At 40.3% G+C, this 62,411-nt stretch overlaps 1 protein-coding gene across 1 annotated transcript; it reads left to right on the top strand.

The window, feature by feature from the left end:
• The first annotated feature begins 7,431 nt into the window (after positions 1–7,431).
• Sox30 (SRY-box transcription factor 30) lies at positions 7,432–44,699 on the top strand. The gene is given in 6 exon segments (XM_027424845.2): positions 7,432–7,482; positions 7,485–8,454; positions 10,254–10,493; positions 11,771–11,950; positions 20,311–20,803; positions 44,306–44,699. Coding segments are annotated over 6 exon segments (2,316 nt in total). The 3' UTR covers positions 44,688–44,699.
• The last annotated feature ends 17,712 nt before the right edge of the window (positions 44,700–62,411 follow it).

Genomic DNA, 62,411 nt, shown 5'->3' on the forward strand with positions numbered 1-62,411 from the left:
CAACTCCCAAGTGCTGGTTTATAAGCCTGTGACACCACATCTGGCTGGTAATTATTACTTCCTTGGGAGATGAGAAAATAATAATTTATCAGACTCATATTACCAAAGCAATAGATAACTTCCTCTGGATAGAAACTTGTTCTGAATGAAGCCCAGATGTTGGATCTGGAAAACAAAATCTTTAAAGAAATTATTATGCATATTTATGAAAAGAATTAAATAAATTGTCATAATAAAATTGTAAAAAAATGAAGTTTTAGAGTTGAAAAGTACAATTACAATAAACATTTAACCTAGATAAGCACCACAGTAGGATTAAAATCAAGCAAGAACCAGTAATCCTGAGAATAGATCAAGAGAGATTATCCAATCAAAAGAAGAGACATAAAAAGCATAGTGGGGGAAAAAACAAAGAAAAATGCAAAAGTCAGAGTAAGAATAGAGCATCAGAGTGTTGTGCCAGGGTTTTGGAGCCCCAGACCAACCCAAGGAGTTGACACCTCTGATGCAAATGCAAAGGTTTCTTTTTATTGTTCAAGATGGCCAGCTTGGGTCTCGCTCCATAAAGAGAAGCTTTTAAAGGGAAAGACCATAAGGTTGAAGGCCACAAATTTCAGAGTTTCCATTGTTACTTAAGGTCATACCAAGTACAGAGTAAAGCAGTAACTATATATTTTAAGCAAGATACATTTGAGTAAGATAAGACAGGGCATGGGGCTGCAGGATTACAGGGTCACAGGGTCTGTCAGTTATCCCCTGGGCCAAGGGATTTTTACAACCTATGACCAGCAATTAGCAGACATAGGAATGTTGACTCAAGTGGTGGAGGGTCACCTCCCCTTCTCTGAGAGTGGGGCTCAGGGGCTAGCCATGGCATTCCCAGTCATTAGAAGTTCCCTTTTCAGTGCCTAAGTTTTTTAACTTTTATTAATATTAATTTTTGATCTTTCAAGAGACTTACAGAGAATGGAAGGAATCCAACACATGAATTTGGAAGTCCCTGAAGAAGATTAAAAAAAATCAGGAAGAAGGAGGGCAGTGGTTTTTAATCCCAGCACTAGAGAGGCAGAGGCAGACAGGTCTTTGTGAGTTCAAGGCCAGCCTGGTCTACAGAGGGATAGCCAGGAATGTTACACAGAGAAATACTGTCTCAAAAAAAACCCAGAAAACAAAAACAAAACAAAAAAAGATTGGGTAGAGAAACACTTAAAAAAATAATAGCTTGACTGCCAGTGGTGGCCTACACCTTTAATTCTAGCACTTGGGAGGCAGAGGCAGGTGGATCTCTGTGAGTTTGAGACTAGCCTTATCTACAAGAACTAGTTCTAGGACAGCTTCCAAAGCCACAGAGAAACCCTGTCTTAACCCCCCCAAGAAAAAAGAAAGAGAGAGAGAGAGAGAGAGAGAGAGAGAGAGAGAGAGAGAGGAAGAAAAAGAAAGAAAGAAAGAAAATAATAGCTCAAAACTTCACAATTTTTGGCTGGGCAGTGGTGGTACATGCCTTTAATCCCAGCACTTGGGAGCAGCAGAGGCAGGCGGATCTCTGAGTTTGAGGCCAGCCTGGTCTACAAAGCTACACAGAGAAACCCTGTCTGGAAAACATAAAAAATAAAAAACTTTCCAAGTTTGATGTAATGTCTAGCTTTAAATCAACAGTCCAAGTGACTGGAGAGATGTCTCAGAAGTAAAGGGAACTTGCTGTTTTTCCAGAGGTCCAGAGATGGAGTCCAGCATCCAAGCCAGGCAACTCATAACCACATGTAACTGCAGCTCCAGGAGACCTGATGCCTCTAGCTTCTACTCATGGCATATATACTCCCAACACACACATAATTTTAAAACATCTTAAAAACAATGGGAGGGGCTGTAGGGATGGCTTAGTCGTTAAGAGCATTGGCTGCTCTTCCAGAGGACCCAGATTCTATTCTCACTACTCCTATGGCTGCTCACAACTGTCTATAACTCCACTTGTAACTCCAATTCCAGGGATCCAACACCCTCTTCTGGCCTCTGAAGACACCAGCTATGAACATGGTATATAAACATGCATGCAAACGAGCACTTACACACATTTTAAAAACAAAACAAAACCCCGGCTGGAATGCCCATTTATTTCTGAATTTCATCTGTTGAGACTCATGGGTCATGTGGTTCTAGAAAACACTCATGAGATAATGCAGTCAAAAGATTATTCTCTCAATATTATTTTGAGAACTGTTTTAACTTAGGAAACTATTTTTTATAGTTTATTTCTATTTTATGTACATTGATATTTTGCCTACATGTATGTCTGTGTGATGGTGCTAGATCCCCTTGGAACTGGGGTTATAGGCAGTTGTGAGCTGCCATGTGGTTATCGGGAATTGAACCTGGGTCCTCAGGAAGAGCAGCCAGTGATCTTAACCACTGAGCCATCTCTCTGGAGCCCCCCCCCCCCAGCAAACTCTTGGGAAGCCTCTTGAGTGCTACGATTGCAGGCATGTGTCATTATACCCAGCTTCAGAAATAATTTAATGCTTTTGCTTAACATAGAGATATTCAGATTTTATAATTTTAAAAATTAACTTTTATTGATTCTTTTTGATTTTCACATCACGCATCCCAACTGATCCCGTCTCCCCACTCCAACTCACATCCAACCTCTGCCCTTGCAATCTCCCCCACAAAACAAAACAAAATTTAAAGGAAAAAAAAAACAAAAACCAAACCAGGCCAACAAAGCAAAACAAGAAAGGAGGACAGAGAGAGAGAGAGAGAGAGAGAGAGAGAGAGAGAGAGAGAGAGAGAGAGAGAATTTTGTTATGAAAGCTGTGGTTTCACTATAATTTAGTCTTTTCATCTTCATTAGCAAGTGTTCATTGCCATGAGTCATTGGTCTGATTCGAGGCCTCTGTTCTCTGTCACCATCAACAATGAGCTCTCACCAGTCCAGTCTTGTGCTGGACTTCCCACCATTGTCTTACGTTGTGGAGATTCCATAGTTTTGGATGTGTAGGTTCATACCTTCTCCTGCTCCAACTGTCCATAGATGAAGTGGATGTTGGGGTGGGCTGACTCACATGCCCGGGCCTGGCCTGGGTGTCAGCTGGACTGGTTAGCCTGCCAGTTTTCCTCCATTGTCAACCCCCGCCATGCCCTCTGCAGCACTGCCTCAGCCAACCCATACCCATTGAAGCCTGCAGCAAGGTAGCCTGCTGCAAGGAGCAGGGCCAGTTCTCCTGCTCTCAGACCCTTGATATGGCTCACTCACACACTCACCACCTGGGTCAGCTCCACTGTCTTGCTCAGGTGAGGTGCAGGACCCTCTCTCCCACTTGTTGTAGGGGATATGGGGGCACCGCAAAGGGTGTGGAGGAGAGCATCTTTCACCCATGCCACCACATGGCAGCCTGGGAAGAATTCAGGGGTGGGGTCAGCTCTGCTCTACTCACACCCTCAGGGCTGGCCTGCATCCCCCAAAACAAGTCTGCTCTAGTGTGCTGCACAGAACCTAGCTACTGTAGGGCCATAGACCCAAACATGGTCCTCAGCAGCAGCCCTGGCCCAGAAGATACCATGGCCCCTGGTGACAGCACAGGCCATCCAGATCATCTTGGCCATGGTGGAGGCACAGCTCTCAGATGCCAACATGGTTAAGGCAGACCCTGGGCATCCATGTGGCCTTTGGTGGCAACAAGGGCCACTGGACATTAACACAGACCCTGGCTGTGGTTGGACCATGGACCCAGACATGGTCCTCAGCAGCAGCCTGAGCCCAGATGTCACCATGGCCCAAGTGGCAGCACAAGCCACCTGGATCAGCATTGCCCCCCCCTCCCACTCAGCAGCATGGCCCTTGTAGCAGCATGGCCCTCAGACACCAATATAGCCCCAGGTGGTAGCCCAGACTACAGGCCTCTGCACCACCCTTTCAGCTGCTTCAGAGCCTCCTTCTATTTTCATGTCTTTTTTTTATGTTGATTGTATATGTCAGAAAATATATAGTGTATCTGAGTCTGGCTTAGTTTACTTAATATTATAATATTCAGGTCCATCCATTTTGTTGCAAATGAAGTAATCTCATTTTTCCTTATGAATGAATAACACTCCATTGTGCACATATGCCGCATTTTCTTTATCCATTTTCCCCTTGATTGGCACCCAAGATTCTATCATTTCTTTTGTCTCTCGTTAATGTTCAGAATGTTTTCATTCTAATTGCTAGTCTTGGTAATCGATAACATCTTTTTTTTCTTTATTATCTTGATACAATCAATAGCCTAGATGTTTTGAAAGATCAAAGAATAAACTCCAAATTTCACTGGTGTTCTCTATTATTTTGCTGTTTTTATTTATACTGTGATATTTAGTTACTCCCTCTATTTTCCTTACATTGGCCCTTTTTTAGTTTCTTAAGGTAAAAGATATTTTTTAATTATTGGTTTTTAAATTTTTCCCTTTGAATTGTTCATAAAATTTCCCATGTGAACTGCATTTCTTATATTACCTTAATTTTTGATTTGGTAGAAGATATTTTCTGATTTCCCCAATTTGTTCTGTAATCACCAGTCATTTAGAAGCTGTGTGAGGAATTTATAATTTCCTTCTGTTACCCATTGAACGATAATTTTGTGAGGTCAGAGACTGTGTGACTTTGATCCTCTCAGGTGCACTATGCTTGCAATATAACCCTGCATACAGTCCCTGGAGAACATTTCAGTTGCACTGAAAAGTGTATGTAGAAAAAAGAGTGTATGTAGATACTGACTACAGCATTCTTGTTGACTGAAAGTGTTGCTCAGCTGCTCTGAAATCTTTCTGATTTGCTATTCCAGCAGTGTTACCACTTAGTGAGAAAGAAATATTGAGCCAGAAAGATGGTTCAGTGGGTAAAGGCATTTGCTACCAAGTCTGGCAGCTTGAGCTCAAACCCAGAGACCACACTGTGGCCTGTGTAACCTCCCTGGACACACATCCATTATACCCTCCCCCACATACCACAAATAAATGTAATTTTTAGAAATTTAAAGAAATATTGAAATACCTAAATATAATTCCTGAGTAGCCTTTCTTCTCTCCATTCAGTCAGTTTTTGTGTCACATATTTTGGGGCAGTGAGGTTGTGCTAGATACTATATTGGCAAGTACCATGCTCTGATGAGTTATTATAGTCCCTTTGTTATTATGAAATGTCCCTGCCTCTCTCTAGTGACATTTCTTATATTAAAATGTTTTAACATAACTTTCCCCAATCTCCTGTGATCATTATTTGTTTAATATAAATTTGCCCTGCTTTACATCCTCTCTCCAATTATTTTCACTCTTCTGTATGTTAAAGTATTTCCCCATTCGACAATGTAGACATTTTTATTTTTTAAAATGATTTACTTATTTATTATGTATACAGTATTTTGCCTGCATGTATCCCTATAGTCCAGAAAAGAGCACCAGACTACATTACAGATAGTTGGGAGTCACCATGTAATTGCTGGGAATTGAACTCAGGACCTCTGGAAGAATGAGCAGTGCTTTTAACCCCTGAGCTATCTCTCCAGCCTGACAAAATAGACTTTTAACCTTATTTCCATCACTGGTTGGAGCTTTTAATTCAGTAACACTTGTCATGCTCTTTTCTTCCTTTCATTTCTTCATGGTATTTTTAATTGTGCCAATTAAATTCTGTTGTTTTCTTTAAGCTAAGCACTGTATTTTTGAGATGCTGAGGTATTTAAAAAAAAAAAAAACTTGGTCTTTTTGAGAATCTCATATTGTAGCCGTCATTGGACTGGAACTGACATATACTTCATACTTCCCCTCAGACTTGCGCAATCAACCCTCCTGCCTCAACATCCTAAGCGCATTTTAGAGTCTCAGTTCCATGTGTGATGTGTTCTTCCACGCTTAGATGTACAAACTTCTGTTTAGCACATTTGACAAAAGAGGGTTAGAAAGAATTATATTTGTCTTGGATTGTCTTTGATATAGGCTCATTTACCTCGATAGAGCTGTAGCATTTAGTCAAGTGTCTAGTGATGCCGTAAATGTTTAGAGAATTTCTCATTTACTTAGGGATATTTAATGAAAAACAAGCACAATCGCACTTAAAAGAAGACGCACACACAGAAAGAAAAAAAAAAAAACTTAGAATGAGCCCTGAGTATAAGTATTGTAACGGTTTTATTAGGCTGTACAGTTCTTATTTATTTCCTCTTCAATAAGCATTTGTTGAACGACTACTCAACAGTTGGCATTGGGGAGTCAATGATGAGCAAGACATAAGCAGTTCTTCCCCAAAGGAGGTAACAATGTATTGGAAGAGTCAACAGAATAATCACACAAAGCACTTCAAAGGATGTGATCAGGTATGAGTGCATAAAAGGGATTCGAATGGATGCTGAGTCATAGCTCCTGTTTGAAAAACAAGCAGGAGTTTCAGAGACATAAAAGCTCGACATGCTAAAAACGCCCTGTGGTGAAAAAGAATGGCATTGGGGCGGGGGCACAAAACCTACATAGAGGAATTGTAGGTTGAGCCCAAGCCACTACCAAACTTACCAGGCTCTGCCAAGAATTTTGGACTTTTATCTCATGACCAGTGGGAACAGTAGAAAGATTTAGGGGAAATGTGACAGGTCAGACTTGTACTTTTAGAACTACTGGCAGTTGGGAAGTAATGGGACAAAGGTGAAGAAAGAGCAAGACAACAGAGAACTGCAACATCCATGTGGAAGAAGCAAAGGATGGAAGCTTGGACAAGGATAATGGCGGGTAGAACCTCAAAATGTGGAGGAATTTGGGTTGCATTTTTGAAGTAGGGTGATTGAAAATTCAACTAGCAAAATAGTTCTACTGAGTCAAACACCTGTTCCAATCTGACCGATTAATGAGGTTGGTGATAAGCCACAAGATGTCCCACTATCCCCCCCGAGAATCGCTGAAAGACCCTATGACACTCGGGCCTAAATGAAGACTCAAGGCAGTGTTCACCAGCCCATAAGAAAGGCCAACGCTTTCGTCCCTGGAGGTCATTTGTAGAGGCGTGGAACCACAGGGTTTCCTGGGCAACGCCATTGTCGCGCTCTAGGCGGGGGTGGGGTGAGGTAACCAAGGACAAGGTTGAAGAGAATCCGGAAGAGAGGGAGAGTGAAGAGGCGGGGAAAATGGGAAACAGGTGCTTCGGCCCGGGATATGGCGGATGATTCCAGTGTTCTCGCACACAGCTAGAGCGGAGAGTGGGAGGAGCCGAGGAGCGTGCCTGTGATTGGCTGACCGGAAGCACCAGGCCGCTTATGATTGGGCGAGGCGAGCCGGAGGCCCGAGTCTGTGGAGCGCGTAGGGTTCTGGGTAGCCAAGGCCTTGGAAGGGTCTTAACCGAAAGGGGGAGGGGGAGGCCGCCAACAAACGGCTGAGCTCATAATCCCGGCCGCGACCAAGCCGGCCGCCCCCTCCCCCATGGAGAGAGCCAGGCCGGAGCCGCCGCCGCCGCCGCGCCAACCGCCGCGGCGCCCACCCCACCGCGCCCGTTGCGCCCCGCTCCGCCCGCGCAGTCCGTCGAGGCCGCCACCTTCCGGGCCGCGGCCGCCGAGCGTTCTCAGTCGCCGCCGGGCCAGGCCGCGGCCGCCATCGCCGCAGTGGCCTCATCGTGCGGGGAGGCCGCGGCGGCAGGTGCGCAGGCTGGGACGCGGCGTCTGCTGCAAGTGAAGCCGGAGCAGGTGCTGCTGCTGCCACCCGGGCCACTGTTACCTCAGGCTCCAGACGAGGGTGCCGCCGCCGCCGCGTCGTCCGCGCAGGCGCGCCTGCTGCAGCTGAGGCCGGAGCTGCTGCTGTTGCCGCCACCGCCGCAGTCTGCAGCCGACGGAGGCCCTTGCAGGCCGGAGCTGCGGCCCATGCAGCCCAGGACGCTGCTCGTCAAGGCCGAGAAACAGGAGCTGGGGGCGGGCTTGGACCTGTCGGTGGGATCTCGGAGGACCACCGAGGTCGGCCCTAGAGCCTCCAGGTCCGCCAAGTTGGATGGCACCGGGAAGACCCTTGACGGGCGCCGAGGGGATGAGAAGAAAGCCAAACTGGAGGCAGAGGAGGCCTCGAGGGATGCGCTGAAAGGCGGGGAAGGCAGGAACCTGCTGGCCATCGGAGAAGGAGTCATCAAGACCGAGGAGCCAGACCGACTCAGGGACGACTGCAGGCTGGGCGCAGAGGCCGCGTCCAATGGCCTGGTCCATGGCAGCAAGGATGCTGTACTGGCTCAGCCGCCCAGTGCTTTTGGGCCGCACCAGCAAGACCTAAGGTTCCCTTTGACTCTCCACACGGTCCCTCCTGGGGCGCGTATCCAATTTCAGGGGCCTGCGCCCTCTGAGCTGATACGGTTGTCCAAGGTCCCCCTGACACCAGTGCCTATCAAAATGCAGTCCTTACTGGAGCCTTCTGTAAAAATTGAAACCAAAGATGTCCCCCTCACCGTGCTTCCCTCAGATGCAGGTATTAGAACGCAAGGGAACCTGGCTTTCACAGTTGTGTCAGAGTTGTCCATAGCAGACATACTAGCAGCAGTTCAGGAGCCGAAGCTCAGAAAATAGAATCACGGTACTGATTCTTGGCCCACACAGGGATCCTTTCTGATTGATTTGCCTGCATATTAGTAAATATACAATTAAGTGTGAAGGATTTCCACAATTTTTAAAAACCGTGAGATTTTTAAACTGAGATAAACTGAGTTAGATAATAGACATAACAGAATGCCTTGTTAGATAATACAGACCCCCCAGCTTATACAGAAGTAACATTTCAAATTTCCTGATAAAACCAATGTTTCAGGAAAAATGATGATAGCTGTTTATACTGATTATAGATGTTAACTTTAAAATGAGCAGTAAGTCTTCTCCTGGAGAAAACATTCAAATATAGCAGTGTAGCATTCTAAAAGTAAAGGCTTTCTGCAAATATTAGTAAAAGTAATAAGCTAAATTGTTTTTAAAAGGAGTGATATACTTGAAATAGTAGTGACTACAACTAAATACTACTTTCCAGTATTTTCAAGCATATAATTAGCACGTTCTTAGGATTAGTTCATACAAAACACTGTCACAAAATGTCAGAAAGTCATATCATTCTTCATATTTTCATGAGCTTTTATATTTATTGTGTTTTTTTTACTTTCAGTGCTGATTCTACCCACCCTACTCCTTTGCTTTTTACCTTTTACTATCCAAATCCAATATCCATAATATCCTTTTTCCTATTTATTTTGTGTGTGCATGTACACACATGCTCCCAAGCCCTTGTGTACACATACCACTTAACTACACCTGGTTTTTATATGGGTTTGGGAACTGAACCCAGGGCTTTATGCATACTAGGCAAACATTCTACCAACTGAGCTACATATACAGCATTCTTCTAAACATCTTTGCACATCTAAAACATTTTTACATACCAAGTAACCCTAAAATGAACTAATGTTCGAAGTTCATAGATAGTGCTTTTTTTTTTTTTTTTTTTTTTTTTTGAGACAGGGTTTTTCTATGTATCCCTGGCTGTTCTGGAACTCATCCTGTAAACTTAGGCTGGCCTCAAACTCATAGAGTTCCGCCTGCCTCTGTCTTCTAAGTGCTGGGATTAAAGGCATGCACCACTACCACCTGGCCATAGATAGTACTTTGATGAACTGCATAGGTATATAAATTTAGTGAATTTCCTTTATAGGAATTTTTAACTGGTACTGTGACTCAGGGTCACTTGTGTTATTTTTCTCCCAGAATATGAGACTAGTTTTAATGATTCACTGTGACAGAAACTTTACCTTCATAGTGAAAAACTGTGTTAGCATAAATCGTTTGCTTTGAAGGACATTACAGCTGCTTTTGTAAATGACTTCCTTCAAATACTTAAGTAAGATCTATGTAGTGCTAGGTGCATAGTTATGAATGAGTCATAGTTCCTGTCCTCAATGATAGACTAATTTTAGTGGGAAATAAACTAAATGTTAATTACTATTAGAGGTATTAATGAAGCTCATAGAAATAAGTAGCCATCCATTGAGTCTCTAGTTAATGAACAGTATCTTTAGCAATATTATACTTTCTAGGAGTCACTCTAAGCTACAATTTAGAATGCTGAGTTCAGGGACTATAAGGAATTTTGGAATACTAGCAATATTTTGACTGTATTGTAGTGTATGTTTTCTGGTACTTAAAATGTTAAGTATAGATGAAGGTACACTTCAGTCTAAAATTGCATACGTGGCACATTAACTTAGTCTCTTAATTTTTGTCATATAGGAATACCTGATACTCCCTTCAGTAAGGACAGAAATGGTCATGTGAAGCGACCTATGAATGCATTTATGGTTTGGGCAAGAATCCACCGACCAGCACTAGCCAAAGCTAACCCAGCCGCCAACAATGCAGAAATCAGTGTCCAGCTTGGTTTAGAGTGGAACAAACTTAGTGAAGAACAAAAGAAACCCTATTATGATGAAGCACAAAAGATTAAAGAAAAGCACAGAGAGGAATTTCCTGGTAATCAATGAAATGAACAAAGGCTCTTTCCAATTTCTTTTAAATTTATTTAGGTAAAGATTAAGTTAGGTTGAGATTTCCTTATCTATGTGTGAGAAAGAAAATAATGGCTAACATTATAATGATTGAATTAATACTTAGCATACATTTTCTTAAGTAGAAAACAGTTGTGAAATATCTGATCACACATTTGCCAACTAATGTAAATCAGGAGAGAAATGATTTGACTATAGGTTTGATTAAATACATATAGGTACATACTATATAAATTTCCATGGTTCTATTTTTTAGTATACTAGACATATTTAATAATCATGGCAACAGAAAAAACATAACTCACATTTAAAAGATAATTAAAATGGAGGAGTTAATATCCTGTTCCATTTTAATGTTAAATTGTTATCAGAACATAGTCTGGTATTTTGATTGATGGATTTATTCCTGTCATGATACAGTTTGAAATGAGTGATTCCTCCTCTTCAGGCATTGAGATAAAGATTGGGAACTATGCATTTTTTGTGGCTTATATAACTGTGCATAATGGGAAAATATATATATATATATATATATATATATATATATATGTCAACTCATTCTGTAGAGTGCAAACTCACAGAGATCTGCCTGAATCTACCTCCCAAGTGCTGGGATTAAAGGAATGCACCACCACTGCTTGACTAAGAATTTTTTCTGAAATGTAAGCAGAAATATTTTAGGAGGCAAGTTTCTGAGTTATCAAATGGATGGAACCAGTGATTTGTTCATATGACAGCATCACACTTCTGACTTTGAAGGAAATTAAGGTGTTTATAGTTTTAGTAGGTGCCAAGTCTTAGAAAGTGATTTCCTAGACCATGCATAAAAATAGTGACTGGTTATTAGTTACTGTTACATTGTAAGCTACCGACATTTGTATCTTACAGAGTGAGGAAAGAGGAGGAGATAAATAGTATCTTATAGGGTATTTTTCTTCAGTAGAAGAAAGGGCTTGGGTTTCAAACTCAATGACTGGTGTAGATTCTACCACAAAGCCACTCTCCCTGAATATAAGACATTTTGACATTCCTCTCTAGTATGGGTTACAAAATTAACAAAATAAGCTATGTGGATGTTAAAATGAACCATAGAGGATTTGTTCACAGAACTAGCATCATGGAGCTGGAAAATATACTTTTAGACAACCCATTTTATAAAACTTTTAAGGTGTCTTGTATTTTTAATATGAAAAGGCCAGAGTCTATGTATTCACATTAAAAAGTCTCTATCTTTTTGTTTAGGTTGGGTTTATCAGCCTCGTCCAGGGAAGCGAAAACGCTTCCCTCTAAGTGTATCCAATGTATTTTCTGGTACCACACAGAATATTATCTCTACAAATCCTACAACAATTTATCCTTATCGCTCACCTACCTACTCTGTGGTAATCCCCGGCCTTCAGAACACCATCACTCATCCAGTTGGTGAGTTGATCCTGTTGTAATTTGTAAATATATACATCAGAATTTTACCTCTTAAGTTGAAATTTGGTTTCTATTAAACTTAGAGTTTAAAGCAATAGGAAAGGAATACAATTAAGAGAGAAATCAAAAACATTAAATGAGAGAAGGAGCAAGAGCAGCTCAATGTGGACAGCTGATTTTTTTCAAGCAAGTCAGCATGAGCCCCCATATATTAGTCAGATAATAAAGGAAATGACTGTTGTAACTCAATAGGAAATAAGGATGTGTTTTACTTACAGAATCAAAAGATCCTTTGCTAATAATGGCTTATGAGGCATCTTGTTGTGGACATTAGTAAGGATACTAATCTATTGAAGACCATTCTCTTGCTGTTCCAGAAAAGCAATGGAAGCTATCTGTTTTCTCTAAATACTTGATTGGTTCATGTTCCTTACAGTCTGGTCTATGGATAATAGGAATGCTAAGTTGACACTCTCAAATCTTAACTGCCTGTTATCTTAGTGGCTTGTTCCCCCAGAACTTTTATAATTGTCTCTTAAAGTGTTATCCACTCATTATTGCTATGGCTTTTCTTAAAGCTGCTCTTCCTAGTTTCTGCCTGCCTGGATTCTCCTAATGATAATGCTGCCTTATGAGGTAGAGATGGATAGATCTTGGAAATTGAAAAATTACATTATCACTGTTTTTAATTAAAGATTTTTATTTTATGTATACCAGTGTTTTGTTTTCATATATGTTAAGTACACAGTGTGTGTGTGTGTGTGTGTGTGTGTGTGTGTCTGTGTGTGTGTGTGTGTGTGTGTGTGTGTGTGTGTGTGTGTCTGTGTCTGTGTCTGTGTCTGTGTCTGTGTGTCTGGTGCCAATCAGAAGAAGGTGCCAGATCCCCTGTGTCTGGAATTGTACTTTGGCATTGGGAATTGGTTGTAAGCTGCTGTTGGGCATTGGGAACTGAACTTGGGTCCTCTGCAAGAGCAACAAGTACTCTTAGCTGCTGGGCTGTCTCTCCAGCACTAATTTTCAGTGTCTTTTAAATTTTGTTATTTTAGCCATTGGAAGTAATAAAGCTGTACTTAAGATATCTCTATTCAGGTAAAAGATGCAGAAAGTTGGTTTGTAGCCTCAATTTTGCAATAAAGTCAGGCACTCTTAGTATTTCAAACTGTGCTTCCCTGTATCTTTGGTTTTTGCATTGTTAGGTATTATTTTTTTATTTCAGTACATGGGTTTTTTTTGTTGCCCTCCCATAAGACTTTAATTGCATCTATTTTGTTCATTTTTTTAAAAAAGATTTTATTTCCGTATACAATGTTCTTTCTGGCGCCTGAAGAGGGCGCCAGATCTCATTATAGATGGTTATGAGACACCATGTGGTTGCTGGGAATTGAACTCAGGTCCTCTGGAAGAACAGTCAAGTGCTCTTAACCTCTGAGCTATCTCTCCAGCCCCTATTTTGTTCATTTTTAAGTGCTCATGTTTCCCAGGAACAGATTCATCAATGTTCTTATTTGAAGCAGTTGAACTTTTACACAGCAAATTACTTTTATCCTCTGTGCAAAGATGTGGGATAGAAGAAGACTAAAAATGTTTTTTTTGTGATATTGGGAAGATTTGTGCATCCTGATTTTGTTATTTAAGTATGGTAAACAGAATTATAGGAAGCAGTTCAGAAACATAATACAACAGTAAACAAAAGCATGATAATGAGTCTTTGTTGGCTACTTTTAAAAATTGTTTGCAGTACCATGTATTTCTTGTGAGGGTCAGCGAGAGTAAAGATTCATTTCCTGGGTCTCAAATGATAAGCAGAAACATTTTGTACAGATAATTTAAAAATGGTTTTTAGATAAGTATCATTCATGGTGATATTTATTTGCTACCATGCTGTTCAGTTTTGCAATTTTGAGATAGGTTAAATTATTCTCATCAGGTTGGTATAATATTACTTAGAAGTGATAGTGTAACTAGGAAGTTTGGAAATTTCACAACCTAAAGCATACATAAAATTATTAAAGTTAATGAATAGACTATCAATAAGTCCCTTAAGGAACCATAGTTATTGGCCAGGCATGGTAGTGCACATGCCTTTAGTCCAAGAACTTGAAAGGCAGAACTCAGTTCCTGTGAGTTTGAGGACAGCCTGGTCTATAAAACTAGTTCCAGGATAGTCAGGTTTCAAAACACAGAGAAACTCTGTTTTGAAAAAACAAACAAAAGAACCATAGTTAAATCTTTGCAGGCAGTGATTTTAGTACCTTTCTGCTTTGTTTCTCTCAACTAGTTTCATGTGCTAAATATAAAATCATGGTAGTTTTTTATTTTAAACATGTATTTTAAACGTGTATTTTTGTGGAGGAAAGATGAAGGTAATGAGGCACGATTTTTCTTTTACAGAAATAATTCTTTTTTCTGGTAATTTTTGTACATGTATGATACTCTATAGATGACCAACTTTTTAGGTACAGAAAGTAGACTCACTAAACTAGTGTGCTCCAGGTCATCATTTGAATAACTAGAAGTTGTTCTTGTTTTGTTTCTGTTGCTGTGATAAAATATCCTTAGGGGGGAGAAAGGGTTTATTTTAACTCAGAGTTGCAAGTTTAGTTCATCTCAGGAAAGTAAAGGAGCAGGAATTTAAAACATCACATCCACCATTAACATCAGAGAGACTAAATGAATGTATGTTGCTTACTGTCTTGCTTGCTTGTGTTAAGCTCCATTTCTCTATTCTTAACAGGACCTCCTGCCTAGGGAATGGTACCACTCGAAATCCCATATCAATTAATACAGTCTCCTACAGACATACCTACAGGCCAACTCAATGTATAAAATCCCTCATTCAGACTCTTCCCAAGTGATTCTAGGTTGTATGAAGTTGATATTAAAAGTTAACCGTCACAGAAATGATACAGATTTAGCAAAATTGTTCTGGCAGAAGCTATTTCTATCTGCATTATCTAATATCTTATGCTTTGAGTTTATTTACAATAATTATGATAATGGAACTTGGGATGTCTTTTTATTTGTCAGTTTGTAAACTTCCCATTATAGTGTATTGACGTAGGATTCTCAAACTTCCTTCTGTGAAAATTAGGGTTCTGGAGTCCTAAGATATTTAGTAGGAAGGATTGTGTTATCTCCACTGTCTCTTCAGTTGCCTCTTAAAACGATTACTGCTAAGCCAGCAGTTTTCAACCTGTGGATCATGACTCCTTAGGGAAGTCAAAAGGGTTTCATATCAAATATTTAAAATTCATAACAGTAGCAAAATTAGTTATGAAATAGCAATGAAATAATTTTATGATTGGGTGTCACCACAACATGAGGAATTGTATTACAGGGTTGCAGTGTTAGGAAGGTTGAAAACCACTGGTATGAGCAGTTTCAATGATTTTGTTCTTTCTGGTAAAGAATTTATCAAGTCAGGTAGTGTTGCCTTATAGTCATTTGGTTTTTGTTAATTTAGTTTCCTTCTAAATGCCTGATTTAAAAAAGGAAGGTGTGTGTGTGTGTGTGTGTGTGTGTGTGTGTGTGTGTGTGTGTGTGTGTGTGTTTGTTTGTCTTCTGTGTCTGTGTGGCCACATTCTTCTGGATCTTGAGTTAAGGTTGTGAGGCACTTGATGTGGATGCTAAGAGTCAAACTTGGGTCCTCTATGAGAGTAGTTAAATGTTTTTAACTGCTAAGCCATCTCTCCATCCTCCAACAGTCTAATTTTTATTTGCACCAACTTTAAACATGTAGACTACTTTTTTCACACAAGATTTTAATAGGTTTCTCTTAATTTGACTAGTTAGCTTAACAAGCTTTATGATTTAGGAGTATGCTTTTTCTTCTTTGTTGTCACATAAACAACCACTTAACTATGAATTTTTTACTTTAGTTATCCTGCCCTAAACAACATTTGTGATAAAAAGTGAATAAAATTGCATTATTCAATTAGTGATTTAGAAATGCATTACTAAATATTTCATACAAAATTCATGGATTTTCTAGTAATCTTTCCTTTTATTTGATGCTCAGTCAAGCTTGCTTCATGTTCCTGTGTGGTTTACCAAGCCTACTTGTTCTAATAAGCAACCTTTTGCACTGAACCTACTTCATCTCATTAAGATAGTAAAATACTTGAAAATTGAATATATACTCAGGATTTTTTGCCCATGAATCCATCTCCACTATCTGCTGAGTGAATTCAGTACCGTAGTTTCAAGGTTGCCTATCTGACCTCTCTACTGCCTAATTTTTATCTAGCACCTGCTATGGGCCATGTTGTGTTAGGGACAAATGTTATGTTTCCATAGACCCTCTTGTCAAAGATTTCATAATGTAGAGAAAATAGATACAGATAACCGTAAGCATTCTGTTCCCTTGATCAAACTACAGCAGCTTCTTGATTTTTTATTTTTACATTACATTGCTTACTCCGTCTCATGTTAAATGTCACACAATAAGCTCTTCTCCTTCTAGTTTTGAAAAGTGCTTATGGCATGATTGTCCAGAATCCTCTTCAGGTATATTAACAAATGGCTTAGGGGCCACTTCTGCCAGAATCCTCATTTTATATAAGCATTCACATTTATATACAAGCTTTGGAACTTCTGTAGAATATACATTTGTTTTACTTACTGTTAAATGTCTACTTGACACAGATGCATTTTTCATTATTGAGTTTTTAATATTTTATTTGTCCAGCCTAAGATCAGTTTTATTGATTATATAATCACTTAGTTGATAGTCTTTTACTCTCCAGAACACATATACTTTCTCTAAATGTTTTACTTACATTTATGACCTGAAACAGTCCTGGCTGTCCTGGAACTCACTTTGTAAACCAGACTGGCCTCAAATTCACAGAGATTCGCCTGCCTCTACCTCTGGGATTAAGGCATGTGCCACCACATCCAGTTTATACTTCTTACTTAAATAAAACAGGAGGGAAGAAAATGTCCATGACTCTAGTACTGTTCTAATCCAAAAGTCAGCAGGTCTATCTGTCTTGGCCTTAAGATCCATTCTAAGAAGATGTTATGTCTATTAGAAACTCAGATCTGCCCCCAAATGTCCTTTAAAAGTTCTATAATTTAAGGCAGAACAAACCATTTTGACCTTGAACCTGTAGTAGCTGTGGTTGTGGTTGTCAACAGGCATGGATGGGAGGGGCTCCATACTCTTAAGGCCTCCCACCTGAGCCATTGGGCTAGTGATAGATTCTGGTTGTGTACTGGTGAGCCCACCAGGCTCAAATGGATGGTCCCATGGACACACAGGTGACCCTGGTTAAACTCAATGGGCCACAAAACAAAAGGACATGAATATGGAGAAGGGGGTTTGTCAGGGAAGGTTCACAGGTGTGGAAAGGACATGAAAAAGATTGGAGCATGAGAGTGCAGTGAATGCATTAAAATGTGTGAAATTGTCAAATAACAGTTAATAAACATCTACTTTATTAAAACCAGCAATAAAGAAAAGTAGCTTGGTTCTTCATTGTAAGTTCTCATGAGGAGGCAGGGAGGACACTCACATGGTTCCATCTTGTCTTCTTGACCTCTTTATTACCTCTTTGTCTTCTTTAAACACCACTTTTCTAACAATGGCCCATATATCCTTTCCAATTCTCAGTCTCCCCACCTCTCTTCTCTTTACCCCAAGCTACATGCTGATCCTCCTTTATTAACTCTATAAAGCTACTTTAAAAGAAAATAGAAAAAAGTGGTCTGGCCTCAGTCTCTGCCATGTGCTAATGCCTCACTGTTCATTCCAATCATGCAACAGAAGTCTGGTGGCATCCTCCAATTGTGTGCCACCTGCAGTGAGTGGTTTCTTCCTCTTTGGGACTGGGTGATAGGAGACACGCAGGAATTATTTATGGCTGTACTGGTTTTTTTTTTTTTTAATACTTGAATTGGTTATTTGGGTTTTGAATTTTTCCTCTTTTGTCCTTATGTATCTAAAACTGCTCTCTACTTCATGTAATAATTGGACAGTTCTGGCTATTTTTACAGCAAGCTTATGTTTTACTCACATAGGGATGTTTCTGGTTGGTAAATAAATCTCTTTCAAAAGATAGTTAACGGATGAAGGCTTTTTTTCTCCTGTAGCTCTGACATCATTAAAACGTGGCCTCCAGGGGCACTGTATTCATACATTTGAACCTGTACAAGGCAGTAAGAAAATGGAGGACCACATGTGAGTGCATTCATTATACCAGTGATGGAAATTGCTTATATTGTATGTATTACATAGCCCTTGCAAGAGAGGCTAGGACATTGTAGTCTTGCTGTGTCCTAGAAGTCACATTATTGGCTGGTTTCCCGTGGTTGGCATCTACTATACCTTAACAACTGTTAGTTATTAGAGCTCTGAACTTTTTCTCAGTCTTCCATATCAGTGCTTATTAAAGGTTATACACTTTTAACCTCCTCCTTACCAACCTGAACCTTGACATTTAAAGATACTGTATTTCTGGATAACTGTGTAACAAAATATAGTTGTTGATAAATGTTACTTTTTTTGTCATTAAATGAAAGCATGAATATCACCCCAGGCCTCATTTCCATCTCTTAGAACTGTCTTAGGTAGAAAGAGCATTGGGAAAAATATGTTCCCTTTCAATGACTGAAACTTGATCAATAGTTCTGTACAGTTCTTGTAACTTATTTTTTTCTGATAACTGAGTGCTTACGCAGGGGATAAGAAAAAGAACTCAACATCAGAGGTAGACTATTAATTTATTGAGTATGGTAATAATTCAAGAAATAAAAATTTGAGAGATTTTACACATTTTCCTGGCCACGTGATTGTTGCAGGGTACTTTGTCTCCTTATAGCAGATCAGTGTAGAAGCACTATCAGCTTAGTTTAATTGTTTTTCCTTCAGTCAAATAAACTTTAAGGATTGGTGTGGGCGTATATATGAGTGTATGTGCACTTGTATGTGGGTACAGATATGTGCCTTTGCTTGCATGCCTGTGTACAGAGGCCAGAAGAAGTGGTTGAATCCTTGAAACTAGAGTTAACAGGTGCCTGAGGGACCCCCTAGCTTATTATGAGAATGTTGAGATCTGAATTCAGGTCCTCATGATTGCAAAGCAAGTACACTTAATCACTGAGCCATGTCTCCAATCCCCTCTTAACTGTTTTTTTAAATCAGATTCTTGGCTAGATCCTGGTAATACAAACATGAATAAAAATACTTGGCATGGTGATACATGTCTGTTATCCTAGCATGCAGCAGTGTGAGGCAGGATGATTGGGAGCCTGAGGCCAGTCTGGGCTAACAAGATGAGGACAGCTTCTTTTATAACCTTCTCCTGTACTTCATTGGGTCAGAAAAAAGAGAGAGGTATTATCTGGATAAAGTTGAAAGGTCTGCATTTTGGGCCTCTGAGAGACATTTCTAACTTCAGTGTCTGTACTTGGACTGTGATCTTGTTAACAGTTACCTAGCCAATTGGAATACACTGGGTATTCCAAAGGCTTCTATTTGTATTTTGTCATGAATGCTTAGTTCAATTTAGTCTATGTGTTGTTTTGGAAAACAGCATCTCAGGCAGCAGTACTGTCTTCTTTGGGAGTGGAAGAATAAATCACATGACTCTTTTACTTACCTTTAAGAATTCTGTCCTTACCAATCATGTCCTGCCAGTATTGTTTCCAAGACTGTCACAATGGCTAACCCAGGATAAATTATATTCTTTTTTGGAGATTTCCAGCTTTAGTCACTTTGAATGAAGTAAAGTGAAATGATTTTCTTGCTAATTTTTTTCAACTAAAAAGTGCCACAATTTTTAATGTAGAGAAGTATGCAAAATGAAAGAAAATGCCCACAGTGATACCCTGAAATTTCTAGTTATATGAAAATAAAATAAGTATATTTCAGGCTGATGAAAACCTAAATACTATGAATTGAATATCTAGATTCTCCTACTACCCATGTATCTTATCTTGTATTCCTAGAAGATTATTCCTTAAATGATAATTGTTATTTCACCATTTTAATATATATATTCTTCTAAATTATTAATAGAAATGTTAATCATTTATTTACCTCTCCAAGTTGAGGACTTGCCTCTTTTGTGCTAGGCAGAAGCTGAGCATGGGGATACAGTAGTGAATAAAATAAAAGATCTCTCTTCTTATGACACTCAAAGGCTAGTTGGAAAAGAGGAAAATGTAAATTCACAAGAAAATACAATGACTTCAAAATTGTCAGATTACTTGTAAATAAAGGAGAGAGTGGTTTGATATGATACCACTACTAGGTGAAGGTAGATAGTGACCACTCCTTCAAAGTTCCAGTTCACAGGGTGGTGGATACCAGTAGTGATCTTATTAATGGTTAACTTCTGCTATTTTTATTTCTGAAGGTGAAGCCTCACCTGCTATCCAGCTCCCCACACCTGCAGTCCAGCGCCCAAGCCCCATCACACTTTTCCAGCCCAGCGTCTCCAGCACTGGCCCGGTGGCCGTCCCGCCTCCAAGTCTGACGCCCCGCCCAGCACTCCCACCTCAGCGCTTTACTGGGCCTTCCCAAACTGACGTTCATAGGCTTCCTTCGGGAACCAGTCGCTCTGTGAAGAGACCTACTCCAGTCTCTCTGGAGAGCTCCAGCAGAATTCCAGCTGGTGCAAGTACTGCCCATGCCAGATTTGCAACCTCACCTATCCAGCCTCCCAAGGAATATGCCAGCGTTTCCACGTGTCCCAGAAGCACTCCAATTCCTCCAGCTACTCCCATTCCACACTCTCACGTCTATCAGCCCCCGCCCCTTGGCCATCCAGCCACATTGTTTGGGACACCACCACGATTCTCGTTTCATCACCCTTACTTCCTGCCTGGACCTCATTACTTCCCGTCAAGGTAAACGAACAGTTTTCTACCTCTTGCCTAAAAATACTCCTAATATGTTAGTATTTTGGAACACATTTCTTTCTCTCCCTCCCCCCTTGGTTTTATAAGGCTGGGTTTCTCTGGGTAGCCCTGGCTGTCCTAGAACTTGCTCTATAGACAGTGAACTCAAGAGATCCACCTGCCACTGCCTTCTGAGTGCCTGGAGTGAGGCTTTTCTTTTCTGAAAACTTGTCTTCCTCAATCAGGCTTCTTTTCAGCTGTGGAGGCTAAGAACCAAACAGTTCCACATAAAGGGATGAAGGGGCCACATGAGGACCCAGGGAGCTAGAGCTAGAGAGAATGCATTGCCATCTATTGGGGCAGCTGTTTCTCCACTCCAGCCAGCTCTTTCCATATGAGAATATGGTTTCAGTATTGCCAAATGTGTTTTCATAGGAAACAGTTATGAGTAGCAGTTATGAGTAGCCAGCCCCATGATCCCTTTATTGAAGCTGTGTTTCACCAAAACGATTTGTGTGGCATCTTGTTAAAATGCAGACACTGTTAGGTGTCCGGTACAAGAATAGCCTTAGCATGCTTGCAATTCTGCATTTCTAATAGGCTCCCAAGGGATGTCAGTTCTGTTTACTTAAGGACCACATTTTGAATAATAAAGGTGGAAAAGGGAAGGTTTTCAAGAGAGGTGGTATGAGTAGTTTAAAGTTACACTTCCTCTCTGTGCCCATTACTAAACCAGAGACGTTCCCATATAAATTACCAGTAATGAAATTGGTTTTCATAGGGAAATATCATGGGAAAGCAAATTGAAACTTCACTTTGCAAATATCCTCTACTTCTCTGTTGCTGTTAAGTATACAGACACAGTTAAGGTTGATTGAAATATTAAAATGTGTGATACCAATCTTACTGTTACATAGATTAACTAATAGGAAGTTAGACTTTCTTGCCATGACAAGGTTTATAGGATTTGATTATTAATGTACACATTCTCTGATACTTTAAAGAGCATTTTATAAGAAGGCTTTTGAAAACAAGCACTTATAATACTGAACTATGCCTCTAATCAGCAATAGTAAATGAAGTGGGTACATAATAATATTGTACTTCCTAAGCTTCAATTTGATTGGATTTTGGAATGCCAAAGCAGTATATCAAATGTAAATATCAAGATAATTGACTTTTTTTCAAAAAGGAAATCGAGATTTATAATTTCATACTTAAAATCCTTTGTAATTATTTTCTGACTTTTGTCCATATGTATCTGATGACAAGTTTCCTCAGGGAATTGGTTATCTAATTATGCTTCCTTAACTAGAAAAATCTAGTATGTGTAAATGGCAAAGTTAACTGGTTTCCTTTTAGTTTTCCTTGCCTCTAAATTGATAATGGGTTTTCATAAGGAATATTTCCCCCTAATTGCTTCAATACAATTATTGTAATGGTGGGTATCTGAAAAGCAAATATTTTGTGTGTTTATTGTTTATTATATGTTTTAACAAAAATTAAATTGGTTAGGCATTTTAGAACAATCTTATTTTACTTAACAATCCTAGTTCCCTCCCTCCCATCTTTCCACTGCCCCCACCATCTCCCCATCTCACCTCCTATCCACACCTCATAGAGGGTGAGGCCTCCTATGGGGAATCATAAAATTCTGTCACATCATTTGACTGTATCTAGGCTAAGCAAGGTATCCCTCCAAAGGGAATGGGCTCCAGAACACCAGTTCATGCACTAGGGATAAATACTGATTCCACTGCCCCAGCCCCATAGATTTCCCAAGCCCCCAGCTGACACCCACATTCAGGGGGGCTAGTTCAGTCTTACACAGTTTCTCAGCTATCAATTTGGAATCAGTGAGCTCCCAGTTGCTCAGGCCAACTGTTTCTGTGGGTTTCCCCAACATGGTCTTTGTTCATTTTATCACTCCTCCCTCTCAACAACTGGACTCAATGAGTTCAGCCCAGTACTTGCTGTGGATCTCTGCTTCTGCTTCCATCAGCTACTGGATGAAAGGCTCTATGATGGCATTTAAGGTAGTCATCAGTCTTATTATAGGGAAAGGGCATTTAAGGTACCCTCTCCACTATTGCTTACATTCTTAGTTGGGGTCATCTTTATGGATTCCTGAAAATTTCCCTACTGCCAGGTTTCTCATTAACTCCATAAATGGCTCCTTCTATCAAGGTATCACTTTCCTTGTTCTCCCTCTCTGTTCTTCCCCCAACTTTACCTTCCTGATCCCACCTGGTCTCCTCCTTCCTCCCCTTTCCCCCTTCCGCTCTCTCCTACCACCCTCTCCCCTCCCCCATGCTCCCAATTTACTCAGGAGATCTTGTCTATTTCCCCTTCTGGGGGGCAGGGGTTCATGTATGTCTCTCTTAGGGTCCTCCTTGTTTCCTACCTTCTCTGGGGTTGTGGATTGTAGGTGATTATCCTTTGCTTTATGTCTGATATCCACATATGAGTGAGTGAGTATATATTATATTTGTCTTTCTGTGTCTGGGATGCCTCATTCAGGATGATTTCTTTTAGTTCCATTTGCCTGTGAATTTCAAGGTTTCATTCTTTTACCACTGAGTAGTACTCCATTGTGTGGATGTACCACATTTTCCTTATCCATTCTTTGATTGAGGGGCATCTAGGTTATTTCCATGTTATGGCTATTGCAAATAATGCTTCTATGAACATAGTTGAACAAATGGCCTTGTGGTATGAGTGTGCATCCTTTGGGTATATGTCCAAGAGTGTTATTGCTGGGTCTTGATGTAAAACAATTCCCAATTTACTGAGAAACTGCCATACTGATTTCCACAGTGGCTGTACAAGTTTGCACTCCCACCAGCAATGGGGGAGTGTTACCCTTACTCCACATCCTCTCCAGCATAAGCTTTCATTAGTGTTTTTGATCTTAGCCATTCTGACAGATGTGAGATGGTATCTCAGAGTTGTTTTGATTTACATTTCCCTGATGGCTAAGGATGTTGAACAATTTCTTAAGTGCCTTTCCGCCATTTGAGATTCCTCTGTTGAGAATTCTCTATTTAGATCTGTACCCCATTTTTAAACTGGATTATTTGGTGTTTTGGTGTCTAGTTTCTTGAGTTCTTTGTATATTTTGGAGATTAGCCCTCTGTCAGATGTGGGGTTGGTAAAGATCTTTCCCCATTCTGTGGGCTAATGTTTTGTCTTGTTGTCTGTGTCCTTTGCCTTATAGAAGCTTCTCAGTTTCAGGAGATCCCATTTATTAGTTGTGGATCTCAGTGTCTATGCTACTGGTGTTATGTTCAGGAAATGGTCTTTGCCAATGCCAATGGGTTCAAGGGTACCTCCCACTTTCTCTTCTAAGTGGTTCAGTTCACCTACAATCCACAACCCCAGAGAAGGTAGGAAACAAGGAGGACCCTAAGAGAGACATACATGAACCCCTGCCCCCCAGAAGGGGAAATAGACAAGATCTCCTGAGTAAATTGGGAGCATGGGGGAGGGGAGAGGGTGGTAGGAGAGAGCGGAAGGGGGAAAGGGGAGGAAGGAGGAGACCAGGTGGGATCAGGAAGGTAAAGTTGGGGGAAGAACAGAGTTGGATTTACATTGAGGTCTTTGATCCATTTGGACTTAAGTTTTGTTCATGGGGATAGATATGGATCTATCTGCAGTCTTCTACATGCCAGCATCCAGTTATGCCAGCACTATTTGTTGAAGATGCTTTCTTTTTTCCATTTTATAATTTTAGCTTCTTTGTCAAAAATCAGGTGTTCATAGGTGTGTGGATTAATATCAGGGTCTTCAATTTGATTCCATTGGTCCACCTGTCTGTTTTTATGCCAATGCCAAGCTGTTTTCATTACTATATCTCTATAATAAGGGCTGGAGAGATGGCTCAGCCGTTAAAGGCTAGGCTCACAACTATATCTCTATAATAGAGCTTGAAGTCAGGAATGGTGATGCCTCTGGAAGTTTGTTTATTGTATAGGATTACTTTGGCTATTCTGGGTTTTTTGTTTTTCCATATGAAGTTGAGTATTGTTCTTTCTAGGTCTGTAAGAATTGTGCTGGGATTTTGATGGGAATTGCATTGAATCTGTAGATTGCTTTTGGCAATATTGCCATTTTTACTTTATTGCTCCTACCTATCCAAGAGCATAGGAGATCTTACCATTTTCTGATATCTTAATGTCTCTCTTTGAAGACTTAAAAGTTCTTGTCATACGGGTCTTTCACTTGTTTGGTTAGAGTTGCCCCAAAATATTTTATGTTGTTTGTGGCTATTGTGAAGGGTAATGTTTTTCTGATTCCTTTCTCAGCATGTTTATCATCTGTATATAATAGGGTTACTGATTTTTTTTTATTTAATCTTGTATCCTGCCACATTACTGAAGGTGTTTGTCAGCTGTAGGTGTTCCCTGGCAGAATTTTTCTGATCACTTAGTAAACTGTCATATCATCTGCAAATAGTGAAAGTTTGACTTCTCCCTTTCCAATTTGTATCCCCTTGATTCCCTTTTGTTGTCTTATTGCTCTAGCTAGAATTTCAAGTACAATATTGAATGGAGAGCATGGACAGCCTTGTTTTGTTCTTGATTTTAGAGGAATTGCTTTGAATTTCTCTCCATTTAATTTGCTGTTGGCTGTTGGCTGTTGGCTTGCTGTATATTGCCTTTATTATATTAAATATGTTCCTTGTATCTCTGATCTCTCTAAGACCTTTATAATGAAGGGATGTTGGATTTTATTGGAGGCTTTTTCAGCGTCTCATGAAATGATCATGTGGTTTGTTATTTTTTTTTTCACTCTGTTTATATGGTGGATTACATTGACAGATTTTTGTATGTTGAACCATCCCTGCATCTCTGGGATCATGATGGATGCTTTTTCTGATGTGGTTAGGCATTTTAATGGAGTCATTTGTAAAACAAAGGAATGCATAGATGTGCTCCTACCTCTCTGAGATATTGCCTTCCTGTCTTTGAGTATTAGTCATTTCATTTTGTTTTTGTGAAACTCTTTTCCTTTAGGCAACTTTCACTCTTCTGGTTAGTTCTTTTCTCTTTCATCCTTTTCCACCTTGTGTCATATTTTTTAAAGATTTATTTTTATTTATATGTATACATGTATTTTCTCTGTGTGTGGAGACTAGGAGAGAATGTTGGATCCCACATAACTAGAATTACAAGTGGTTATGAGCTGCCTGTTGTGGTTGTGAGTTGCCTGATGCTGAGCCATATCTTCAGCCTACTGTAGTGAATTTTTATCTTAATATTTAACAGAGATGTATAGAATTTCATTCTGTTGTTCATTAAATGTTGCAATGAAAAATATTAAAATGATATGGAAGACAAATGGAGACTTGTCTTTATTTGAGGGTACTCAAATAAAGAGAAAAATGTACTCAAATGTATACATACAGTAGAGAAGGCAGTCGAGAGTTCCTGAAACATAGCAATCTAGTTGTAAAATTTTAGACACAAAAAACAGGTTAAAATTCTTCTGAATAAGTTTTTGTTTATTTAAGAGTTTGATTGAGGCTGGACTGTGGTTATACTGCCTTTAATCCCAGCATTCAGGAGGCAGAAGCAGGTTGATCTCTGTGAGTTAAAGGCCAGCATGGTCTACAAAAGGGAGTTCCAGGACAGCTAGGAACACAGAGAAACCCAATCTGGAAAAATAAAGAAAAAAAAAGATTTAATTGAAATTATGGGCTCTTTGTAATCACACCTATATATACATACATACTTTTGTCTGAACTTTTATGGAGGAGGGACATTTAAAGTCCACATAGTGATAGATTTAGTTATTACAGAATACCTCCTTCTGTAGCCACCTATAAATATTAAATTTAAATATGAATAATTTAAGAGGTAGGTTAATCCATCAGAAAGAATAAGAGAATAAGTCTTTATTTTGGATTGGCCAACAAGCTGAATTTACAGTTGTCCTGGAGATGGTTTTCACACTCAGAAATAGTCTTAGTGGCCATAAAGTCGGTTTTAAATGCCTGCATGAGGAAACATCCAGTCTTGGATTTATGCCTGGTCTCAAACTAAAATCTCCCCATAAGTCAGAATTGCAGAAGGCTTTTTTAACCATAGTAAAGAAAATAGAAAACCTTTATAACCAACTCAGATGAAGAATAAGGAGAAATACATTTTTTGCTTGGAGTTCTGTGTGATTTCTAAAGTGCATTCATTACACATTGATTTAGAATCTAAAGTCACCCCATCCACTTATTGGAGACATTTTAAAGTTGATAAATATCTCTGTAATTTGTTGGAGGTTATCTGGGCAACTGTTTTAGAGGAATACTTCCATTACCCAGGCCTGCTGGAACTTCTAAGGGGACAGAGAATGGTTAGAACATGAGAAAAGGAGTCATTAGGAGTATGAGTTTGGGGCTGGAGAGATGGTTCAGAGGTTAAGAGCACTGGCTGCTCTTGCATAGGACCCAGGTTCAATTCTCAGAACCCACATGGAGGTGGACAACCATCTTTAACTGTTGCCTCCTAAGTTGTTTGGGCACTGCAGGCATGTGATGCAAATACATACATACATACATACATACATACATACATACAGTCTCACATATACATAAAATAAATATTTTTTAAAAATTGAATTTGGTGCTAGTAAAGCATGAAGACCCGAATTCAATCCTCAGCGTGTGTGTGTGTGTGTGTGTGTGTGTGTGTGTGTGTGTGTGTGTGTGTGTGTATACATAACGAGAAAGAGAGAGAGAGAGAGAGAGAGAGAGAGAGAGAGGTGGGGTTACACTCTTGTAGTCCTTGTTCTGGGAAGTCAGAGAAAGGTAGAAGCCTAGGACTCACTAGCCAGCCAGCCTAGCCTAATTGGCAAATCCCAGATCACAATGAGAGACCCTGCCTCAATAATTAAGGTGATGGCTGCTGAGGAATGACAATCAAGGTTGTTATTTCACCTCAACATGCGCTCATACACAAATGCTTTATGCCCTCTAAAGTACTTCTGTATGTACACACATACACATACACACACACACACACACACACACAGAAGAGTCCATAGGATTTACAAATAATCAGATTAATACCCCAGGAACTTGAGATAATTGAAAATTAGGAAGAAACTAAAAATACATATTTTAAATCATTAATAAAAACTTGTATTTCAACTGAATACAGTAATAGGGACTGGATGTACTTTTAGGTGAAACCGTAAAACTATACAAATATATGTATTACAAGTTACTGGACCTCAGGTGATGAAGAACAGTGGTCTGTGAGATGCAGAAACCTAGAGGAGCAGGGCTTAGAGAAAAAGGGGAGACTCATTGAGCTATAACAATATATTACCCAAATATACAGTTTTCAACAAAGTAACTCAAAAACAGAAAATTGCAATCCATTCAAAGGTAAAACAAAGCTGAGTGTGGTGACACATGCCTGTAATCCTTGTATTCAGGAGGCTGAAGCAGGAGCATAAATTCAAGGCTAGTCTGGGTTTCATAGCAGATAATGAAACCAGCCTGAGCTAAGCCGGTCAGTGGTGACACATGCCTTTAATCCCAGCACTTGGGAGGCAGAGGCAGGCAAATCTCTGTGAGTTTGAGACCAGCCTGGTCTACAAGAACAGCCTCCAAAGCCACAGAGAAACCCTGTCTCAAAAAAACAAAAACAATATGTATTCCCTTGATCTCCTTTTGTTGTCTGACTGCTCTAGCTAGAACTTCAAGGACAATATTGGAGAGGTATGAAGAGAGTGGACAGCCTTGTCTTGTTCCCGATTTTAGGGGAATCACTTTGAGTTTCTCTCTATTTAGTTTGATGTTGGCTGTTGGTTTACTGTATATTGCCTTTATTATGTTTAGGTATATTCCTGTTATCCCTGATCTCTCTAAGACCTTTATCATGAATGGGTGTTGGATTTTGTCAAAGGCTTTTTCAGCATCTAGTGAGATGATCATGTGGTTTTTCTTTCTCAGTCTGTTTATATGGTGGATTACATTGATGGATTTCATATGTTGAACCATCCTTGCATCCCTGGGAGGAAGCCTAAGTGATCATGGTGGATGATTTCTCTGATGTGTTCTTGGATTTGATTTGCCAGTATTTTATTATTTTTTGCATCCATGTTCATGAGGAATATTGGTTTTTAGTTCTCTTTCTTAGTTGTGTCTTTGTATAGCTTGGGTACCAAGGAAATACATAGCCTCATAAAAAGAGTTCAGCAGTGACCCTTCTGCTTCTATCATGTGGAATACTTTGAGGAGAATTGGTATTAGCTATTCCTTGAATTTCTGGTAGAATTCTGCACTGAAACCATCTGGCCCTGGGCTTTTTTTTGGTTAGGAGACTTTTGATGACTACTTCTATTTCATTAGGGGTTATTGGTCTATTTAAATTGCCTATCTCTCCTTGATTTAATTTTGGTAAGTGAAATCTATCCGTAAAACTGTCCATTTTCCTTAAATTTTCGAATTTTGTGGAGTACAGGTTTTCAAAGTATGACCTGATAATTCTCTGGATTTCCTCAGTGTCTGTTATGTCCCTCTTTTCATTTCTGATTTTATTAATTTGCATGTTCACTCTCTGCCATTCTAAAATGGCTGAAAGACACATAAGAAAGTGTTCAACATCCTTATCCATAAGGGAAATGTAAATCAAAACAACCCTGAGATACCATCTTACTCCTGTCAGAATGGCTAAAATCAAAAACACCAATGACAATTTGTACTGGAGAGGATGTGGAGAAAGGGGAACACTCCTCCACTGCTGGTGGGAGTGCCAACTTGTACAGCCACTTTGGAAATCAGTATGGTGACTCCTCAAGAAAATGGGAATCAGTCTACCACAAGATCCAGCAATTCCACTCTTAGGCATATACCAAAAAGAAGCACATTCATACAACAAGGTCATCTGTTCAACTATGTTCATAGCAGCATCATTTGTAATAGCCGGAACCTGGAAACAACCTAGATGCCCCTCAACTGAAGAATGGATAAAAAAAATGTGGTACATTTACACAATGGAGTACTACTCAACAGGAAAAAAAAATGGAATCTTGAATTTCTCAGGCAAATGAAATTGAAGTGCAGACAGAAAATGAGAACATGAAAATATTGAGCAAAAAGGTTGGTGAGATTTCTCAGTGGGTAAAAGCTGCCTTTTGCCCTGCCCTTCCCTGCCTCCCACAGCCTGATTTCAGTCTCTGGTACCCTGGACCATAGCTATGGTGGAGGGAGAGAACTTACTCCTGAAAGTTGTCTTCTGACCGCCATATGTACACATTTAGCAGTATAGATACATGCACACACTAATGGTAATAAACGAAACTTAAAGGTTATGCAGGGAAAAGTTGTTGTAAACTTCCTAATGATGTGGAAAACTACATTTAAGAAGCTCAGTGAATTTTGAGTAGGATAAATGCAAAGAGATCCACACCAGACACATCACAGTAAAATGCTGAAAGAGAAAAGCAGAGGGCATCTTGAAGTAGTCAAACAAGTAGCCATACAAAGTTGGATCATCATATCCAAAAGATGTCTAGGAAATACACAACTGAGTTTCCACTGAGAGCAATTGTATGCAAAGAAAGAATGAAAGTGCTTACCAAGGATCTTTTAGCTGATGAATCTTTATTTTCAATGAAGATAAAATATGCTCTCAGATAATCACAACCTGGATAATTCATTGTTATCAAACATGCATTGTAAGACATATGCAAGTATGTATTTATATGCATATCTTTTACAAAAGCACTAGGGATTGAAACAGGTATTAAAGGGTATCCTTGTTGTTGTTTGTTTTCTTGAGTTGTTATTCATGTTTTTTTTAGACAGGATCTCAAATATGTAGCCCTGGTTGTCCTGGAACTCACTATGTAGACCAGGCTAACCTTGAACTCAGAGATCTACCTTCCTCTTCCAAGTGCTGGTATTAAAAGCATGCACCACTACTCCTGGCTTAAAGGATGTTATCTTGAAACTAAATGAATCCTATGGCAATATGAATCCAAGTAAAACACAGAGTAGCAGTAAATATAACTATATAATTATGAGAATAGCATAATGTATAGGCATATATATATGTATATATACATATGTATATATTTATTATATAGCTTTTAACTGATTTCAAAAGAAACTATATGGAATAATTGGGTTTTCTTAGGACAGAGGACTTCAATACTTAGAAATGTTATACACTGACAGAAGCAGCACACAATGGCTAGTAAAAGTAAAGTGGTTTCAGAGAAAGAAATGAAGCCAGATGATAATGTGAACCCACAGGAGTAAACGGAGAGACATGAAGTGGTAAATAGTAAGGTTAATATACACTTTATAAGTATTTATTTAATGTCCTTTCTCTTCCTGGTTTACTTAATAGATATAAAACTGTATGAAGTAATACTGTAACTGTATTGTGTTTGTAATATACAAATGTAATTTTTTTTTTACTGATAATCATGAAAGGGGGAAGATGAAGCCAGGTGGTGGTGGCTCACAGTCTTTAATCCCAGAACTTGGGAGGCAGAGGCAGGATCTCTCTGAGTTGGAGGCCAGTCTGGTTTACAGAGAAAGTTCCAGGACAGGCTCCAAAGCTACACAGAGAAACTCTGTCTCAAAAAACAAAACAAAACAAAACAATAAATAAATAATAAAATAAAAAAGAAAAACAAAAATTGAGAAAACTGGAAAAGTACAAAAACTAAGGTGTGTAAGACATGTAAATGGGACTATTGCTACCATTTGTCTGCTTTCTAACTACAGGCACAATGTGGCCAGCCACCTCATACTCTCATGACCATGCCTTACCTGCTCAGATACCCTGTATTCCATCACACTAAAAGTGAAAATAAACCCTCCTTTTGTTGTCAAATCCCTTTCTTGTCAGGTATTTGGTCACAGCAGTGATTAAAGCAGCTAATACAAATGCTGTAGATATTTGTGTTGTAACAAGCTTAACAAATAGCTTAGCCTCTTTTCCTGTTATTTGATAAAATATACTTGGAACAGCAATGTAAAGACAACTGGACTTCTTCTTCTTTTTTTGGCAGGGGTGGTTGAGACATGATTTCTCAGTGTAGCTTTGGAGCCTGTCCTGGAATTTGCTCTGTAGACCAGGCTGGCCTGGAAAGAATGGACTTATTCTTGGTCACAGCTCAAGGATGCAGTCTAGCATGTGAAGCAAGAAAAGCAGGTGTTTGAAACAGCTTATAACATTTATCCACAGTTAGGAAGCAGAACAACTAATGCATGCTGCTCACTCCCCTTTCTCCCTATGTGTAATCCAACATCTTATCTACCCACGGTAGCCAGGTCTTCACACCTTGATGAATGTAATCAAGATGATCACATATAACCATGCCCAGAGATCCATCTCTCTCAAGTGATTCAGGTACTGTCAAGTTGACAGCCACAAGAAGACCTAATAAACTTTGAGAGATGAATCAACAATGTAAAATCTCACAGCAAAGAAAAAAATCCTGAACTGGGTGACATCATTGGTAAATGCTATGAAAATTTGAAAGAGGACTACACATCAGTCCTTTTTCAAACTCTTTCCCCCAAAATACAAATACTTGCAGTGCTAATATTACCCTGTTACCAAAGCCAGAATGAATCATCAAAATCACTTACCTTATATGAATACAGGTGCAAATAGAGCAGCAATAGTAAGAGGATTGCAAACCAGAACCAAATTGTATTTACCCCAGAAATGATGGTATGGTTCACAGTCTGAAAACTGATTAGCAATAAAGCTACAAGATAATATCTGCTGATAACAGAAAAGCACTTGCTAAAACCCAGTATCTTAGCAAGAAGATTAAATGCCTTAGTTCAAGTTATTCTTTTAGAGTAGGAATAGGAAGGAATTTCTCAGTTTTATAAAGAAATGTATCAAAATCCCATGGATAACATCATATTCATCAATAATAGGTAGAAAGTCCCACTCCCCACCCAAGATCAGGAATAAAAGACAAAATGTCCTTTATTTCCCCCACTTCTGTTCCATATTGCACTAAAAAAAAAAAAATCCAAGCTGGACCAATTAGGCAAGAAAGAAAGACAAAAAATTCCCAAATGAAAACTGTTCTTACTTGATGGCATCCTACATGTAGAAAAAAATATTTTTAAATCCACAACAAAAGGGACCAGTGAAGCTGGGTGTTGGTGACACACACCTTTAATCCCAGCACTTGGGAGGCAGAGGCAGTTGCATCTCTGTGAGTTTGAGACCAGCCTGGTCTACAAGAGCTAGTTCCAGGACAGCCTCCAAAGCAATACAGAGAAACCCTGCCTCCAAAGACCAAAAAGTGGGGAGGGGGGCAGTGAAATGGCTTAGTGGGTACAAGCACTTTCTGGCAAGCCTGAGGACCTGAGTTTGATCCCTGGGATCCACATGGTGGAAGCACAACTGACTTCCAAAGATTGTCTTCTAACCTCCACATGTGCCCACACACATAGACACACATGCACACTAAATAAATAAAAATGAGGGCCAGAAAGGTTGCTTAGTGGTTAAGAGCACTTACTAGTCTTCCAGAGGACCCAGATGTGGTTCCCAGCATGCATGTGACATCTCACAAGCATTTGTAACTCCAATTCTAGGGGATCCAGGGCCCTTTTCAGGCCTCAGTAGGCATCAATATCTTCCTGTATATGGTGTACATAAATACATAAAGGCAAAAATCTCAAAAACATAAAATAATTATAAATATCATAACAATAAAAATCACAAAATGTATACTGTAGCTGATGAACTGCATACTTTCAAGGTATTAAATGTTTATACAAAATTAAGTGGGCAAAATACCAGAGAAAGCCAGGCACAGTATCACACATCTGTCATACCATCATACCTAAAGCAAGATGGGAAAAGAATCCCTAGAAACACATGGGCCAGGTGTCCTGGTATTCAGAGGTGAGCAAGAGACTGTGTCAAACATGGTGGAAACTAAGGTTGTCCTCTGATCACCACATGTGTAGTGACATGCACCTGCCCAAACTCACATGCACACAAAATTATATATGACACACACATACATCATACCCACCAATAAATAGATTAATTCAGCATGATTTAAAGAGAATGAGAAGATAATTTACAGCCAGTTGCAAGACAGGTTGTCAGATTCTTACAAAACTAAGCATTAGTAATCATGTTGCTTGGTATTTACCCAAATAAAAATCTGCATAAAGGCCAGACGTTGGTGGCGCACACCTTTAATCCCAGCACTCGCGAGGCAGAGGCAGGCAGATCTCTGTGAGTTCCAGGCCAGCCTGGTCTCCAGAGAGAGTGCCAGGATAGGCTCCAAAGCTACACAGAGAAACCCTGTCTCGAAAAACCAAAAAAAAAACAAAATCTGCATAAAGATGTTTATGGAGACTTTATTCATAGTTACCTTTGAAGGAAACAAGAACTTTTTCAGTGGATGAATGGATGAACTGATATGCAGCCAATGGAATATCACTTACTGCTAGAAAAAAGTAATTAATAAACCACAAGACATAGAGAACCAGGAGTATATATTACTGAGAAGCCCTTCTGAAAACAACAGATTGTGTACTTTCAATATATAACCTCCTGGAAAAGATAAAAAGTAGTGAGTTTCAGACAGAACTAGAAGAAAACCATCCTGAGTGAGGTAACCCCAAATCAGAAAGACAAATATAGTATGTACTCACTCATAAGTGGATACCAGACATAAAGCAAAAGATACCCAGCCTACAATCTATAACCCCGGAGAATGTAAAACTCTCTTCCAGAAACAGATGGAAGCAGATGCAGAAATCCACAACTACCTCCAAGCTCCTGGAGTACAATCAAAGTGAGGGAGGAGTGATAATATGAGCAAAGGAGTCAAGACCATGATGGGGAAACCCACAGAATCAGCTGACCCGAGCTAGTGAGAGATCACTGACTCAGGTCTCATAAATGGGGAACCTTCTTAAGACTGAAATACACTCCCCTTAATGTAGGTGATAATGGTGTGACTGGGACAATATATGAGGCCACTGGTAGTGGATCCAAGATCTAACACTAATGCACAAATTGACTTAGTGGAGCCCATTCTATATGGAGAAATACCTTGCCCAGCCTAGACACAGGGGGGTGGGGGATGGAGAAGTACCTTGGTCATACCTCAACGAGATGATGGGACAGACTTAGTAGGCTTCCTAGGGGAGGCCTTCCCTCTCCGAGGAGCAGATGGGAGGTGGGATGTAGGGAGAGCAGGAGTAGAGAAGGGAGGGGTAATGGATTGGAATGTAAAAAAATAAATTAATAATTAAAAATGGCCAGTTTCCCCTTCTGTGTGTATATGTGTATTTGAGTGTTCTCATCTTACCAGGACACCAGTCACTAGATTAGGTTTTACTCCACTAACATACTCTTTTTTGTTTTTCAAGACAGGGTTTCTCTGTTGCTTTGGTTGTTCTGGAACTTGCTGTATAGACTAGGCTGGCCTCGAACTCACAGAGATACACCTGCCTCTGCCTCCCGAGTGCTGGTATTTAAGGTATGCACCACCACTGCCCGGCCTACTAATCTAATCTTAATGCAAATACTGAACGGCTACAGGAATTCTGTTTCCAAAGTCATATGCTGAAGTTTCCACACTTCAGCAGGGACAGGAGGGGTGAATGTGTTGAGCAGAGAAATTACTGCTGGGTCCGACACTGAGGTCAGAGGGTGTTTTCTGCACATTTGTTAACACCCTGAGTAGTAACGATGCATCTGTATAGTCCAGTGGCTTTAACACATATACCACTCTGTTATGGGATGCATTGTTGTGACCCTGTGAATATTGGGAAGGGAGGATTATATAGGAACTCTATACTAATGCTTAGTTTGGTTATGAGCCTAAAGTTTCTGTAAAAGGTAAAATGTTTTTTTAAGAAACGTAGAAAACAATGTGGCACCACATGAAGATACACAATGGAAGTGATAGGGTAGAATTCAGTTACAAAAAAGAAGTCTATGTCTATGGTCACTTCAGTTTCAACAGGGATGTTGCCAAGACCCTTTAAATGAGGGAAAAGAAGAATCTGTTTTAAAAATGGTTCAGTAACAACTGAATATTCACGTACCCTCAATGAAATTGCACTGTCAGCTCTCATTAAAAACATTTTTTTAGGAGAAACTGTAAGGGTAAACTTTCTAGTAAGGGTAAACTTTTATGACTTGGGTTTGGTGATGCTCATGTGCTACATTAGAAAAACAACCACCACCAACAAAAATAGACTAGACTTTTTCATAATTAAAACAGTTTTTGCATTAAGAGGTATCAAAAAAAGAGACAAGAACCTACAGAATTTGAGCGAGTATGCAGATCATATGTGCATAGCCTTTATCAGGATATACAAAGAGCACTCTCAATGCAATGAAAGGCAGCTCAGTTATAAGTGGGCACAAATCCAACCAGATATTCTTCAAAGATGACCATGTGGCCAGTAAGCACATAGCAAGATTCAATAGTCATTACAGGAAATCACACCAAAACCACGGGGATGCAACTCCAAATCCCCCTGGTTAGATTTGCTAAAGTAATTTTTTGAAATGAGAATGTTGGAGAAAATAGAGCCCACATTTATTACTGGTAGAAATGAAAGTGATACTTTCTGAAAAGGCTTTTCTGAAAATTTCCAATTCCTTAGAATATTAAATATACAATGAGTAATGACTTCTTTCCTAGGTATGAGTAAAGCATAAATACAAGCTAGAAATTTGCCATTAGGGAAGACATCTATAAAGACAGATGTAAGTAGTCAGTAGAGTTGTTAGGAGTCTAAAGAAAGGAATGTATAGACAATGTAGACAATCAGAAAGCTAAAATTTGAATAGCAAGCAGATATCTCACCATTGCCATTGTAATAAATGATAGTAAAGTTAGTGGCTTAGACAGTATAAATTAATTAATCTTTATAGTTGTTGAGATCAGAAGCTAAAATATGCTTCTAGATATAAGTTAGTTCAAGCCTATAGGACAACACATCAGAAACATGGTACCTTAAATCAACAGTGATAATTAGTTTTTTAGTTCTGGAGTCTAGAAGTCTGAAATTAAGCTATTGACAGGCCTGTGCTCCCTTCTGAAGATTCTGGAAAAGAATCTTTCTTCCTAGCTTCCTGGCCATCCTCAACTGCCCTTGGATTATTGCTACCACCATCTTTTGCAACCACCATCTTCTTTCTGCATGCCGGTGTATGTCTCTGTGTGTCTTCTCATTGCATTGTTTTTCAATATTTTATTTTGTATGGTGTGTGTGTGGGCACATTGGAGGTCAGAAGACAACCTCAAGTTTTAGATCTTGTACCTATTTGAGGCAAGTTCTCTTTTGTAGCTTGCCACTGCTTAAGCTGGACCAATCAGCCCATGAGTTTTCCAAGATTCTCCTGTCTCTGCCTTTAGCTTGTTTAGCTGCTATACTGGTCTTTATGTGGGTTTCAGAGGCTTGAATTGCCTGCATGCTTGTATGGTAAGTGCTTTACCCACTGAACAATCTCCTCAGCCCCTCCCTTCCTCCCTTCCTCCCTTCCTTCCTTCCTCCCTTCCTCCCTTCCTCCCTTCCTTCCTTCCTTCCTTCCTTCCTTCCTTCCTTCTTTCCTTCCTTCTCTTTCTTTCCTTTTTTTTTTTTTGAAACAGGATTTCTCTCTGTAGTCCTGGCTTCCCTGGAACTAGCTCTGTAGACCAGGCTGACCTCGAACTCATAAAAATCTTCCTGCCTCTGCCTCCCAAGTGCTGGGATTAAAGGTGTGTGCTACCACTGCCCAGGAATTTCTCATTTTTTACAAAATAATAATTCTTTGAAATTTTCATACTCTCATGCTCCTTGTTTTTGTAAGGACACAAGTCATTGGAATAATTTTCTGCTCAATCCAATCCAATGTCACCTTGATGTAGTCATATCTGTTAAGACCCTTTTTCTAAGCAGTCATATTTTAAGGTCCCAGGTAGATGTGAATATTGTGGGAACACTCTTTAATCCATTAATTAAGCTTAAACCTAAGATGGGAGGGATTATTGACTTGTTCTGCTGAGCCATTTTCCAAGCCAGTGGCTTTGTTTTCATAACTCAAGGTGCACTTTATTTTGGAGCAGATGACACAACAAACTTGTGCTCTATAGGCCAGAGCAGTTAATGGAAGGAGAAGGAATGTGCAGGGTTCTGTGCTGTCGTCTTGTGCCTGCATTTCCCCAGCTCCTGGGCATTCTCAAAGAACAGAGTTCTCATACACTGGGTTAAGCTATAGTGATCTACAACAACAGTAGTCACTTGGGAGTCACTGTGACCAGCAAAGTGAGTACAGAGTTGTCCAACTTAGAGAATGTGAGGAGACAGAATGATTTGCCTCCTTCACAATGGAGAATCTTTGACTAATGTCTTAATAGTTTTGTTGCAGAAATGTCATGCAAAAAAGGTAATAGTGTAGCACAATGTACCCTACATGCTGGCACCCAGCTTCAGAACTCCACATTTATTATTCTTTTTTCTCCAGTTTCCCCTTACTTTGGTAACAAGGACGTATTTTAAAGAAAATCACAGATCTCATATTTCATTTACAGTAAGTATAGTACAGTTTCATACTCTTCATCCAAAATACAAATACAAATCATTTTTTCTTTTACTGTTGGTAAAATGTTTCCAATTTCAGGGCACTTCTGATTTCAACTGTGGAGAATGGAAATGTTTATGTAGAAAGCTTATGCAAACCCTTCAAAACTCCAAAGCAAAACCAGACTCTGGGCTGGGGAGGTGCTCAGTGTGTTTAAAGGCTCTTCTGCCAAGCTTGCTGACCTGAGTTCCATACCCAGGACCGACATGGTGGGAAGATAGAACCAACTTCTCACATGCACGGTAGTACACGTGTCCCTCCCCCAGAGTAAATAAATATAAACAACAGCACCCTGGAATCAGGTTCTAAGTGTTTTGAATAAAGAATACAAAACACACACACACACACACACACACACACACACACACACACACACACACACACACACACACGCTTAACTAGTTACAGACTTGTGAAATGATCACCTACCCTGTCATAGCTGAAATTTTCATGTGCCTTATTAATCAACAATTCATCTGTCTTTGCTTTTCCTTTATTGTCTCAAACCTTTCTTTCCACAACAGGTGTGTATAAGTCAAGAGCCAGCCAATACAAGCATTGCTGTATTGTTTCCTTATCTTTGGCCAGTGGCTCTCCACCTTCTTCAATGCTGTGTATTAACTAAGAAACAAAAACTTATCCATATCCTGGACGTGACTTCTTACATCCTGGGATATTGACATGTTCTTTATCACTTTTTAAAAATAAAGTGACAGATGTTAAAATTTGATTAGATCCAAGTTCTGTGTTCCGTTTCTTTCCTCCCCCTCCTTCCCAGTGGTACCTCATGGGTAGTAGTGTATTACATAAAATTGGTTTTCTCTCTAGTGACATGAAGAATGCCCAAGGGATCCATGTGGTGTTGACATGGTTGTGTCTCCATCACCCTTCCTGCAGAAGCAGTATACAGTCAGCTCCTGGCTGCATGCTGGTTGCACTAGGAGAACATAAAAAATACAGAGTGGAGACACTGCTCTTGGTGGAAGAAATCAGAACTTTGGGCAGAGGCTTGACAACAGCATTCCTTTGTATTTGAGATGTAATAGTTATACATCTTTATGGAACTTGATGCATCTACACAGTATATAATAAAGGATAATAAAACATTTCCATCTCTTTAAATATTAATCATTTTATGCATGGGACATTTTACTCTCTATAGTCATTTTGAAATGCAACACAGATTGTTTTTGTTTCTTTTTTCATTTATTTTTTACATTCCAATCCCAGTTACCCCTCCCTCCTGTTCCTCCCGCTCCCCCCTCCTCCCATCTGCTCCACAGAGGGCAAGGCCTTCCCTAGGAAGTCTACTAAGTCTGTCCCATCATCTTGTTGAGGCAGGACCAAGGCATCTCTTCCCCCCCACACCCCTGTTGTGTCTAGGCTGAACAAGGTATCTCTCCATATAGAACGGGCTCCACTAAGTCAGTTTAAAACAGTGTTTTAACCAGTGGTTGCCTGCTGTGCTAGAGAGGAACCAGTGTTCCTTAACTGTGTTTCAGTGCCCTTTCTAGGCTCCATTCTGTTCTTCCCCAAGACCAACTTACTAGTTTCCAAGAAGAATAAATAGTGTGGTGTTTTTCTTTCTGTCAGACTTATTTTACTTAGCACAATGATTTCCATTTCTACTCATGTTGCTGCAAATGTATTTTAGTATTCCATTCTTTTTCCTACTCACTAGTATTCTAGTCTATAAAGGTAGCACACCACAGCATGTTATGTGTTCATCCACTGAAGGGCCTTGGGCCTGATTCAATATTTGTGAGTAGTATAATAACAAACATGGGAATATAAATATCTTCTGTCATAATGACCTTAACTTTGAATATATTATATCCAGTAGGGGACTTGCTGGATCATAGAATAATTTGCTTCTTAGATTATCATCCCAGTTGTCTGTCTTCATTGCCTGTGCCTTTGGGTCCTGTTGTTAAAAACTAAGTCATCGTCTACATCACACCATTATATATAAGCCTTCCCCTTGGTTCCTTGCAGTGATTTTATAGTTTCATGTTTTACATGTAGGCCTTTGATCTGTTGTCAGTGCGGGGATGGAATGTAGTGTCACTCTGATGACCATGTATATCCATTTTTTTTTCTGTCAGTGTTTATTTAAAAGACTATTTTCTTTGTCCACCATTTGTGTATTCTTAGTATCTTTTTTCCTAATCACTTGCAGTATTGACATGAATTAACTTCTGGATTTTTGGTTCTGTTGTTCTTGTCTGTGTGTATGCTTTTATGCCACTATCATGATCTTTGGGTTACAGTAGCTTTGTAATATTTATATGGATTTTGTTTGCTTGTTTGTGTTGAGAATAGGACTTTATGTCACATAGGTTGACCTTAAACTTGCTCTTTTCATCAATATATCATAGTTTTCATTGTAGACATTTCTTACTCCCTTGGTTAAATTTACTCTAAATATTTTATTTTTGTGGCTTTGTGAATGGATTGAACTCTTAATTGTCTTTCCAGCAATTTCATTGTATGGCCTATATTTAAAATCCCAGAGCACATAAGGATGAGGTGGGAGAATGCAAGATTGAGGCCAACCATGGTTGTCTGCTGAGCTCAAGGGCAGCCATAATTGCACAGAGAAGCCTGATTTTTGATGCTTAATCCATCGGCTTCAGCTCCACTAGATTTGGTTATCCTCTCTAACAGATTTTTTTATGGGAAATTTTGATTTTCTCTCTGTAAAATCATGCAAATATGGATAATTCATCTTCTTCTTTTCTAGTGTAGATATCCCAGTTTCTCTTTCCTTGCATTCATGCTAAGACCTTCCAGTGGTGTATTAAATAAGAGTGGTGAAAACAGACACTTTTGTGGTTTGCAATTTTAGAGAAAATGTTTGCAGTTTTCTTGTTCAATGTCATATTGGCTATGGGTTTTGTTCACTTAGCTTTTTAGTATTTTGAGGATTTCCTTCTATATATGACTTGGTAAGAGGGTTTTACCATGAAAAAATATTGTATCTTACTGCGTACTCTACATCTATGGAGAAATCATATATTATAGTCCTGAGTTCTGGTGATATGTTACGTGCTTATTGGTTTGTATATGTTGAGCCATCCTTGAATCCCACTTTATCATGGAATGTGATCTTTTCCATATACCAATAAATTTATTGAGAATTTTTGCAGCTATGTTTATCCAGAATATGGGTCTATAGTTTGCTTTCAAACCAGGATAATGGGATAAGCTGGACATGTAAAAGTGTTTGGCAGAGCTTCTTCCATTTAAATTTTTTGAATAGTTTTCAAGGAATTGTAACTAGTTCTTTAAATAAATAATACGATTCACAATGACAACTTTTTTGGTAGTTTTAGGATTTTCAATTACCAGTGAATAAATGCAATATCAGTCCCATATATTTATAATTTCTGGTCCGAAGCATTCATTAAGTAAAGTATATTTGGCTTTGTTTTCTTAAAAAAAAAAATACGATTCAGTAGTCAATGCACTAGGTCCTGGAAGGTCTTTTAAATAAGACACATAAGGCTTCAGTCTCAGTACTCAATACTGGTCTGTTTAGTTTGTTTCCCTCCTCTCTCTTCCTCCATCCTGCCTTTCCTCTTCCTCTCCTCTAATTTTTTTTTTTATTTTTGTTTCTCAGGCTGCCCTTGAACTCCTTATAGAACCTTGTTGGCCTCAAACCTGAGTCCTCTTGTGTCCTGGAGTTACAAACTGCCATGCCTACTTCTTTTTACTCTTGACTCAATTTGGGTGGGTTGTATGTGCTCATAGACTTATTACCCATTTCTTGTAGGCTTTCTAGTTATTTTACCATGTGATTTGTCATAATAGTTTTTATGACCCTGTGTTTCTGTGCTGTCTGCTGCATTATCTTTTTCATCTTTGGTTTTTTGTTTGTATGTGCTCTCTTCTAGCTAGAAGTTTGTCAGTCTTGTTTTTCCTGTCACTCATCTTTTCTTTTAGTTTTGATCTCTTTGTATTTCTTTCCTCCTGCTATTTTTTTGGTCTGTTTTATTGTTGCTTTTGAGTCCTTGAGGTGCATGCTGAATGTTGGTTTGTGATTGTTTTATTTCCTGATGTAGGGGGATGTTACTATACATGTCTCTCTAAGAACTGCTTTTGTTATATTACACAGATTTTGTGAGGTTGTTACTACCAGAAAAAAATTTCTTTTTAATTTCCCATTGATTTATTTTGCTCATTGTATGTTATATTTTTGCCTTCCATTTTTTGTTGCTGTTTATTTATAGTTATATCCCATTGTGATATGAGAAGATGTGTGATATTTTTCAGTTTTTAAGAAATTATCAAGACTTCATTTAGGGCATAACTACTATAGCAATTACCTAGAGAATGTTCCATGTACTGATGAGGAGAACATGTTCTATTCTTATAGATGAAATGCAAATGTCTGTAAGATCCATTTGCTCTGTATGAAATCCTCAGCCAGTACCTAGAAAGCATAGACTGGGCTTAACTGTGTGTTGGCTAGTATTGCTAATCTAATCATGCTAACAGATGCTTTTCACAATAGAGAGGATGCTTTTCTGTCTACTCATTTTAACAATATGAAGCTTGGATTGGCTTTGTTGTAATTGACTTGTGAACATAACATTAATTTGTTTTCCCCATACAGTAGAGTCATTGAGATGCTGGTTTATAAGATGTCTGATTTATAAGATTTTAGGGTTTTTCAGTTTTCCACTAAGTCTTGAAATTGAAATTGAATCTTGTAGACAGTCTACATTAAATGAAGGCTTTATATGGGAAGTAGATTTTATATCTTTTGACATATCCATAGAGTTCAATGGATGGAGAAACCTGAAGGTGGGAACCTGAACAAAGAAAGGCATGGCAGCTAGAATGACAGTATATCAGAACACATTTTTAAATTCTAAATACTGAACTAGAATGTGACAACCTGAAAAAAATGCAAACATTGACTTATAGTTGTGGCATTTAATGTCAGCATTTAATGTACCTTTTATTTCAGGCTTTGGAAGTAGGGTATCTTTAGAGAGCTTGAGGCAGTGGTCTAGTACCTCTGCCATACATTTGAAAGGAAAGAGAGTTGGTTTTCCTTCCTAACATCCTTCCTATCTTCCTTCCTTTTTTCTTCTCCTCTCCCGTTTTCTCTTTCCTTTCCTTTCTCTTCCTAGTTTAGAAGATGCAGTACAGCACCTGGCATTCCATGGCGTTTGCAAATGAATGTGGTCATTGTGTTAGCTGTCACTAGATGGAGCTCACAAGCCCAGTTTGTGTGTAATTCCTGTTCGTCTCTAAAGAGGGATTAATACTGAGAGAATTGGCAACTGGTTTTGTGACAGAATATTAGCTTTGCCTTTAAAAAGTCAGTTGTAAAACTGCATAAGTTTTTTTCCCCACAGTCTTGCCCATGTTTTTGTGTTTTTTTGTTTTTGTTTTTTTTTTTTGCAAAAACTCTTTGAAAGCATAGAGTCAGTTCTAAATCTTTATAGTGTTGAGTGTATTCTAAATTTATTCTGTTACTGTGTCATTTGTATAATTAAGCTGGAGTCTTCTGTTCCAGGGCTTTGAAATTTAGCAGCTCTTCCTTTCAGCCCACCCAGGAAGAACAGGGGCCACTTTACTGTTGTTACCTACCATTTTCAGTGCCACACAACACGTACTTACATTTCCAGCACTTTATGTGGTGTGAGGTAGCTAGAGGCCAGGATAGGATTTTCTTTATCGTGGTCATCAAAGGTAAGAATCTAGAAACTAGTAAGAGGTGAGGATGCTGGAGATGGCTTCCACCCAGACTGCCTTTGCTATGAGTTTTGGGTGGGGAGGTGATAGGCAATGGAAAGGCAGAGGAACGCTTTCCAAGCCTTAAAGAAAACTCAGTTACTCATAATCTGTGATCGAGGTGTATGTGGGCAAGATCTCATCTAATTTTCTTTTTGTCTTTCTACTACAGCACGTGCCCTTATAGTCGGCCCCCTTTTGGCTATGGAAATTTTCCAAGTTCAATGCCAGAATGTCTCGGTTACTATGAAGACAGGTACCAAAAGCACGAGGCTATATTTTCAGCTTTAAATAGAGACTATCCTTTCAGAGACTACCCAGATGAGCACACTCACAGTGAAGATTCTCGGAGCTGTGAGAGCATGGACGGGCCCCCCTACTACAACAGCCATGGGCACAGTGGGGAAGAGTACTTGAGTCCCATGCCTCCACTGGACATTGGAGCTTTGGAGAATGTCTTCACAGCCCCAGCATCAGCTTCCTCTGGCGTCCAGCAAGTCAATGTCACTGACAGCGACGAGGAGGAAGAAGAAAAAGTGCTCAGGAATTTATAATTTAAAACAAATATGCACAGAAAATAAACATTTCTTAAAATATATTCTGGGTCAGTTGGTGTGAGAAAAAAAGCCTAGAATGCTTTGCTGAGAGTTTCAGCCATGATCTGAGGAGTCAGAACCAAATGCCATGTGTCTTCCTAAGTCCTCGTTAGTGACCCTGGATTCCTGATGCCTCAGCATAGGGATATTAAAATCTAAAGTAGTTACATTCATGGCTGAAATTTGCACCAACATGTGATAGTGTTCCTTTGTCTTGGAGCATTTGAAATACAGAAAACTGCCAGTGACATGTGAGGACACACATGTGAGTATATATCTGGCATGGCAAGTGTGATTAGCATTTTATCTCAGGGTACATTTATTTTATTTTTCTGAAAAAATTTTGTTGTTTATATATTTATGGATGTTGTCAGTTTTTATGTAACATTTTGAAAATATTTTGATAACTTGTAGACATGAGCTAGAGCTCAGTTGCTAAATTTAATTTACACTAATAACCAATTATAAGTTGAAAATGTATTTAATGACACCTGGGCAGTTCCTTCAGATATAGTCATTTCTGTTACTGAACAGTTTATCATCATTTAGCTATCTTTCCCATTTGGTATGCATTGTTATGTTGTTGTTGTAACTAAATAAACAGATGAAAACACTCTTGTTAAATGTTTTCTGTTGAGAGGAGAGAGATGAGCACTGTTAAGTACTGATCAGGTATGGTTAGCTTTTATGCTCTGTGCAGGCATTTCTGCTTAGCAACCAATTGAGTGGCACAGAATTCTATTAGTCTGTGTATTGATTATGTGTGTCATTGCTGCAACAAAATGCCTGAGAAAAGCAACTTAAGGTGAGGTTTATTTTGCCTCGTGGTTTGATGGTATGGTCCATCATGGGGGAGCATGGCAACAGGAACATGAGGTGGCTGGTCACATTCCACCTGTGCTCAGGAAGCTTAGATGAAGGCTGGTGCTGAGCTTGTTTCCTCTTTATCAGTCGAAGACCCCAGCCTATGGGATTATGTCATCCACATTTAGAGTGCATTGTCCCATCTCAATTAACCCCAGACATACCAAGAAATTTGTCTCATAGGTGATTCTAGATCCTATCAGGTTAACAATAAATGTAAACCACCATTTGCATGAGATTTGAAATTGTACCACCAAAGATATATGTGTATTCTAATGCTGTTTTGAAAGTCTACATATGATTTAAACACTCCCCAAAGGGGATATTGTGTTCACCTGGCTTGAAGACCATGGAATTTACTTACAGTCATGTAAACTTAACTCACAGTGAACACCAACAAAAATCCATTTGTGATGGCTTGCAAGCATCCATTTGTGAATAAAGAAGGCCCCTTCAGAATAGGGTAAGGACCACCAGAGTCAAGATCATTTTAAAAGGTATCTATCTACAAGAAAGTGAATTGTTGGGAAAATGCCCTTCTCTAATTTTTATTTTCAGTTTTGATTTGTGTGTGTGTGTGTGTGTGTGTGTGTGTGTGTGTGTGTGTGTGTGTGTGTGTGTGCACCCATGCATGCAGGCATGGAGACCAGAGGATGGCATGGGTGTTGTCTTTAATCATGCTCTCACTGAGCCTGGAGCACACTGTTTACTGGATCCACCTGTTTCTACCTCACCCAGTTCTGACTTAACAATGTGCACCACTGTACCAAGCTTTTATGTGGATGCTGAGGATCTGAACTCAGGTCCTGAGTTCATCTCCTGAGTCCCCAAATTTGATACTCTTTAAGTGCTTAGCACTTACACATAATTTTGATGTAAAGAACAAATCCTGAATTTCTTGTATGATCAAATGTCATGTCATTTTATGTGTGAACTAAAGGAACATTATTTACATATTTAATGTCTGTTAATGCAGTTAATGTCTAGAAGAAATGGATGCAACAATTGGACCCTTTTTATCCCATCTCATTTAAAGGTCATTCATCATAGACTTACCCACAGATAGATTAGTTGAGGAAATCACTGCATAAAACAGCAGAGAGGTGAAGGCCACAGTTGCCATTTCCTAATTACCTGTTTCCTGGGTAGCCTTTCACCTCTGACTTCTCCCATGTCTTTTTAAAGGAATTGTTATTTAGCACGTATGTTGTGTGTGTGCATGCCAGTGGAAGCCAGAAGAGAGTGTAAGATCTCATGGAGCTGCAGTTACAAGAGAATGTGAGCCAGCCAACATGAGGGCTGGGAATCAAACTTGGGTCCTCTGGAAGAGCAGCAAGTGCTCTTAACCACCGAGCCATCTTTCCAATCCTTTCTACAGTTGTTCAGTAGCTAGGGCTAGGTACTCTTGATTGCCTTTTCTTCATGCTGGCATCAAAAGTTAGGAGTTCAGGTTGCTTGTAGATCCACAGAGTAAGTTGGACTAGAAATCTGCTTATTTCTTACCTAGGAAAGACCAACCACAGATAATCATGTATGCCCTACAAAGTACCAGCTTTTAAAGCACTGACTGGACATCAACAGACTAAACAAACCTCCCCCAAGGGCATCCGCTTCTCATCAGTGTGGAAAAATCTCAATGCTCCAAGCCACAAGTAGGTTCTAACAGTTTCACTGTCTTGTGTGTTCCTCTATTAAGTTGGACTTAATAGAATTTAATTAATTAATTAATTTAATTTAATTTAATTTAACTTAATGGAATTTCTTACACAAAATGTCTCCTTTTAAGAGTATATTGTAGCCGGGCGGTGGTGGCACACACCTTTAATCCCAGCACTCGGGAGGCAGAGGCAGGCGGATCTCTGTGAGTTTGAGACCAGCTTGTTCTATAAGAGCTAGTTCCAGGACAGCCTCCAAAGCTACAGAGAAACCCTGTCTTTGGGGGGGGGGGGGGAGTAAGAGTATATTGTAATGTCAGTGTGTTTCAAATGTCAAAGTGTTCCACACTATAGACATAACTGCTCAAAGCATTTGCAAATTAAAAATCAGTTTTACTGTAAGGAGATGGGAAATGGTGCCTTTGTGAGATGGTTCAGATGTTCTGACAATTTGGTCAAACAACTTCGGAAGTTGGTGCTATGCTCCACTTTGAAGTGAGCAATGTTCATTATTGTCATAATGTCACAAAAGTTAGTATCTCAGGGTGCCACACTTACCCTGCTTGAGACTCCTTTTTGGTTTTATCAGTACCTACTGACATTGCCCAGTGCACCCTTTGGGAAATGCTGGCAAAAGACAGCTGGTGGTTTTGGTTTGTGAACTTCACACGTGGTTTTCCACATTGGTTACCTTAAGTGCCTTGCTAAACAAAATCTGTTTCTGAATAAGCTTTTTAAATTGTGTCTAACAGTCCTAAAAGATTAAAGAATTGAAACGTGTAATTGTTGTATTTCACTGCTAGTTATTAAACTGACTTGCTAATGAATGATGACAGTGTATCCAAGAATTCATTGAGGAAATATGCTCATAGACACAACATGCTTTTACTATCAACCAGCTGTCAGCAGAATTTTCCCCGGGGTTAAAAGTCAGAAGTACATTTTCATGTTTAAGAAAAATGTACTAGGGTGAATTCTCTCTACAAAGTGAAGGGTTCCCTAAGGACGTTTTCATGCACTTTGACCATATTCACACTCTACTACCCTTTCCTCCCCTACTATTCTCTTCCCTGAGAAAGTCTTCACCCCGCTCTCTCTCTCTCTCTCTGAATCTAGGTTCCACATAAGATGGGAAATGTGACATTTGTCTCTGAATCTGGCTTATTTTGCTTAATTTGATGCTTTCCCATTCATCCATCTTCCCTCGGATGATACACTTTCATTCTTCTTTACCTCCGAATAAAACTTTTTTGTGGGGCTCCTGAGCAGCTCTATAGGCCAGACCCCTTGCCTCAGAGCCTAAAGACCTGAGGTCCCATGTGGGAGTGGACACCTGGACAGAATCTGTACCTTACTTCTCGTGACTCAGCTATAAACCCTGACCCTGCCTCTAGGCACCTCTGAGAGCACAAAATAACCCCCAGGCCAGTTAGAAGTGCTCCTGTTCCTCATGTAGACAAGTGGTCTCTCTCCATCTGAGCATGGCAACCTGCCTTTTTTTTTTTTTTTTTTTTGTAGTGGTAACCTGCTTTTTTTTGTAATGGTAACCTGCATTTTTCATAAGCTTATTTAGCAGTTCTTACTTGTGCCTACCATTGACACTGCATCAAGTTTGTTTTTATAAATGATCTGGCCACATTAAAAGTCATCTCCAGAAGGAAGAAGGCTTCAGTCTAGTCTATCCAATGGTTATTTTTATTTTATAACATTTTCCTAATTTCATTAACGAAATCTCCAGATGATCTCTCCTTATTCTAACAAACCAAAAAGAGGATTTTCTCTGTGCGGGGAGTGGGGGGTGAAGTTGCAATGGGGTGGAAGTTACTGTTGACATGAGAATTGAGTGGCTGGGGCAGGTAGAGTCACCCCAGGTGTAATTTGGATCATAGCATGAAGGGCAGTGAGCAGATCTTGTTGAAGACCACCCCAGGCCCTTATGGGCAGTGCTTTGTCCTTGTCATGCCTAATCCCAGCTCATTCTTCTGGCCTCCATTTACACATATCCCAGCTGTCACCAGTGACAACACTCCTTTCCCTTTTTGGTAATAGAACCCTAAGATTTTACCATATATGGCTATTCTGAAAAATTCACCTCTTGAAGCAGGGTGTGGTCAAGTACCCAAGTCCTGGACTCCTAAGATACCAAAGGATGACCCCCAAAATACCTTTAAAGGGAGATGCCATGCCATTCTTTGCCCCTGTGACCTTCCTACTAGTAGGAATATGGTAGTGATGGCAGGAATCTCAGCAACCATCTTGGATTGCATGGGCCTCATTCTGAAGATGGTAAAAAGACAAGTTAGCTAGCACCATACCCAGGCTGGATTGTTAGCCCTGTATGAAAGAAAAAGAAACATGTAGCCACACTAATCCCCAGTCATTTGGTTTTCTCTGTCACATGAAGCAGGACCAGACTTCCTAACATAGGCTTTTGCCCTCCAGAAAGCATGGAAAAGCCCTCCCAGCCTGAGCCAGGTTCCTGTTTTATGTTCCCACGAGGCCAGTGTATGTCTCCCACTAGTGTCTAAGCACCTTTTTGATCAACCAGGACCAGTGCATTAGTCTACGGAGTAGAAAGACACATGTTGATGAAGAGAACAATGTGGATACAGCCTTGCTTTCTTAGCCTCACAGGCCAGTGAATTTCATTGGCCAGTTGGTAAGCAGTGCTCCCCCTGGCAGCCCTTAGTTATTACTAGATGTCTTAAAGAGTAACACCCAGCTTCTCCAGAGTCTGAATGTTAAAGGCTGAGCCCTGAAAAGCTATGTCTTTTCAAGGATCCCCAGCTGATTGTAAAGCCCACTAGCAAGAGAGTCACAAATGGTGCTAGAGAGCTGCCTGATGGCATCAGCAAAATTGCCACTCTCCTTAAGGGTCAACAGTTGCCTTTCCATACTTAAGTTGAATGCAATTGCCCAGTGGAGAATCGCTCCTGACACCCAGAGATGGGGAAGGGGTTAACAGGAAGCATCAAAAACCCTCAGGATGATTTGCACACTAGCAAATATAAACTGAGAAATCTTTTTGTTTGTTTGTTTTTTAGTACTGATCCCTGTGGTTCTAGTCTATTATCCCAGCTACTTGGAGTGTGAGGTGTGAAGCTCTCAAGTCCACAGTCCACCTGTGTTACAGGGTGAGTTCAAGTCTAACCTGGGCAACTTAGTGAGGACCTTGTCTTGAAAGAAGAATTTGTAAAGGGCTGGTGAGATGGCTCAGCAGGTAGAGGCAATGTGCTCAGTCCCTGGAACCTATGATGATTGGAAGGAACAAACTCCTGACCTACACACACACACACACACACACACACGCTAATAAAACTCATACCAAAAAAAAAAAAAAAAAAAAAAAAAAAAAAAGCTGTAGACATCCTGAACGTGAGCTAGCCTGGAATGGAGGAAAACACAAAGGAGAACGCAAGATTAAAGGGAGACCAATATATCTTTGGTTTCTTCATGATCTGGATCACAGTGGAAAGCCCTCCTCCATTTCCCTGTACTTGAGAAATGAACTCCCCCACCACCCCAGCACCTCTTTCTCTCTAGGTATGGAACAGTAGATCACACTGAGCCATGGTTGGGGTGAATGGCCTTCACAAAACTTCTTTCTTTCTTTGGTGCAGGTCTTGCTAACCAGGCTGTCCTTGAACTCTTCAACCTTGGGCTTCAGCTGGTTTTGTAGGCATGTACCTCCAAAAGGACTTCCTTGAAGGGACATGTTGGAGTAACACTGCTTTCCATGGGAAATGATTGTCAAGGGTGCTGGAGCTGATGGTGGCCCTGTCACCTCTACGTCTGTTAAATCCCTCTGTAGTGGAGCAGGTGATGGGAACAGCAGAAGCAGAAAACAGACAATCATGACAACTTTTGCTTCCTTCCCTAAAGAGCTCAACTTTATACCTTGATCCTTGAGCCAGTTAACTAGTTCAAGGATTTTTGTTGTGATGGTTTCTATTTTTCTTATTACTCATTTTACATTTATTTATTTATGTGTTGTGTATGTGTGTGTAGGCATGCATGTACCACAGTTCACATGTGGAGGTCAGAGGACAACTCAAGGGAGTTGGTTCTCTCTTTCCAGCATGGGGGTTCTAGTATCAAACTCAGTCTCTACAGTAGGCATCTTTACCCACTCAGCCATCTCTCTGGCCTTTGGTTTCTCTTCCTTGTAATTTAGCCTGGACAAATACAATTTGAACTTAAACATATTCCTTCCTGTGATGCCAGTAGCTGAATGACATCTTTCATCTCATCTCTGTGAAGGCTTTTCACCATTAGTGAGACTGTGTTGAAGAATTTCAGCTCTGGGATCAGATACACTTGGGAAAGACTCCTGGTTCTATCCTCTTTGGAGATATGTGACACTCGGCAAGTGACATGCTTCACTTTTTTAAATCAAAGTATTCTCTGTGTGAGACTTTTGCTTCCCCATGGGATTGTTGGGGGTGATGTTAATGACTACCCATAAAAACTGCTGTATTTTTAGTACTGTGTGTCCCTCTTGGGACATTGACAATAGCTCTAATCCATGAATGTGGGAGGTGGTCTTTCTACCTTTTCCTGTCTTCTTCAATTTCTTACATCACTGCAATACAATTTCCAGGTATTTGTATAGCTATTGTGAACAGGTGGCTTTCTTAATTTCTTTGTCAATAATTTATTATTGTTGTATAGAAAGGCTACATGTAGTCCTGTAATATTTGCAAGATCAGAGAACTTTTCTGCTGCCCTTTCATTCTTTCTTTACCCTTATTTTTCTTCAGATATTGTGGCTTTACTGGTGATATCTCAGGGTCTTGGTGTTCATTCATTCATTCATTTTTTCTCTTCCTTTTTTTTTTTTGTTTTTGAGACAGGGTTTCTCTATGTATCCCTGGCTGTCCTGGAACTCTGTAATCAGGCTGGCCTCAAACTCAGAGATCTGCTCCTGCCTCTGCCTCCAGAGTACTGGGACTAAAGGTATGGGCCACTGTGCCCAGCTCACTTTTTCCTTTCATTGGATTATTTCAGATCCATCTTTAAGTTTAGTTTTGTTTTTGTGTATGTTATTTTGTTTTTTTCTTCTGGTTAATGTAGCCTGTGAAAGCATTCAGCTGTACTTCTTATTTGGGTCATGGAGTTCCTCATGGCAGGTGTATCTAACAGGGAGATGGTCTCTGTATGTTATGACTAGGTGTTTCTCTTATTGGTTGATGAATAAAGCCGTTTTAACCAAGGAACAGGCAGAATTTAGCTAGGCAGGAATTACGAACACAGAGGCAGGGAGAAGGAAGACAGAGAAATAGACACCATGTAGCTGCCAGAAAGGCAGGATGCCAGGGCATCGCCTAGGTAAGTCAAGGCTACATGATGATACACAGATTAATATACATGGGCTAATAACTAAGAGAGAGCTAGCCAGTAAGGAGCCTAAGCCAATTGCCAAACAATAATAAATACATATTAAGTCTCTGGGTGGTTATTTCATAGTGGCTCTGGGGACCAAGTGGGCAGAGAGATAACAGTCCAGTGGTGTAACGATGTCTCTACGATAAGCCTCCAGAGCCCTGCTGCCATGTGGGCTGTCAAAATAACACATAGAGACTTATATTAGGTACAATGCTGCTGGCCAATGACTAGGATTTCTTATATGCTAACTCAGTCTTAATTATCAACCATAACTGCTAATCTTTATATTTTATAAGACTTATGGAGGATGCCAGCGGAATGGGTCCTGTCTTCCTAGGCTCACATGGCGACTCCTGTTCTACTACATCCCAGAATCCTCCTCGACTCCTAGTCCCACCTAACTTGCTTCTCTATTGGCCAACAGTACTTTATTTATCAACCAATAAGACAAACATTTACGAAGAAGGACCTCCCCCATCACAGTGGGACAAAGATAGACCTAGAAAAGTCTCCCTTTACATGTATCACTTAGCTATCCCCTCTTGACATCTTTCTGGTCTGTCTACTGACAGGCTCAAGTTGCCTAGTGTTTTTAACATGAGCTTTATAGGAATTAGACTTCTGAACTATTCCAGGATCCATAAAACCTCATCCCCTCCCCAGAGAATCACAGTCCTCCATTGTGGTTTGAAGGAGGAGGAAGAGGGGTAAAACATCACTAGCTCCTCCCCAGAGGTCTTGAACACTCTCCCTAATGACACTGCCCACTGGTAGGATGCAGCTGGTCAGTTTCTAACACCCCGAATCTAGTGTGATAGTCCAGAGTGCTAAGGAGTCTAGAATCACCTCTTGATTGCAAAAGTGTCTTCCTAAGAAAATAGGACCAAGCAGATGACTCCAAGGAGATAAGCAGAAGCAATGAACACGGATACAAGATTGACCTCCAGTCTTGGGTAGGATCCTTTCTTGCAACAAATAGGTGGTGCTCAAGTAGATCCTGAAGTAGATAAGGATGCAGAATGTAAATAAAGATAATTAAAGACTGACTGATTAAAGACCCTAATCCTGGCATCCAGAGAAGAACCCCACAGTCAGCTCTTTGTGTAACAGTCTTGCTTTGTTTAGCTTATCAAACCTGGACAGAGCAAGTGTCCTAGGATTCACCCACTCCACTACAAACAAGTCTGAACAAGTCCAACACTGTCCATCAGTCATCTGGGCATTTTGACAATTCAGTCCTGGCCACCAGCCAAATGTAAATCGAGACCTCCAAGACATCATGCATTAGCCATTCGTGAGGTCAGTGTCCCATCTTTTAAAAGCACAAAGGGCCATTTAAGTGGGAAAGTCCCACTAAATCCTGCTGAAATACACAACCACATTTGGATCATCTTTCTGAACAGTGTCTTGGTTTGGAAGGCACAGCTGTTGCCCAGACTCCTCAATACAGCCTGCTATTCTCTCTGGAAGCTGTGACAGATTAGCATAGTTAATTTGAGATGCAGTCAAGCCTGCATCCATGTTTGCATGATAGTAAGTATTGATTGAATTTAACATAAGACTTTGGGAATAGTGTCAGTCCTATGTGGACCTGGGACCACTGACTCAGTGTCTTACTGGAAGTTCCAAAAGTCTGCTTTGGTGGGGGAAGTGGGCAGTCAATACTTAGAAGCACGTCCTCCTCTGAACCACCCCCCTGAAGTGTGGCTTTTAGAGAAGTCCATGAAACTTGAGACACAGATCAAGGACAAAGCCAAGATCAGGTTTATGTCTCCAACAGCTGTAGCTTTCAAACTGTTTCAGGTTTAAGAGGCTGAATTAACAGCTGTGGACTTATTTCTTGGTCTTGGCATGTGAGACAATGGGTGTAAATACAACTGAGACACAATGCTGCGGGGATTTTTCTCCTTCAGTAAAACAAGCAAACAAATAAACAAACTGAGATTTATTTTATTTTATATGCCTGAGTGTTTTGCCTGCATGCCTGGTGCCTGTAGAGGTCTGAAGAGGGCATCAGATCCCCTGGAAACTGGAATTACAGATGGTTGTGAGCTGTCATGTGAGCCCTGGGAATGGAACCCAGGTCCTCTGCAAGAGCAACAAGTGCTGTTGACCATTGAGCCATCTTCAGCCCTCCATTTGTAAATTTTAAATTGGGTTTTGGAATCTGTGGTCTATGGTAGAAACTGGGTGATCTAGTACAACTTGGCTAAAACTGAATGCACGAAGTTAGTCATCTCTGATGCCAGTGACTTTCAAAGTAGTGGCTAAAGCCTCTCTCTTTGCAGAGGTGGCCCTGACAGTTCCTGGGAGGTGGAGCTGCTCTCAGGATGAGAGTAATTTGCTGTCTCTGACCTCACCTAACATGCATTTAGAGACGGAAAACTCAGAGTCTGAGATGGGAAGAACTCCATCTGTGTCAATCATTCAAACAGTGCATGGGGGAAAGCTAAGTACAGGATGTAGAGTCATTAGAAATAGCACATGAAGCCGGGCAGTGGTGGTGCATGCCTTTAATTCTAGCACTCTGGAGGCAGAGTCGATGAGTTCGAGGCCAGCCAAGTATACAGAGTGAGTTCCAGGATAGCCAGGACTACATGGTGAAACTCTGTCTCAAAAAAGAAAAGATGAAAAGAAAAAGAAAAGAAATGTCAAGTGAAAACAAAGGCATTGCATATTCACCCCACCTTCACTTTTTTGCTTCTATTTTTCATATAAAAGGAATAGTCTATAGAAATAAAAATAAATTAAACTAAAAAGTTATACATAAAGCCATTGTTAAGCCAACATCAATAAACATTTTCTATATGTGTATATATAAATATCTCAGTGTCTTGTGTTTTTATATGGGAAAAATTCAGGCTTCCTTCTCAGAGTTTCTGGTTACAATAAATCCTTAATAAAAACAGTACTGCAGGCCATAGCCTCAGAATGAACCCACATTGTAACTATGGTTTTGTGATCTGCTTTGTGGAAATACCCATTAGTTGTAATATCTATATTACATGTAACTTCCATTGTTAGACATTTAGACTCTTTCCATTTTTTTTTTCTATTCTGAACAAAAACATCCAGGCAAACCTTCCATCATGAGTTTGTTTTCTTAAGAAATTTTCAAGAGGGAATGTAGGTCAAGAGGAAAAGACATTTTGAAAACCCTTGAGGGGTTGTATGTGGGAGAGTACATGCTTAGTATGGTCAAAGTCATGCAATCAATTCACAACACACACACACACACACACACACACACACACGACCATTTTTTTTAAATCTTTTATCTATGTAAATAAAAAAAGGTATATATCTAATTCTGATATCTATCCTTTTAACAAATGGCTCCCCAACAAAACTGAAAGCAGGGGACTAGTATTGCATGAAAACCAAATGGTGTGTTATTTTAAAAATATTTTGTTTTGCTTTTTAATTATATGTATGTGTTTCTATCTGTGTGGTATGTGCACATAAACTCTGGTGTCCTTAAAGGCCAGAAGAGGGTATCAGATCACCTGGAGCTGGAGTTACAGGTGGTCGTGAGCTGCCTGTCATGGATTCTAGGAACAAAACTTGGGTCCTCTGCAAGAGCAGGACCAGCTTCAGCCACGGAGCCATCTTCTCCCCAGTTCCCAAAAGGCTCGTTTTCACACAGGTCATCACCAGTTCTGCTCTTTTTTTTTTTTTTTTTTTTTTTTTTTTGGTTTTTCAAGACAGGGTTTTTCTGTGGCTTTGGAGGCTGTCCTGGAACTAGCTCTTGTAGACCAGGCTGGTCTCGAACTCACAGAGATCTACCTGCTTCTGCCTCCGGAGTGCTGGGATTAAAGGCGTGCGCCACCAACGCCCAGCCGGTTCTGCTTTTATCCCATTTGTATGCTACCTGTAACAACTAGCGTGATGTTCTCAAAGGCAAGAATGCGTTTTTCATAATTCCTGTGCATTGAACACAATGACAATGATGAATTAACCTCTGCTGCAAATTTGCTAGGTGGTGACACCAGGCATTAGCTCATAGGAGCTAACAGTTCTGCACAGGAAGCTCAGAGAAGTTGAGGGACTACCTAATAGAGCCACATAGGGCTGGGACACAGGTGAGTGTGACAGAGCTTGCTGCTTACTAACTCCTTTGTTATGCTGTCTCTGTACAGTCAGCACAGGTAAATATCTGCCTGTAGGGTCACTCATAGAGTATTTTCCTCTGATAGAACATACAGAGGCAGCTGGGGAAGAGGCGTCCATAAAAGTGGATTCAATCCGAGCTCTTCTAGTCTGTCCCTGATTCAAATGGTCTCCAAAGAATCTTAGCAATGTTAACGGGGTGGGGGGTGGCGGCTGAGGGTCTGCCCTGGGGTAGCATTTTTATGGAGGATTTCTGCAGACTGGGAACTCTCAGAGGGAAGCTTGAATTATCCCTTGTAAAAATACAGCCATCTAAGATTATCATTGGCATTTCCTTTTTATAGAGTTTGGTGCTAAGAATAGCTCCGGACTCCTCAACCAACCTTCCAGCTTTTTAAAAGAACAGTACTTATGAGAATGGCTGAAGGCTGGGGTGGCTATTCTAGGCTGTTTCCTGTGGCTTGCCTTAAGGAGGGTGTGAAAGGCTCAGACCCAATCCCCCCCACCCCAATAGTCACTAGACTGAGAGAATGCTTTTCTAAGGAAGGAAGGTAGGGGATATGAGGAGGAGGGAAGAGGCTGTAAGATTAGTTGTGTTCAGAACCGAGTCAGATGTCCCCTTTGGTTCAGGCCACACTCTCCATCCTGCCTCTTCCTACTCCAGATACCCAATGCAGCACTCTGACAGGGCTCATGAACTGCCAAACATTAAAGGATCAAACTTGGCACTGTTTTTCAATTACGCTAATGTGTTCCTAGCCCTCCTGTTTCTAACTTCCATTTCTCTTCCACGCTGTGTCTGCCTTTACTTCCTTCTACTATGGCGCCAGTAGATCATACTACCATGCTCCAAGGGTCATTTTCTTTTTCTTGAATTTTTTTCCCTATTAATTTTCTAATGTTAGTGTATAAAGTAATAGATTTCAACATGGCATCTTCTTATCTATGTCACTATACTTTATTCTCAGTTTGTCTCAAACAAACAAACAAATAAAAAGAAAGAAAATCCCTGCCCTCTCCAAGCAGCCTCCTTCCTCACCACAGCTGCAGGCCTTTCCCTGTCAGGACAGCTGGGTGTGCCTTTTCCAAAGCTCCCAAGTGATCACACAGTATATGATGCCTTGTTTCTAGCTTCCTTTCACTTGGGGTAAAGGAAGACATCACCAATAATGGAAACGTGGACCCATGATTCTTACTGATGAGTACTATGCTGTGATGTGGTGAGCTATACCAACTGAGTTACAGAGAGTTTAATTTACTACTGCAAATATAGTTGCTATGTGCATTCAGTCATAAATGGGGGGGGTATGCATTCATGTTTTGGGCAGATACCTAGGCCCTGACTTGCTGGCTTATGGGGTGATAACAAACTACTTCTTGTGTGTCATTCCAAGTGCTACAGAACAGCTTCTCATGGCAGTCTAATGACATCTCCCTGGCAACTGTTCGTGCTGAACACCTTTCCCTGGATTGTTTTTCGAGCTGCCATCTTTCCATTGAATTCTAATTGCCCCTTACATGTGTTCGGTGTAAGACCATACTTTTCCTTAGCAAACATTTTATTCAACCGTGGCTCACTTTTGTATTTAATAACATCTTTCTAAGCAAAGAAATTCTTTTTATTTTGATGAAGTGGAGCATCAGTTTTCTCTCTTACAGTTTGTTTCTCAATGTATGGAGGCTTTGCTTACCTCGGGTTGTGAATTTCTCTTGTGATTTCTCAGCAACTAAAAATAAATTTTCCAGTGTTGTGGATCCAACCTAAGGCCTCATGCATGGACCTTGACCACAGAGCTATGTCCTCAGCCCTCAAGATTTCTTCTAGATGACGCATAATTTTAGTTTTTATGTGATCCCTATTGTTTGAAGTTAATTCTTGCATGCAACGTGAGGTCCTGATCAAGATTCATTGTTCAGCACTCGGTTGTTTTCAGCATGGTTTATTGGAGGCCATTCTTTTCCTCGTGGCCTCCCTTGGCATTTCTGTCCTGTATCAACTCACCGCTAGGTGTGTATTTACTTCTCTTTCCACTCCTCACTAAATCTGTGGCCTTGGAGGAGGACTTGCTATCTCTGAGATTCCTGCTCTTGAAGGAACCGGCTTCCCTTTTGGCAGCCATAATGGTCGAACATGTGCTTCTATGACCTTGTCCTAGAAATCAGAAAGTCAGATGCCTGTCTCGTGACAAGGAACCAATCAGAAGTTAGCTGGTGGCGCTATGCTTTATGGCTCTGGGTGTGCTTTACGGACAAGCGCACAGCAATGACGTAGAGAGCATAGCAACCACCCTGGGAGGGCCTATGAGCCATAACAACCAGTTGACCAATCAACACAGGGCAAGCCCTCCAAGCCTGGAAGCACACCAATCCTGAGCCTGTGCGTACCCCTAGACACTCCCCTTACGCTGCCCTATAAGATCTTTGGGGAGACCTTAGGAGCCGTCTTTTGCTAGCCTTCCGCCATGGCGGGTGGGTGAAAGACCCGAGCTAACATAGGGTTAGCTCGTTAAATTACAATAAAGCCTCGTGCAGTTTGCAGCAAGCTCTCGAATCCGCCTGGTGATTGGGGTGACCGCGAACCTGGCCTGAGACCCCGGATACTTGAGTTTTCGGGGGTCTAACACTCTTTATCTGTTGGAAGAGACAATAGCAAGCACCTTATTCTAAGGTTCATTCCTTTCCCTTCAAAGGAAGGCTACAGTCAGAGCTTTGCCTCTGCCCTTGGTGGGGCTATCCCTCCATAACTGGACCTTACTTTCCCCAATTTGAGCACGAACATCAGTGATATTTACAAAGCAATTTCCATTTACAAAGCACTCCCAACTCTGTTACTTGATATGCTCTTACTGCGTCCTTCCGCTAAAGCTGTAAGATCCTCAAGATCAGGCAGGCACCCACAGTAGTCATCCTTGCACTCCATCTACTCCCAGTAGATATGGGTGGAGATGGACATTCCTGAAGGTGGGGGCTGTGCTTTGTTCCTTGAATCCCTCTCAGTGCCCCCAGGCCATCTGGGCTATATATCAAGTGCTCCAAGATAGGGTGACTTCATTTAGTTAACTACAGATTTACCTTAATTGCTTTAAATGGCATTAGTCATGTTTCTACCATTTCCTTTTCCACCACAGAAATCTCATTGGTCCTGACTGAGTTGCAGGAATTGGCCCACACTAACACCCTCTGCCTGGCTTCCTTCTATCCTCCTCATGTTTCTCACACTCTCAGAGGCATTATGTCCCAAATCATATTCATCAGCATGTCTGAACCAAACATATTTTGGTTATATAAAGTAGAAACTCACTCAAACAAACTCACGAAGGAAAATCAGTATTTAATAAAAAGCTATGGGATGGGAGATTTCACTCAACGAAGAGTGGTTGTTCAGCTGAGACTGGCAGAGTGCATAATTAGAACCAGGGTTCCTCTCATATGCTAAGGGCATTTGCAATGATGTCTGGCTGCTTTTTGGAAAGGAACATAGAGTGAAAAGTCTTCTCCAGTGGATGGAGACATGGTATGTATGGGAGGATCCAGATCGCCTTTCCAGCTATATTGTGCATATGACCAAAACAATGACAAGGTCAGCCTGCATCACCATCCTCACCAACCACCTCTCCTGATGTTCCTGAAGCACCCCGGGATGTATTGTGAGAAGTGATGAATTCTTGCCATATTATTTTCTAATCCTGAAAATGCCTTTGAAATTTTACAACTGAGGAATTCAAGGCCCAGAGAGGTATGCATTTTGTATTTTGACCACAGTAATTACACAAAAGGCACAAGGGAGAGGCAGGAATCCAACCCAGATTTGCTTGGTCCTTAATGTAAAACCTCTCTTAAAAACAAACAAACAAACAACAACAACAACAACAACAAAACCAGTGCTAACTCTGTTTGCTAATTAAAAAGGCATCCATGTGCCCAGGGTTGAAAATTTCCCTACAGATGCTTGCTATAGACTATAAATGGTATCGTGAAATGAAGATCATTAATGATGACTTCATTCATTGTGAAGGTTTCCAACTTTTTGAAGTAGACAAAAAATCCTTCCCACCACCACCAGCCCCACCCCTTACAAGCTCTGCTCTAAATGGGATCATGAACCTTGAACTTTCCAAGAATGCTGACACTGGGAGGGTATCATTGTTCAGTCTTCATCCACATCATATCAAATCTCCAGGCAGATTGTTCTTGTTTTGTTTTCTCTGACTTTTTGCTTCTGACTTAGAGATCTTTGGTTACAGAGAATGAAGAGGCGGGGCCATGTACTTGGTGCAAATCAATACGCTTCTTCAGGACTGAGAAAGTAATGATGGCTGAAGAGATTCCTGGGGCCCCTTTGTCAGCCAGATGCACCCTTAGGATAATCACAATGCCGGCTTTTCTCTCTGTGTGTCCTACTATTCCTGTCTTCACTAAGTGAAGCCCTGTCCCTCCCTACTGAGGGGAAAGCACTATCTCATCTCATGCATTTGCTTTCTTTTGAGTTGAATTTTTTTCTTGATTCATCAGAGAAAGTCTTCTGATATCTAGGTTCTGAATCATGGTCCCCATAGGGCACTAATGTTACTCAGCCTGTAAATGGATGTGGAGCTATGGAAAGTCACCCTGCCCCCCAGGAAGTGGAGTGACTCATTTAAATGCCATGCGTCAGGCATTACCTACTGTTGCATTAGATGACAACTTGAACTTCTCTTCCTCTGCCCCCAGAATCTGCTACCACTTCCGCCTTGTCAGTCTGTCCAACTTATAGACTCATAAATATGGGTCAGAATTGGTTAATAGAAATTGTGACCGTTTGAATCCTTGCTTGAATGCTCCATCTGTTTTTTCAGTAAACATACATTTTATAACCCTAATGGTAGCAGTATCTTGGACCCATTATGGAAAAGCATTGTGCCATACACAAAGGCCACAGTGATGCTGAAGTTGAGACCACTGGAGTGATACAGGCTTTAAAGCAATTCAGAAAAATTATTTGAGCTTCCTTCCTGGCTCAACTGAGCATTGTGATAAAGGACAGTTAAAACTTGTTTAGGGGAGGTGATGGTTAGAGCCCCAGATCCATTCTCTTTACAGTTCCTAGAGTGTCATGAAATGTAGGGTGAGAGAGAGCAAATATCACTGGTATTGTGATGGGACTGGCCAAGCACCATCGTTTTCTGAAGAACCATAGGTAACTAGGTGCCCTGCTCTTTATTCCTTTGTAGATTTCTCATTGCTCTCAGAATGAAAACCCATCCATCACCTTGTAGACACAGAAACCTCACCTTGATGGGCTGGTGGTGATGCACACCTTTAATCCCAGCACTCAGTAGGCAGAGGCAGGAGGCTTGTATGAGTTGCTGCAGGCCAGCCAGAGCTACCCAGTGAGACCCCCCCCCCCTCAGTCATCCTTCTGATCTGGTTTCTGTCTCTCCCTGGCTCTTCTGTTGCTCACACCACTCCTTCCTGTCTCCTCAAATGCCTAAGTGACTTTACCCACCTGCAAGCACCACTGAGCATTCAGCTCCAGCCCACTTCCTCTGTAGCTAGAGGTTATTCCCCCAGGTAAAACTGCCTCCCACCCCACCCCCACCCCACCCAGTAAAACTGCTTATCTCTTGGGCTCCTGCAATCACTCTTCCCATCTCTGTCTCTGACCTTTGGGCAGACCCTCCTCCTCTCT

Source organism: Cricetulus griseus, chromosome 7 (genome assembly GCF_003668045.3).
Source record: "Cricetulus griseus strain 17A/GY chromosome 7, alternate assembly CriGri-PICRH-1.0, whole genome shotgun sequence".
NCBI lineage: Eukaryota > Metazoa > Chordata > Mammalia > Rodentia > Cricetidae > Cricetulus > Cricetulus griseus.